Below are 72,089 nucleotides of genomic sequence, written 5' to 3'. Positions count from 1 at the left end.
TATGAGTTAGTGGTAGTACGGGGTCGAACCACGAAGAGTATGTGATTTGCGAATGGACTTGATTGATTTTAAAGGTTTGTCACAATTATGAAGCTTACTAGATTGTTTTTATGAATTTTGTTTGTTAAGAAAATGGGTCGGAATGAACCGACAATTTGGTTTTAATTACTAGCTAACAAGAACTTAAACAAATGCACGGAATTGTAATTGATGGTTTAAAACAAGATACGTAAACACAAATCACACCCGGGTTTCGGATTAATAAGTATCTAGAGTTATTTAGCATGAACGGTTTGATTATTTTATGAACACCAATGATTTCTTGAGTTTGTAAATTGAAAACCTAATTGTAGACATCAACAATCATCTAACATACGCAAATGGTGCAAGAAAACCTTCACAATATGAATTAAAGACAATTGTATGTTTTATAAATCAAGAACAATGAACAAACCCTAGCACGAATCAAAACTCATAGTAGTAATCATCTCTCAATGTCATTGATGCAAGAAAATCTTAACAATTTCGAGTTCAAAACAATACTAACAATCAATCCGCACAATTTCAATCAAAAGATTACAAAATGTTTATATCAAACCAAAGCATGAAAAAGCAAACCCTAGAAAACTCACAACCTTTCACCCGGGGATGATCTTGAAGAAATTAGCCACTCATGGTTGATGATTAATCTTCAAAACTTGATGGAATATGATAAGGGATCAAAATGGAACCTTCAAAATCCCTCAAAATCGCCTATGGAAGTCTAGAATGGAGTATGTGTAACTGTCCTCACGAAAATGGGTTCAAAATTCATCAAAAGAAAAGTTTCCCCAATTTCACGCTGGGACCAGCGTCTGGGACGCTGGTCTGGGCGTCTAGGACGCCGGTCTCTGAAGTCTTTGTCCGGTTTGCGCCGTTTAGCTCTGTTTTTCGCTCCCGTTCTTCCTAACTTCATTCCCAAGATCCGTTAAGCTTTCAAAATACACCTTAAACATGTCAAGGCCTGCAAAATACAAACCATCTCAAAGTAGTGTATTCTAAAACTCAATTTTGCATAAATCGGTAAGATTAAACACGTTAAGCTTTGGAAATTTACCAACCCATCAGCCGCATACATACGCTCGTTATCCTTCGCGCAAATGGCCCTCCAGTCGGCACGTTCCTTTGAAAGGAGTTCTTTAGCGGCGCGGAGTTTGCCTTTAAGGCCTTCACGGCCCCACTCCTCAGCCTTTTTGTCTGTTTCAAACTTCGCCTTCTCCTCATCAAAGGCGGCCTTCGATTTCTCGAAATTCTTCACATTCTTCAGCAACCGCTCACGGTATTTCTCCCACTCTCCCCTTTCCCTAACCATGGTCCGCCACTCACGGACGATCTGATGGTTAGCAGCACGAGTGTTGGCTTCACCAACAACATAAGCATGATAGAGCGCGTTGTGGGTTCGCTCCCTTTGACGATTAACCTCACCAGGAGGTATAGAATTAAGAAGCCAATCACGGCAGGGCACGAACTCCAGGAAAGTATCCTTCTGTTTCAAACTCCATGGCGGTTGGTGCAGCGCGTCTCCCCGACTCTCCTCAGTATAAGACTTGTAATAAACATCCCCTAAAGTATCCATAGGACCTATAGGAGAGTAAGGCATCGCACCTTGCCTTCCCGCGCTAGCTTAGCCAGCAGCAAAACCAGCGCTTGCACCACCAACAGCAGCAGCCTGCTCCTTAGTCGCTGGACCAGTTTCCCCAGCAAAAATTACCTACGCAGTTTGAACAGGGGCGTCGGTCGACGAGGGCTCAACAGGTTTTTCCACCTCCACGCCTTTTCCCTTCTCAAGGATGGGCTGGTCAAGCCCAGTAATAGGAGTTGGCCCCGGACCCTGCGCCTTCTCAGCTGGGAGGGTGGCGGCAATCTCGGGCTCCTTGGGCCCAGTAGGAGGTTTCTCAACAGCCATTTTTCTCTCAACCTCTCTTTCCTTAACAGGCTTCTCGGCAGCCTTCTGTTTCTCCTTCTCAGATTGAGGAGGCGTGAAAGGTTTGATGGTAACCTTGGTAACCCTGGGCCTTTTCAGCGTCGGCTCTGAGGGCTCTGTGATAGTGACACCCTTCTTCTCAAGGGTTTTCTTTTCAGCCTCTGCAGAGGTAAAATGTTAGAAAGGAGAATAAAAAGTGCAAGAAAACAAAATACTAACCAGGAGAGAATTTGTAAAGCGAGCGCAAGTTGCTCTTCTTTCCAATCAAAGGAGCACCACCAGGCTTCGACAACACGGAGGCCCCAAGCGCAGCCTCCCTGCTCCTTTTCCTTATCAGCTTCACTGCAGGCTCTTCCTCCACTTCTTCTTCATCCCCTTCTTGTAGGTCCGGCTAGGAGGATCTAGTCGCCTAATCCTTGTATACTAACGAACCCGGTTGTGCGGAATCCAACCGAAAAGGCAAACCGAGATAGAACAAACAAATACAAGACACACGATATTCACCGATTAACACCTCTGTATTAATACGTATGAAAGGTTCGGTTACAAGCTCGATGTTTACAAATGTGTTTTGCAAACTCTCTCTAACTTTTGTGTGTGTGTGCTCTCACAAATATGCTCTCTGTGTTCTCTCTATGTGTTCTCTACCTTTCTTATCCACAGACAGTCTATTTATAGTCACAGACACAACGAATCAGATCTTGGCTTGGCGAATCACAAGGTTTGGCGAATCAGGAAGGCAAGTGACGAAACAGCGACGAAACAGGGGCTTGGTCGACGAAACTGATGTGTTTCGTCGACTGCCCTCATGATTCGTCGACTTTGGGCTTTGGCCCAGTCTTGTTGAAGTCCATCATGCGTTCTGATTGGCCCATGTGAAATTCCATGCATTCTTTACGTTAAATTCATGGCATCCATTTCTAAATGCATTTGGTCAAAGTGTATGACATCATCATGACATCATCATGATGATGTCATGATGATGTGGCGTCGGGAACCGGCTCGCGGCGCTCTGGTCTTCGCGTGTCGAACTCTGGGACGCACGGTGGAGGAATGTCGTGACGTCGGGCTTGAGCCGGACCTAACCGTGTCGGAACCAAGTTGAACCGAACCGAGTCGCGACCACATAATATGTATCAACAAACTCCCCCTTGGACGCTACTCGTGAGGTTCATCTTCCATGTCTTCTATGTCGGAGGATCTTCCAAGTCTTCACGTCTTGAAAGCAGAAAGAGTATCAACAAACTACCCGTTTCATGTAGGAAGTGTGTTGACAAACTCCCCCTTAACATAAGCTCCCCCTTGAGTTATGCTCGTGAATGACTTGTTCTTCAGTGCTTGAGATCCTTGTGGTGTTGATGATGGTCAGCGGCAACTCGATCATCTTCATCACTTGAGTCCCTTCACGTCGTGTCTTCATTCCGAAGCTTGTCATCGACCATGTTCTCCTTGCCTTTAGAATCTGCACATGCAAGAAATCTAAATGCGTAATGAGAACAACTGCTTGGAATATAGTTAGCATAAACAAATGACACACGTATGACCATGTTCCAATCAAACATCGTCCGACAGTTTGAAAGTTTAACAAATTTATCAATTTTAGTTTCTAACTTTCAAAAACTTGCAAATTTCGACCGTTTATGAAGATTTAGTCAATTCGGTTTTCGTTCAGATTTCAGGCAACGAAGACTCGAGATACAACATCGTACGATCGAAAATAAAATAGAAATAAAATCTTTTTGGCTTTTATAAAGTTTATATTAAAACACACCTAAAATCTTTTTGGTAATTTTTTTTTTTGAATATTTCAAATGTAAAGACTGAAAGCAGTAAATAAATATATACAGACATTCTTTTTGCGAGTTTCGAGGGTAAGAGAATCATATCAGTGTACGGTCATGCCAAAACGCTCTTGTTGTTCAGTTAGTTAACATTAAGATAAGCATCCTATAACAATTATCGGTATTGTTATCCACTTAAGCTCAACTTATCAGATGTAATCATGGCGAGGGGATACGTTAAGGTATGATTTATACTTATCGACCGGTGTTCATCCACATCACGACACATTCCCGTATCAAGGTATGCACGAGGGTTCATCTTACCGGTAAGTATACCGATTATCATCTGTTTGACCGTATATGATGTGAGATTCTCACTTATTTTGATTTGAAAACAAGCCCTATGTGATAGAATCACTTATTGATGGGGAACTTGATTTTCATATGCATGAGGGCACAGGAGCAAGTCAGTGAACAGGTCAGTACTTTCGTACAGCAGAGAGACGAACTTGACTCCCGGATAAATGTGATATATTATCACTTATTTGTATGGACATGTGATTGTTTATCACTTATTGAGGTCGTATGCAGTATGTACACGTATGTATGGTATCATGGAAGATCTAGACTTGCGTCCCCGTTATTTTTCGGTAAAAGATACAACCATGATACCCAGATGATAAGCAGCATAAAGACCGAATATCTCAGAACCTCGGCAATCTATCAAACGAAATTTCAGTACTAAGACCATATGCCAATGAATGGTTCCCACCTGATCTTCAGTCGGTTTAAGATTTATATCACCCTGCACACTTTAAAATGATTGTGAGCCTACCGATACATCTTATATAGAGCTGCTTATCGTTTTTCATTTAAGGTTTAAAGAGGTTTGGATAGACCACCGATGTACTATCATTTTCTCTTTTTCTCGCCAGGAAACTCATTTTTGCTTTTCTATTGTTTTTGTGTTTTTGAAATTTTTCGATGTTTTTGGATTTTCAGATTTTTGGATTTACTCCCCCTAAAATCAATAAACTAAGATAAATTTAAAACACAAAGATATTTACAAAAATGATTTTCCGATGTTGGTTTTACTCTTGCCTGACCTTAATGCCGTTTACCAATAATAAAAAAACAAATCTTGATTTGTCAAATGCTTTGGTAAAAAGGTCGGCACGTTGGTCATCGGTGTGGACCTTAACAACATCGATTAGCCTTTTATCAAAGCAGTCACGTATGAAGTGATATTTGATATCGATGTGTTTGGTCTTTGAGTGCTGCACAGGATTTCTAGTGATCTGTAATGCAGCAGAATTATCAACGTAAATAGGAGTAGTTAGGAATTCAAAACCGTAGTCGCGTAATTGTTGTTGGATCCAAAGAACTTGGGAGCAACAACTTGAGGCAGCAATGTATTCAGCTTCGCATGTTGATGTAGCGACGCATGTCTGCTTCTTGCACTGCCATGTGACTAGGCGATTTCCCAAAAACTGACATCCAGCCGTTGTGGATTTGCCGTCGATTTTGCATCCGCCAAAATCAGAATCACTGAAAGCGATCAAGTCAAAGTTATTATCCCTAGGGTACCATAGACCGGTGTCAGGGCAACCCTTCAAATAACGAAAAATCCTTTTTACAGCTGCAAGATGTGAGGCCTTCGGGTTTACTTGATATTTGGTAAGCAGGCACGTTGGGTACATTATGTCTGGTCTTGATGCTGTGAGGTACATAAGAGATCCGATCATTGCGCGGTAATATGAGGGGTTAACAGCTTCACCCTTCAAGTCTGGAGTAATTCCGTGATTTTGTGGCAATGGGGTACCGATGGGCGTTGCATCAGACATCTGGAACCGGCTCAAGATGTCACCAACATATTTAGTCTGATGGATGAATATCCCAGACTCCGTTTGTTGCACTTGTAGGCCCAAAAAGAAGGTCATTTCCCCCATAGCACTCATCTCGAATTTATCCTGCATAATGCGCTCGAAATTCCTACACAAGACATCATTAGTAGAACCAAAAATAATATCATCAACATATACCTGTACCAGAAGAAGATCTCCATCTTGTTCTTTGATGAAAAGAGTACAGTCGATAAGACCCCTTCGAAAACCATTCTCCAGTAGATAATTTGATAAGGTTGCGTACCAAGCTCGCGGTGCTTGATGAAGACCATAGAGAGCTTTGTTGAGCAACCAAACCCGATCGGGATGGATAGGATCTTCAAAACCTGGAGGCTGTTCGACGTACACCTCTTCTTCAACCACACCATGTAAGAATGCACTTTTCACGTCCATCTGGTAAACCTTGAATCCTTTGAATGATGCATAGGCTAGAAAAATCCGAATTGCTTCAAGACGTGCAACTGGTGCATACACTTCGTTGTAGTCGATCCCTTCTATCTGACGAAAACCTTGAACGACTAAACGTGCTTTGTTCCGGATAACAACTCCGCGGTCGTCCTTTTTGCATTTAAACACCCAACGGGTACCAATCTTCTTGTAGCCAGCAGGTTTCTCTACGAGTTTCCAGACACCAAGCTTCTGGAATTGTTTCAATTCTTCCTGCATTGCTTCCACCCAAGAGTTATCTTTCATGGCTTCTTTCCAAGTTCTTGGCTCTTCCTGTGAGACATAACACGCGAAAGACCAATCGTTTTGTTGCCCGGATTCTCTGATAGCTGCATACAAGCCTGCATTGTTGTTGTTCCGCAACATGTTTCTCGTCTGAATGCCACTTTGCACATTTCCGATGATGTTTTGTTGAGGATGGGTATTATGAATCCTTGTTTCAGGATTATCTCGAACTGGAATATTTATACCCAGGTTGTTGAGATTGAGATCAACAACCAAATCAATGCCCGGAATTGACGAAGAGGATGATGCAGTAGCTTCAGCTGTTCTAGGGGCATCCACTGGAGGAGTACCCTCTAAAGTACCATGAACTGCTGTTGTAGCGACTTCTTGATCTGCATCTAGAAATTCATCATCCTCTGAAGATTCGTTCAATTCGGTAGCATCGTGGAAATCCTCATTGTCGAGAGCATTATTGTTCACCGAAGATGGTTCTTGATTGACAAGAATTGGACGAACCACCGGTGAAACTGTTGCATTGTCACTCTCGAAAAACATCCTTGCCGCAACACTTTCTTCAACGGCTTCAACATTGATCGAATTGAAAAAGTCATCATACTCAAACATCCAAGGTTGACCAGGACATTTGACAGGCAAAGTGTGTCTTTGTACTCTGACCTCGGACCATTCCTCGACCCTTTTAGTCTGTAAATTCCAGACTCTTAAGTTTGGGGTGGCATACCCAAGAAAGTATCCCTCAATTGCTTTTGCCCCAAACATTCCATTAGGATCAATTATTGTGCACGGAGCTCCAAACGGTTCAAGATAGGATAAATCTGGTTTCCGTTTGTGAAGAAGCTCATAACAGGTCTTGTTGTGCCTTTTGACTGTAAGGACTCGGTTCAATGTATAACATGCAGAGGCCACAGCTTCACTCCAGAATGGAATGGGCAACTGCGACTCTACCAACATAGTCTTAGCAGTCTCGATCAATGTGCGGTTCTTACGTTCAGCGACGCCATTCTGTTGAGGAGTATAAGCTGCACTGAATTCGTGAAGAATACCTTTTGAAGTGCAAAACTCCTCCATGGCATGATTTTTAAATTCAGTACCATTGTCGCTACGTATCCGCCTAACCTTCAACTTATACAAATTCTCAATCTGAATGATCAAGTTTTTGATAATACCAAAGGTTTCACTCTTGTGTGCCATGAACGCCACCCAAGAAAATCTTGAATAATCATCAGTTATCACGAGGCAGTATTGATCATTCCGAATACTTTTGTGCTTGACAGGTTCGAACAAATCCATGTGCAAACGTTCAAGAGGAACTGCCACCGTGTTGATCTTCTTTGTAGGGTGTTTCTTCTTCGTTTGTTTTCCTTTCTGGCACGAAACACAGACGTCTTGAAGATGGAAATTTTTGAGAGGAACACCATTCACCAATTCATTTGATACCAAATGATTCATTTTGCGTAAGTGAATGTGACCCATTCGTCTGTGCCAAGAGATTGAGTCTTTTTCTGTGGCTTTTGAAACGAAACACGTTGCTTGTGCAGACGTAGTAATAGCTTGGCTCATATCAAGGACGTACAAATCATTTATCCTTGGAGCAGACAAGAGAATCCATTCTTTTGGAATTTTGAAGCCGGGCTTCAGCACATAACATCCATTAGCATCAAAGTGTACTGAGAACTGCTTGTCACAGATTTGAGAAACACTAAGAAGATTGTGATCAAGTTGTTGCACGAAGTTGATCTTATCAAAGCTGACAATCCCGTTGGATATCATTCCTTCACCCGTAATATATCTGCCCTTATCTCCAGCAAAAGCAACATAACCTCCTCTAATAGATTTGACGTCGTAGAGAAGCTTCATGTCGCCTGTCATGTGCCTGGATGCCCCACTATCAACAATCCAATGACTACTGATAGTTCCTCCTGGAACACCCTGCACATGAACTCAATCGATTAGTTGGAGATGGGGACCCAAGCCATTGTGGTCTTGGGTCTTCCATTTTCATCAACAACAATAACTTCTTTTCTTTGATGATTCGTAAATTGTGATGGTCCCCCTGATTCAGTAACCGTTTTTGGTTTCCAGGTCTGTTTTGTTTTACCAGTGTTATTCTTTAAAATTTTAACTTCATGGTTGTCTGAAGTTTTTGAATTTTCTGGTTTGACAGAAACAGATGTTTTGTTAACCACATCGGTTTTAATGGCTTTTTTTCTATTTTCTTGACCTGTTGGCGTTTCTGTTTCCTTTCCCTTTCTTTCACAAGGCGGGGATCTTGTTTTACAGAAACAGATCGCTTACGGTCAGTTTGGTCACGGGGAACATCAACTTTGCCTTTTTGTTTATGAAGATATGGACAGTTTCGAATTACATGTCCAATTGTACCACATTCAAAACATGAACTTCGTTCAACAAACCCCGAAGTATCATGTGATCGTCTTGCCGATGATGATGAACTTTGTGATCCAGAGGTACTAGGTTTTGAACTGCTTGGTTCATTTCTTTTCTGAACAATTGCTTTCTTAACAAAATCTAAGTTAGATTTGTTTTCAAACGTTTCGATTTTGTCCGTTCCCGTCGATTTCACAAAGTTTACATTTTTATTCTTCTTTTGATTCGGCTTCTTTTGTGCTTGAGCCGGTGATTTTCCTTTTGGCTTGGTGTGATTTTGTTGTTTTTGCACCGTTGGTAATTTCTTATTGCCAAACTGTTTTCGAACTTCGGCCTTTGGAATAGGAGGACATTGTGTTACTGTAACACGTGATCCTGTCTTTCCCAAAAACTTACTTGTTGAATTTTCAAAGACTTTACTGATTAATGATTGATTAACATTCTTAATCGGAAAATCTTTGTCTGAATAAATTTTATCATCACCAACCAGAGTGTACAGCAAATTCACACTCTCCGACTCTTTTTCAGAAGAAGACTCGATCGCAACAGTCTTAGCGGTTTTTGCAGGAGGATCACATAGAATGTAATTCTCAAGAGGTACGTCCTCATCTTTGATTACCGCATCAGACTTTGCTGGGATAGCATCATCAGATTCATCATCAGAAGAATCAGCATCCTCAATGATGACTGGAGGATCTTGATTCAGTTCAGCAGAAGACACACATGTATCTGCTGACACATCTGAATCTGAGGATACTTCTTTCTTGTATCCAAGTCCTGTTGCAAATTCCTTAACATCTAGAGGGACAGATGGTTCAAAGAAAGTTCTATCCTCCTCGTCAGGCATTGCATCATAATTGTGTCTCACTGGTGGTGGACATTTCTTGTAACCTATGCATGTGACATCCCGTTTTTCTTTCTGAACGTCAATGATGTGATCCAACACATAGCTAGAGCTCAAATAACTGTCTAGCTTAAGTTGGATTGCCTCACTTTCTGTTTTGACACAAGCCATCTCCTTTTGCATTATCTCAAGGCGAGATATATACAAATTAATGTCAGTTTGTTTTCTAGAAACCATTTTTGTCAGTTCGGTTTTATCTTTCTTTAATTTTTCGATTACCGACTTAAATTCCTTTTCATGGTTTTCGTAAAACATGTTGGCTTCAGTGCATTTGGAAAGATCCACAGTCAACTTCTGGTTGTGGATGAATGTCACATCATACTTTTCTTGCAAAGCCTCGTGTTTGCTTTGCAAGTCACACCACTTATCCTTCAAAGAAACATGTTTATCTTGCAAGTCAAACAAACTAGCTTGTAAAGCATCATGTTTGCCTTGCAACTCAGACATGTTTGCTTCCAACTCAGCACATTTAACACTTAAACTATCACAATTATCACAGATAATAGCAGTGGGTTCATCGACACATACCTGACTTGATGAACTGTCGACATTAGCCATAAAGGCTGAATGGAGAGAAGACGAAGAATAAGCAGCTTGATCCACCAATATAGATCTTCTTTGAGTTCCTGCTGCAGCTTCCTCCAAAAGCTCATCAATATCAGCATCAACTAACGCCCTTGATGTCTCACCCACATGATCATCGCCTGAACTTGAGGATTCTTCATCTGAACTTCTGCTATAACCAGAAGAGTCTTCATCCTCAGAAGATTCACCACCATTGGCGGAAGATTCTCCACCACTGGTGTGAACTAAATCCTTAACCACTTCAGCAAAACATGTTGTTCCATCTGGAGTATCACCACTCAGCTGAATTGACCAGTCACAACCTTCATCCACTTGAACCACTAGTGCCCGGTTGGCATTTGATGTTCCAGCTTGGCTCTGGTTGTTGACAGGTATCAATGTACGCTCATTGTTCCTGTTCTGGTTCTGCTGGTTGCCTTGGTTTCTGAAGGGATTCTGGTTCCCATGCTGTGCTGGCTTTGTACATTCCCTTTTAAAGTGACCCCGTTCACCACAATTGAAGCACTTTACTGCCTGCTTATCGAACCCATACTTGGTGTCTTTCTTGCTCTCCAAGCTGGTTCTGCCAGTTCTTTCCATGAAATCCTTTGCCCTTCTTACAGCACTAGCAAAAGCCCACTTGATGTCCATCAAGTCCATCTCTTCCTTGTCAATCTGCTGATAGTCTTCTTGTGTCAGATTAATGTTGCCAATCTGACCTTCCACTAACCCACAGTACGCGCTCACTAAAGTGTTAAGCAGCTCCATGTGTTCCCTTGCTACTTCCACACTGACCTTTGAAAAGCTTGAAGTGTCGAGTCGTACTGTATTTGGCTTTGATTGCTGCCCAGCAGATGATGTATTTCCATAACACGCTTGTTGTTGAGCAGGAGGAGGTGGTGGTAGTGGATTTCCATACATGTCTGTGGTGGGAGCCGACTTAACAGGAACTTGTATTGGATTGCCATACATATCCGTGCTTGTGACAAACGCCGTTTGAAGTGTAGCATGTGAACCAGGTCTTGCAGACGAAGAACTGGAAGTTCCATAATACATCTCAGGATTGCATGGCACAATGGATTTTGCAGAAGAAGTACTCGGAGTTCCATAATACATTTCAGGATTTTGTGGCACTGGAACTCTTTTTGCCTTTAAGGTTTCCTCCTGATCCTTGTTCTCTAAAAGCTGCACGAAGTCGTTGATGTTTGTAGTGGTCAAAACCCCGTTATACTTCAAAATCTCCAAGAAACTATTCCACTGGGGAGGCAACGCATCAGCAAACTTCTTCACCACCTCTGCTGTAGTTGTTACTACTCCAAAGTTGCCCAACTCTGTAAGCAAGTGATAAAACTGGCTTGTCATATCTCCCAACGACTCCTTATCCATAAACGTGAAGCCATCGAATTCTTTCTTGAGAAGATCATGACGCAATTGACGTGTTGCTTCATTACCTACCCCTCTGGTCTTCAACGCGTCCCACAGTTTCTTCGTTGTCTTGAAACTGACAAACTGGTGGTAGATATCCTTGCTTAACGCTTGAGTGAGAATGGCGTATGCTTTCTTTTCCAGATCATACGTTTTCTTTTGATCTTCAGGGAGATCGGCAAACGTAGCAGTAGATGAAGCAGCAACCTCTATAGCTTGATCAAAATCTGTAGTGAAACGTATCCACAGTTCGGTATTTTGACCAAGAACGTATGTACGAAATCTATCAACCCAACCCGGATACTCGTTTAAGTGCATCAACTTTGGAGGTCGATTCAAACTTCCGGTTTCGCTTTCGCTTAATAGAATACTTTGAATGCTCGGAGTTTGATTCGATACGAATGCCCATTGACCGGTTGATATGGCATTTGCTTGCGAAGATGTCGACACCGGAGATTCGGCCCATGAGGGAGATAAACTTGTATTTGTGTACTTTCCACTATCTGGAGCCGGAGTTCCCCACCAACTCGGGTTCATTTTGATGTGATAAAATGAACACCTGAAAAATACACTCAAATCAAACAGTTAAATCACACTTACAAATCTTCTGTCTAGAACCACAAAGTGTTTCGACGGAACAATATTAGAATTTTAAAACTTGATGAAACAGTAATCAACAAGCCCTTTGGCGAAACAAAATATTTGGCGAAATTGATTGACGAAACAATATTAGAATATTAAACTGTTTGGCGAAATTGGTCTAAAAGCTTCTTGGGCTTAAATTGACGAAACGATTTCTGGGCCCACCACACTTTCGGTTTTGCAAGGCCCACCACCTTTTTGACGAAAGCAAAGTCCAACCCAGGTTGACGAAACAGAATATTAATATTTGGGCTGGACCTTGATGAAACAGGGGAAGGCTTTTTGGGCTTGACGAATTAGGAAATGAGCCCAACAATTCAAGGCCCAAAGAATATGCTTTTGTTTCGTAAAAAACAATCCCACTAATCAGTTTCGCCAAACATCACAGAAAGTTTTGTTTTGTTCTTTATAGTTGACAAAATGGATTTAATTAATATTCTTATTCTTGTTATATGCCTGACGAATCAAAACAAGTTGGGCTTTGACGAAAAGAAGCCCAAAAACACTTTTAACGAAATGAAATGTATTATCAAGTTTACGAAACAAAATCCAAACAAAGGAATTATGTTTCGTCGATAATGTTTGACGAGAGAGAACTTCTGTTTCGTTGAAAGCCTGTTTCGTCAAAAAGATGTCAGTGGGTTGGTAGAGCTATCACACTTTGACCTTATCCTTCTGACACAACAGACCACTTTCGGCTAAGACATGATGTTTTCACCAACTGAGTATGGATCTAATATTTTAATCAGTTTACAACTTCCAACACACAAACAAATTCCAAACAATTTTTGAAGGATCAAAAAGTGTTACTTTTGAAGAACACTATGAAGATTTCAAGAACACCACCCAGAAAAATAAGTTTTTCGGTGAACAGAAACTCTCCGAACACAATATTTTGCTAGAATGTTTAACAAAAACCCATAACTAACATGTAAACATGAAAAATACAAGGTTTTTTAGCCAAACACAAAGCAAAATAACAAGATTTAACCAGATTTTAAGTTGTTTTCCAGAAAAATATGAACTTTAACACCCGAAAACAAACCAAGAACACACTCGGTTTTAACAAGGAGAAGAGCCAAGGCTCTGATACCACTTGTAGGTCCGGCTAGGAGGATCTAGTCGCCTAATCCTTGTATACTAACCAACCCGGTTGTGCGGAATCCAACCGGAAAGGCAAACCGAGATAGAACAAGCAAATACAAGACACACGATATTCACCGATTAACACCTCTGTATTAATACGTATGAAAGGTTCGGTTACAAGCTCGATGTTTACAAATGTGTTTTGCAAACTCTCTCTAACTTTTGTGTGTGTGTGCTATCACAAATATGCTCTCTGTGTTCTCTCTATGTGTTCTCTCCCTTTATTATCCACAGACAGTCTATTTATAGTCACAGACACAACGAATCAGATCTTGGCTTGGCGAATCACAAGGTTTGGCGAATCAGGAAGGCAAGTGACGAAACAGCGACGAAACAGGGGCTTGGTCGACGAAACTGATGTGTTTCGTCGACTGCCCTCATGATTCGTCGACTTTGGGCTTTGGCCCAGTCTTGTTGAAGTCCATCATGCGTTCTGATTGGCCCATGTGAAATTCCATGCATTCTTTACGTTAAATTCATGGCATCCATTTCTAAATGCATTTGGTCAAAGTGTATGACATCATCATGACATCATCATGATGATGTCATGATGATGTGGCGTCGGGAACCGGCTCGCGGCGCTCTGGTCTTCGCCTGTCGAACTCTGGGACGCACGGTGGAGGAATGTCGTGACGTCGGGCTTGAGCCGGACCTAACCGTGTCGGAACCAAGTTGAACCGAACCGAGTCGCGACCACATAATATGTATCAACACTTCTTCATACGCAGCAAAGGACGGGGTGGTCCCAGCATCCGGGTTGCGAGAACCCGCGCTCCCCGAGCTCTTTGAACCACCTGCTCTAGATTTCCTCTCGCCTATACGTGATAAACCTTCAAATGAATCACTGATAATAACGTAATCCTCCAGGTTACTTTGACGAAGGCGGAGAGTACCTTTGTCAGCAGCAGTAGCGGTCGTGCAACTACTCCTAGCTCCCTTGCTGGTCACCTTAGGATCCAAGGTGATAACCTTCTTCTTTTTCACAGGCTTTTTCTTCTTATCTTCAGGGTCTATCCCCAAGTCGCGCAACACACATGTAAAGATTTGAGACCACGAGCTTAGCTCTCCATTTGACGATCCCACAGACTCCTCGCTGGAAAGATAGACAATCTCTTTCCCAGCAGAAGTCACGGAGCGCAAGGGTCGAGGGTTAGGTATATGCGCACCTTCAGTTGCGGTAGGCGGATCGACGAATGCATCAGCAACTGGGTACATGAAATTACCCTTAATCTGGTCATACCAGTATTCTTCTCCAGCCTGGAGCGGGCGCACGCCCATGGAACCACTAAAAGTGGAGAAGGCAGCTTGATACAAATGCGCCTCTACACGTCGAATTGTATAAACAAACACAAAGCTACGAAGTAGGAAATCAAGGAAACTAAGGAAATTACTAACCTCTATCGTCAATCATCAAAATGGGAACTTCCTCGCTGTCAGGCAACCATTGATCACTCATGCGCGCGACAACGAGGACATTCTCTCCAAATACTCGGTTAGGGGTTGGAGTAAGATATTGATACCACTTTTCATGCTTGGGAATTGGCAGATCTTCTTTCAGTATCGGCTCAGACCAAGCGCGGAAGGTCATAGCAATCGGGATCACCTTTTCGCGAATATAGAAAAATTTCGGTTTCCAATCATGGAAACTCTTGGGAGGATTCAGCAGTATCTTCTTCGCAGCTCCCCGACCTGCAAAGGAGAAGAGGCCCATATTCCTGATAAGCTGGTAAAAAGCACGAAACCTCTCCACAGTAGGTTCAACACCATGGGATCGACACAAGAACTCGAAGTGTCGAACCCTAACCATCCCAGGTGGGCTCATCTGGGAAATATGAAATCCATAAAACTGCAAAATATGAGCCATAAAGTTTGTCGCCGGCAACCGGAAATTCCCCTGGTGGAAGAAATCTTCAAACAAAGTAATGTAACCCGGCAGCGCATCGGCGGCCATCTGGTTTTGCCCAGGGTATCTAGTATCCCATTCCGGTGGAAACCGGAAACTCCGTACGATCTGTTCAAACAACCCTAGGTTCCACCGGAGAACGGGGACAGGGGCTTCTTCTCCGGGATTTTCTTCTTGGCGTTCTTCAGCCATGGATAGTCGTTGATATTTTGAATATCCAAGAAAAAACTTGAAGACCTGCTACGAACTGCTTGAAGATTTGAAGACTAAATGAAGACGAATAGAGAGAAAAAGGATAAGAACAATATCAGACGAGAGAGTTAGTCCAATCTCATCGGATATATATACCCAATGCGATGGGTAAACGTACCGAATTCACCGCACATGTGGCCAATGAGAAGATGCCACATAAGGCGTGAAACCCGGAGTGACGATTACCACGCGCGCGTGGGCCTCACTCTCCTGACGGAAAGTGGAATTGTCAGAACCAACATGACGACAGCCGTGCCAGGGGTCAACTCAAACGTCACCATCAGAGACGATCTCACCAAACCGTCAGAATTCAAATTTCGAGGATTTTCCCGCCCAAAGTTACTACAAACTTCATGCAGAAGCTATCTAAGGCCGCGCCGATGCACCAATTACCTAATAACCCTGCGCGCCCGCGCCCAAAGGAATTTAACCACCTTGAGCCATATCTGGTAGTTGCGCCGCAGTAACCAACAAGTAATAACACGCGCGCTGCCTACCAAAATCAAACAAGCATTTCTTCACTAAGCACTTCTTTTTAAGTCCAGAGCTCCAACCATTCACTACGCGCATGGTGCAGCACTGGACTGGGGGACTTGAAGGGGTTTGGTCCCAAAAAGCTGCGCAGATCTTCTTCCAAGTCGCGCGTAGACCATACTCCTAAGTCAGCAAGATCTTTAATCTTAACCTCGCGCGGGTTACTTCTCCAAAGATGGACCTCGCGCGAGGTCTAAACAAGAAACAACAGTAAGATCAGCACTTAACATTTTGATAAGAGCCTCCAGTACCTCTAACCCTACGCAAGCTAGTTTCGTGCTCAGCTAGGGTCGCATAAAGGTTGGAGCGCAAGACCAAGTTTAGAAGGTACAAAAGGTACAAGTGGCAGATAAAAGGAGCCAATCCACATCCTCCAGGCTCTGCTCAATCGTGCTCCACGATCGTCTGACGTACAGGAGACAAAAAGTACCTAAGGACGCCTACGTGGCACCAATCAAAGAGCAGACCTCACTTCACAGGTTAAACATTCCATTCCCTCTACTCTCTCTTAATACTTAATTATCTTCCCCAAAGCAGTCGCTTATTCTCACGCCAGAGCCCGGTTAAGAGGGAAACCCCCATATTCCCCTCTTAACGAGTAACGGTTTTCTGTTTTGCAGGATTAGTCGCTCAAGACGAAGCTCAGAGAGTCATTAGAAGATTAACCTCTTATGGCAGAAACATAAACCCAACTGATTAGTCCTATAATTAGTTTCGTGTTTCTTCAGAGTCCATCTTGACTAGAACTTTGGGTGTTCTACCATCCATGTACTTGCGTATATACATGTATAAGTCTTTGAAAGATGAAATGGTTTTATTGTTCTGAAAGATATATGTTGCATTATTATTTTCTTGGTTACACTAGTTTGTACTTTGTAGTAATCCAGAGTAAAATTTTCGTATCGGGTCAAGTCGCGTATCACATAATAAAAGCCAATATCATAATAAAAGTACAATGTCAATAAAAAAACATATTATAAAAAGATAAATTTATTTAAAATATAGATATATAAAAACACATTTTATAGTTGCTCCTACGTTCAAGAACCTCTAAGCAGTAAACAAGCCAAAAACAACTAAAATTAATACTCGTGTAGGCTATAACTCTATAAGGTATTATACTTTCACCAATATCAATAACCAAGTCTAGTTAGTCTACAATCCAAGAAAATAACAATCACGTAAACAAATTACACATTTAATTAACTAATTTCAACTTTAATCAAGTATTCAAGATTCAAGTATAAAAACACATAACATTGTTGGATCAGAAACGAAACAACTATTCACGTATAATTTCAACTTTAAACATTAAAGAATAAATAACTAAACTTGACTCGTGTTTGGTTTAATTGATTTGTCTGATGTTGATTTGTTGTCTGTTGAACAATGAGTTTTGGAATGTTGATGATAAATTAATAATGATGGTTGAACTCGTCCCTATTCCCTCAACCCTCGTGGCCTCTTCGTGACTGTCCAGTTCCTCCTATTCTTCCTTCCTCGAATTCTTGTAGTATGCATTTAGCGACATTTTTTTCCAGTTTTTTGTTTAATTTAGGTTAAAGAATTCAAATTCTAGACATGGGCTACAATGGTTATTGGGTTAAAAGGTCTATAAATTAAACACGGTCCTTTATTTCTATAATGATTTAAAGTCCATTATTAAAAATTAATTAAGTGGGCTTATTTTTAAACTAAAAATTTGTTTGGTATGTAAAAGGTTTATAAAAAAACAATGGTGTCGCTCGTAAAAAGCAATGTTGTCGCTCGAACTTTTACTGTCACACATGATACGTAAAAGTCAGTGGTATTAGGCGACACTGTTTTTTGTATGATGGCTCCGTCAATTATTGCAAATTGACATATTGAGTTGGTTGGCTAGCATTGGTAAATACTCAGTGTGGATACACCGAGAGGGAAACACCCACTTCATTTATCATATTATTCATATATCTACCAAAGCAACTTGATTGTTGGACCGTTCTATGACCCGAAAAGTCAGTCAAGGTAGTTCATCTTCACGTACGAAGGCGGAATCAACGTAAATGAAGTTATAACAGCTTATCCTTTCAATTCCTTATCTTTCTATTGCTTTCTGATAAAAATAAAGCAGAAATAAAATCTTTTTGGATTTTAAAATGATCTAAACTAAGAAATGAAATAACAGAAAACTTAAATTGCAGAAAATAAACTATTTACAGGTTTGTTTTTGGTGAGCGTGTCAGGGAATCATATCAGCTTTTCAGACAGATTACAAGTACCGTTAAGCTACATTACATACTCAGACTTAAACAATTCACCTCGATTGTCGATATACTGATCCATCTTAAATTTTCACACAAACTTCAATCTATTCAAGATATCATTTAAGTGTTTTAAGAACTTAGATCAATTCATGTGTCCCACCTCTTGAATATACTCCCGTATCCAGAATCCCAATATTCAGCCTTATAGGCAATAATACTACAATGATGTCTGTACATAAATTAGGGGTTAAATGCAAGAACTAAGGGATCTCAGGTCAGAACTTCCGTTCAGCAGAGAGATATCAGCTTCGACTTAGCAGTGTGTCCCCTTTAGAGGATCTTTTCAGCTACAACAACTGATTATCAATTTTATTGTCTAACCAGCTGAGGGCTTTATGCTATATTTCAAGCATCTTTGGATAAAGTATTAGCCAAGGACTAGGTCAGAACCACCGTTCAGCAGAAGTCCCGGAATAATACCCCATACATCATAGAGTATAACCACCTAGTATATCAGAATACGAGACCTTTCAAACGAGATTTCAGGGGTTACCTATATATCCAAGTAGTGTTCCCCACGAATTTCACCAGTTTGAAATTTTAGGTTTATATCCCGAATAAATCTACTAAATGTACGAAAACCTATCGACACATCGTTAGTGAGACTGTTTAACTCATTTTGTCTTTCCAAATCTTTAGCATACTGTAATTGTCTAGCTGATGTACTATCATTTTCCCTATGTACACAAGCTTTTTTTCAATTTTATCATGTTTTTGTATTTTTGCATTTTTTACTGTTTTTGTATTTTTCTCAAAATAAACTATGTACAACTATCTATCTCCCCCTAAATACCAAAACATGTAAAAAACCGACAAACCATCGCAGATTGTTTCTCATCTTCATCCGCAACAGTACTCTCATCAACGCTCACAACCCCTTCCGACACCGAAAGCAATTTCATACCATTAAGTTTTAACAAATATTGAAACCGATTTTTATCAAAAGCTTTGGTATGCAAATCAGCTTTTTGTTCGTCAGTGTGGATTTTCTCAATTCGTATCAACTTTTTCTCGAAGCAATCGCGAATAAAGTGATGACGAATCTCTATATGTTTAGTTTTAGCGTGATGTACTGGATTTTTAGTTATATTAATTGCAGCCTCATTATCAACAAACAGAGGTGTGTTAAGAAACTGCAAACCGTAGTCGCGCATCTGTTGCTGTATCCACAGGATCTGAGAGCAGCAACTGCTAGCAGAAACATACTCTGCTTCACATGTAGATAGCGCCACAGATGTTTGTTTCTTACACTGCCAAGTAACCAATCTCGGACCAAAGAACTGGCATCCTGCAGTTGTTGATTTCGCGTTGATTTTGCAGCATCCGAAATCCGAATCGGAAAACCCTTCGAGTGTAAAATCGCCTTTTCTAGGATACCATAACCCCAATGTGGGTGTGCCTTTCAAGTAACGTAATATCCTCTTCACAATAATCATGTGCGATTCTCTCGGGTTAGACTGAAATCTTGCTGTGAGGCACGTTGGGTACATGATGTCAGGACGTGAAGCAGTTAAGTACATCAAAGAACCTATCATGGATCGATAAAGTGTCTCATCAACCCTGTCTCCGGTGAGATCTGGGTGAATCCCATGATTAGTCGCAAGTGGGGTAGCAGCTGGAGTAGAACTTGACATTCCAAATTTCTCTAGAATATCATGCACATACTTCGTTTGATGAATGAAAATTCCTTCAGGAAGTTGTTCAACTTGTAATCCCAGAAAGAATTTCATCTCCCCCATTGAAGACATTTCAAATTTCTGCTTCATCACCTGTTCGAAATCTTTGCACAATTTCTCATTCGTCGACCCAAATATTATATCGTCTACATAAATTTGTACTATCAGAAGATGACCATCAACGACTTTAGTGAAGAGAGTGGCATCCACTTTTCCACGTATGAACTGGTTAGCGAGTAGGTGTTGAGACAGAGTCTCGTACCAGGCTCTCGGCGCCTGATGTAGACCATACAACGCTTTGTCCAGCAGATAAACTTTGTTCTTGTGGATTGGGTCAGTAAAGCCCGGCGGCTGACCAACATAAACCTCCTCTTTGACCTTCCCATAAAGAAACGCTGACTTAACATCTAGCTGAAATACTTTGAAATTCTTCCAAGACGCAAATGCTAGGAAAATTCTGATAGCCTCTAGTCGTGCGACAGGAGCATAGACTTCAGTAAAATCAATCCCCTCCTGTTGACTAAAGCCCTGAACAACGAGTCGAGCTTTGTTCCTTACAACCACTCCTCTATCGTCCCTCTTACATTTGAAAACCCATTTTGTATTGATTTTCCTTTGACCATCCGGCAAATCAACTAACTTCCACACTCCCAATTTCTCAAACTGTCCTAACTCTTCTTGCATCGCGATGACCCAAGAGTCTTCAGTAAGCGCCTCTTTGTAAGTCCTCGGTTCGACCTGCGAAATAAAGCAACTTAATGAAAATTCAGTTTGTAAAGGTGCTACTATAGAATAAAAACATGTTAAGCCCTGGTTAATTTGACGTCTCGTTCGAACGCCTGATTGCAATTCTCCTATTATCAACTCCTCTGGATGATAAGAAAGAGTTCGCGGCATCACTTCGCTTGGAACTTCTACATTTCCTTCCAGATTAGTAACATTCTACTCTGCATCTTGTTCACCAACTTGGTTTGTTTGACTTGACAACTGGATCTGCTCCCCCTCAAGATCTGAATCACCATGGTCAAAAACTGGCCTATTTTCAGCTTCTTGATCATCATTCACCTCCGACTGATTACCAGGAGCAACTTCATCATCATGTTCACCAGCGTTACTAGGACCTGCTTCATCATCATTTGAAGTCTCCCGAGGTCTTCTAGAATACTCTGCTGGAAACCTGAGCGACGATTCATACTCTCGTAAAATATCCAGCTCATCAAAGAAATCTTCCTCTTCCTCTGATTCTTCTCTCATGTCAAACGATTCCCAAAGTTTGTCATAATGATAACGCCATGAATCACCAGGATTCTGTGGCGGCATAGTATAACCCTGACATTCAACATTCACTGCTTCAATAATACGCTTTTCACTTGGAACAAAGACACGCCATGTAGGACCTGAATATCCAACAAATATTCCTTCAAAGCTCTTCGAACCAAATTTGCCATTAGGCTCTATCACCGTACAGGGTGACCCAAACGGTTCTAGATACTTCAAATTCGGCTTGCGTTTATTGATTAGCTCAAAACACGTCTTGTTGAACTTCTTCACAGTAAGAACTCTGTTGAGAGTATAGCATGCAGCAGAAACAGCTTCAGCCCAGAAATTAATTGGTAATTTAGAATCTGCAAGCATCGTTCTGGCTGTCTCGATTAGCGTCCGGTTTTTGCGTTCTGCAACTCCATTTTGCTGAGGAGTGTACGGAGCACTAAACTCATGCAGTATACCTCTTTCATCACAGTATTCCTCCATCTTACTGTTTTTGAACTCAGTACCATTGTCACTTCGAATTCTACAAATCGGTCTCTGGTACAGATTCTCAATTTTCTTAAACAATACCATCAAACTAACAAAGGTTTCGTCTTTTGTTTTCAAAAACATGACCCACGAAAATCTGGAGTAGTCATCAGTCACGACCAGACAATAGGAATCTCCTGTTATACTTTTGACATTCACTGGACCAAATAAATCCATATGAAGTCGTTCCAATGGTCTTGAAACTGAATTGACTTGCTTTGTAGGGTGTGACTTTTTCTTCTGTTTGCCTTTGACACAACTTATGCACTCCCCTTCCAGATGAAAACCTTTAATATTCACTCCAGTGACCAAGTCGTTATGCACTAAGTGATTCATTTTCCTTAGGTGAATATGCCCCATCTTTCGGTGCCATAACCTTGACTCTTTTTATGTTGCTCTGGACACAAAACAATGAGCCTGACCCGTGGTTGTAGTAGCAACGCTCATGTCCAACACGTACAGATCGTTAACTCTTGGTGCCCTCATGATGATCCACTCTTCAGGTATCACAAATCCCGGTTTCAAGATCAAACATTCTTTGTCGGTGAAATGAGTAGTATACATCCTGTCACAGATCTGGGAGATACTCAGCAGGTTGTTCTCCAGCTCAGCGATGTAGTTAACTCTCTCAAACGTGATAATGCCATTTGACAATGTTCCTTCACCTATGATCCTGCCTCCTTGATTACCCGCAAAACCCACATATCCACCATTAATGTTATTCACATCATACAACAATGCGGTCTTTCCTGTCATATGCCTTGACGCTCCACTATCCATTATCCACCTGGATACAAGTTTTGGAAGATCCTGCACATAACAAATCATCATTTAAACAACTTCAAGAAAGATGCCGATTCATGCTTCGCGATCCAGGAAGCTCCGGCAATTCAAACTGTTTAGTCAAACATGGTGTCCACCCAGGCCTCATCAGCCTTAGGTGTAACCGTGACTTTAGCAATTTGAATTTTGAAATTCTTAGACTTAAGAGGTGGAAATTGTGCATCATAATCAACCGTAATTGATTCTTCAGCCTTTTTCACCTCAGAAGTTGAAACTTTCTTCTCAACTTTAGGTTCAATTTTAGGTTTCCACACCTGTTGAGCTACTGCAACCCTCTTACAAAATTTATCATTTTGATTTACCAACTTCTTTACAGGTTCAGTTTTTATTGTCAAGTTGTCAATTTGAACATTTTTCTTCCCAACAACTTTCTTCTCAACATACATCGGTGTTTTACCCTTCACATCAACTTTCTTTTGTTGAACCTTCACAGCTTCAGTCTTAGGCTTCACATATGTACACTTTCGTGCAATATGACCAACCTGTTCACATCTAAAACAAGTACGAGTATCAGCTACCCGACTCGTGCCTTCAGACTGAGCCTGTGAAGCTCTCTTCTCGAAAAATTCTTTGTTTGATTTTATAAAATTTCCTTTTCTTCATCAGCAAGTGAACTTGAACTGTTCACAAACTTTTTCTTTTCGACAAACCTCTTGTTTGAAATATTTCTTTTCTGATATGGTTTACCCCCTGATAACCACCCGACCAGTTGTTTCTGTTGTTATAGTAAAAACGTGGTGGATAAACAGTTTTCTTGTTGTAAACCCTCTCTTTCTTTCGACTCAGATCGCTCACTGCTGACAACTCAACTTCGACCAGTTTGAAAACATTTGTCAATTTGTTCAAATTAACATTCTCTAATGGAAACTCAGAATCCGAAAACAACTTATCCGATCCCAACATCTTGTACATGACAAAATCAGATTCATCATGTAAGTTGTTTTTGGACTTTTGCTTCGGAATGTATTTATCTAGAAAACACCCATCCTCCTCAGAAGTGTCACAATCCGGTTTAAGCACTTTGTCTACCACACTTTTCACCACATCACTTTGGACACCCTCGTCATTGGAAGACGTGAACATGACATCAATGTTCTCAGGAAGTGTAACATCACTTTCTTCCTCAATTTCCACCAAACTAGACTGCTTTTTCGTGTAGTTGTCTAAAATTGGCGGTGGAACTTTGTGAAACCCTACACCCATTCCATCAGAAAACACATCCTCACCAGCTTTGTTTTTCCCTATAGGTTTGGGAACAATATGCTGCAAAACAAAGCTAGCTGAGCTATAACTGTTTAATTTTAACTGAATTCTTTCATTTTCAATTTCAATTTCTTGAACTTTAAGTTTTAGTTTAGCAATTTCATCCAGTTGTTTGTTAATTGATTCTTCTTTTAATCTCAAAACAGCTCTTAGATGTTCATTTTCTTTAGATGTTTTTCCATTTCGATCATCACTATCTTTGACAACGCTTTTTAATTTTTCAAATTTTTCAGAAATTTGTCGGTGCTCAAGAAATACTTTGTCATTTTCAGCTTTAATTTTCTTACATTCAGTCGTTAATTCATTTACTTGTTCAGTTGAAGCTTTTAATTTTGTGTCACGTTCAAGAATCTGATCCTCAAGCTTTCCAACTTTAGTTGTTAGATTCTTGATTTTCTCACTATTTAGGTACGTGACAGTGCCACAAAAATTGCATTGTTTGGTGCAACTTTTGCAATCAGCATTACCCTCAACTTTGTTACCTGACACATTCGTTGACTTGTTTTGACTGACCTGATTCTTTGACTCAGTAACAGAAACAGGATCTACCTCAAGTGCTTTTGCAGCTAGCACTTTGTCAGCCATATTTCCCAGGTTCTCAGCTGTCAACTCCTGTGTAGTATCAATCAGACCGGTATCAACTTGCTTTACTTTCTCAAATTCTTCTTTTTCTTTCATCTCTTTCTCTTTTCTCTCTTTCTCTTCTTTCTCCTTTCTCTCTTTCTCTTCTTCAATCATCTTTGATGTTGGTGTTCCCCACCACTTGTGCTGCCAATATTCATCATCTTCTTTGTACTCCTGGATGATGGCTTCGATATCTATCTTTTTGTCATCAACCGCGATGTTACCATATCTATCAAGATAGCATTCTCTGTCTGGATCCCATCTGTTTGCTCTTCTAGCTTCCAGAAAGACACTAGAAAGTCTGATGATTTTGGCTTCAGCAACCATCTTCCGATACTTATACTTCTGTTCCTCCGTACGATCATCCTTCCATGGAATAGGTTCATCATGACTTGCCATGAATGCGTAACCCACCGCATCATCTTCTGGTAGAACTTCTTTACTCCAATCGTACCCCTCATCGTCATAAATCACAGCTAATGCCCTCGATTTGTCTCTATTCTCTTCCTGCTGCTTCAATCTGGGCGGCTCGGATTTATTTTGATGGTAGATTGCCTTTTTGTAATAATCGTCACGAAACGGATTCTCTGACTCATCAACGTACGATTTCTACATTCACGCTTGAAGTGACCCTTCTGCTTACATTTGAAGCACGTCACTTTGGATTTATTGAACCCCAACTTTGTAGACGGACCACCGATCGTTTTTCTCCCAGTAATCTCCATAAAGCGTTGTGCACGTCGAACTGCACTTGCCATTGCCCAACGGATGTCGATCAGCTCCATTTCTTCAGGGTCTATCTGATCGTAATCTTCTTTCGTCAGATTTGTGTTCCCTATCTTTCCGGCTACCAAACCTTCATAGGACTCCAACACAGATGCCAGAAAAACCATTTGTTGCTTGGCCGACTCTTCATCAAAATTCTGTGCGTTCTTCAGATCTATAGCGATGTTGCACGAAAACTTTGCATCAGAACGTTTGTCAGAAGATGAAGATCCACCGTGATAACCACTGTGGCTTCCAATGTTTGAACTGCTTTGACTTTCTTTGTTTGCTGAAGAAACATTCTCAGCAGAAAATGCAGTTTTCGGAGAAGTAGCTTTCGGCATCAAGCTTTTCGGATAATAAAGATCCAAGTTTTGCTGATAGGATGAGTGATTGACTTTGTAAGTTTTCTTCAATTCAAGCTCATGACTTTCAAGTTTCTCAATCACCAAATCTAGAGTCAACTTTTCAGGAGAAATAGTGTTCTTCAACATTAATACGTAATATCTCCAATCCACTTCATCTGGTAAGGAATCAAACAGTTTATCAACAAGTTCTTCCGGAGAATACTTAATATCATGTCGTGCCAGTTCCAACTTCAGATGGCCGAACCTTTCAATCATTTTACTAACCGATTCATTTTTAAGACAACCAAACATGTCAAATTCTTTCCTAAGCAACTTTGTTTTGTTCTTTACAATCTCTTTGCTTCCAAGACACTTCCTTTCGAGTTTTTCCCATAAGTCTTTAGCATTGGTATAATCTATCAATGAGATAATATCCTCCCGAACTGATTGAAACAACAAAGCTACACACTTTTGTTCAGCTACAAAGAGATCAATTTCTTCAGAATTTCTTAAAGCTTCACCATTTTTCTTTCCCTCAGCATAACCGTTTTTCATACTCTTCCAACTGGGGAAAGCGAATGCCATTAGCCAATCTTCGAACTTTGTTGCCCACCTGCTGTAGTCTTCTATAGCCATCAACTTAGGAGGTTTGTTAAACGTTCCAAATGCACTTTCGGACTCCCAAGCTTCTTTCTTTTTCTCTTTTTGTTGATTCTCGTTCGTATTGTTCGATGTCGAATCGTTGTTTCCTGAACTTCCCGTGAATGCGTACATATCGCTAAATGGATTCAAGAACATATCATCCATCGTGAACGTACCTGCAAAATCAGACAACACTTAGAAAAGTTTTGATTTTAAAAAATAACAGAACCACAAAAGCGATCCTGTTTGTACAGCTTGACAGAAAAGCGGATCAATAAATGTCCAAATACGCAGTCCAGACAACAATGTCCTTTCGAGCGGACCACAAAGTGTAAGTTCGAGCGAACTACAATTTGTTTGAATTAGCGATCCGAGTATGATCGTTCGAGCGGTTCACAATTTGATCGTTCGAGCGGTCCAAATAGTATCCGTTCGAGCGGTTCAGACCAATTCTTTCGAGCGGTCCAGAAAATTTGATTGTTCGAGCGGTCCGGATATGATCGTTCGAGCGGTTCAAGTAGTGTCCGTTCGAGCGATCCTAACAGAAATATTGTCCGAAAAAGCGATCCACACAGGTATTTCAGGCGATCCTAAAGTTTAATTTCGAGCGATCCTAAATGTTCGAATACGCGACCCACTGTTTTTAGCCGGTTTTTACCATTTTTAGTCCGTATTTTCACCTGATTCTTTCTAGGGTTTGTTAATAGTGTGTTTTACACGTTATACTCGAATTTCAGACAATTTTGACCGTTGGAACCACTAGAAACTGAAAAAGTATGAGAGAAAGTGAGTAGAAAAGAGAGATTTCTGCAGATCTATGCTGTCGTAGTATGAACTCCTCGTCCTGAGCTCTGATATCACTTGTTGGACCGTTCTATGACCCGAAAAGTCAGTCAAGTTAGTTCATCTTCACGTACGAAGGCGGAATCAACGTAAATGAAGTTACAACAGCTTATCCTTTCAATTCCTTATCTTTCTATTGTTTTCTGATAAAAATTTGGCAGAGTTTCAGCACCGTAGCACACACATACACCGTTACAAATGATGAACCGCTCACCCCTATATATAGAGTTCCTGGGTCGCTTATGTGACATGCCATATAAGCGATCCAGATCCCTTGACACATAAGCGATCCATATAAGTGACAAATAAGCGGTCCACATCAATACAATGACATATAAGCGATCCTAACTCTATTTTACACAATATTTACACTTTGACCCCCTATAGACCAATCTTGACTTTGGACTTTTTGTAGACGCAGTCAACAGACATTCCGTGTATCAACATTGATCTACCTATGTACTACAAAGGTTATAAATTACTAAACACGCTATGGTTTTTGGTTTGTGGAATTTTTCAAATGGATCATTGGAGGAGGTTTATAATGTTTTGAAATTGATGTATACGTATTTCATTTCCATCATCAAAACTTCTTAAACATAGTCAATAAAAAGATGGGTTGCTTTATATAAAGGGAAGTGTTTTATAACACAGTAAAAAGTATCCATATTATAATGTAGATCAAGATTATCCAAGTAAGCATGGATCATCCTCTTTCTTAGGATTAGGACACTCGTTTTTTAAATGCCCATTTTCACCACAATTCCAGCACCTCATATTTTTCCCAGCTTTAGACGGGCTTTTTCCCACGACTCCCATAGTCCCACTACTTCTGTTATTACCTCTTCCCCTGCTAACACTGAACATACCAGAAGTAGATCCTCCACTAGAGTTCCCCTCGGCGATTGTCTTCATCCAAAACACTATCCCGGATCCGATCAAACTTCAAATTACCAGTTTCAACAGTTTCAGTGACCGTTGTCACAAACTCTGACCAACTATCATGTAAGGAATATAACAAAATCACAGCATGAGTGTCATCATCGAACTTCATGCCCACAGTTGCTAACCTAGACAAAATCGAATTGACTTTGTTAATGTGATCAGCAACTGGACTGCCTCGTTCATTCCATATTAAACAGTTCCCTCATCAAGAACACCCCATTACCGGTAGACGGCTTCTCATACATATTTGACAGAGCTGTTAACATACTACAAGCTGTTGTTTCTTTCATAATATTAAAAGCAACGGTCGTCGTCAAAGTCAATGTAATTTTACCTCGTGCTTTTTTGTCCTTTGAGTTCCAAATTGCTTCAGCAACTTTCTCCATTCCAATAGGTTTTTCTTCCAATACCAAATCCAAATGGCATTCACCAAGCAACGCCTCTATTTGCATTCTCTACCATGCAAAATTAGTACCGTTGAACTTCTCGATCCGGAACTTCCCGTCTTCAGCTATAGCAAACGAGAAAACAAGAAAAAACCACAAGAAACCAATCAATCGAAACCCGAGCAACCTTCAATAAACCAGAAACCCGAAGTATCCGAACCAGCGACTTTTCCTGCAAACCCAAGCGTAAAACCAACGAATAACCAGGGTTCAAGAACCGAAACCCTAATCGTCAAACACCCCAAATCCACCAGATCTGCAACAGCAAACCCTACGGTGCAAACCCTAGACCTTACGAGCCGTAACCAGAGAATAGGTACGGGCCGTAAACAACTCAGCAGCGACGGTAGCAACAACATATCAAGATCTCTCATCCAGCTCTCTCTCTCTCTCTCTCTCTCTCTCTCTCTCTCTCCTGCTATAACCGTGTGTTTAACTGAACCTATGGCTCTGATACCACTTGTTAGGGTATCAGATCAGAGTAGGCTCGATCGGAAGCGGAACAAACACACACACATATATACTAGCAGAAAATAAGGAACACGAGAATTTACGTGGTTCGGTTAAGGTGACCTATGTCCACGGGTTGCAACTAGGGTTTCACTTTTATTAGATGCTCATAACTGTTTTCAGAGTGACACAGACTACAATTACATCATAGGTATTTATAGAAAAGGATTAGGGTTTCCTACTTGGTCAACAAGTTAACTATATGGGCCTAATAACTAGGGCCGACTAACCCTGATTAGGGCTAAATACCCTAAAGCCTACAAACCTAACACTACATACCAAAAACGCACCAAACCACCGTGTTTTTTCGGCCGCCACCAAATCCCCACACCCCATTCGTTCATTTCGCCGGAAGAAACCCAACCGCTTCCCGCATCTGCTCTGTGAAAATCACACTCTGCTATGTGAAAATCGACCGTTTGAAACCTAAAAAAGGAGATGATGGTCATCAGATGACTAATGTGTTTGAGCTCGCCGGCGTTTTGTGATTAATCATGGTTATAAATCGGTTTTGTGATAAATTGTGGTAGTGATTTGACTGAAATCGACCAATAAAACGCCACAACGGAACTCCAGCGAGACGTTCGACTGAAAATCGACATTCGTCCACAATGACAGTTAGTTAAGTAATAAGATAGCTCTCTATTGTTATTGTTTAAATTGAACACCTAATCTTCGTTTGGAGGGCAACTATTTTAACTGTTTTGTGGATTTCTTGCTGTTGCTACAACAAATATGAGACCAAGTATAGTGAGGAGGCTGGTCAGGCAAAAGGCTTCAAGAGTCTCGTTTTGCCTGACGCAGGTTACGAGTCCCCCTACGTATGTAATACGTAGGGTGGGATCACTTCTGTTATCAATTGCTTTGAATTCAAGGTCGAGAATGTCTCTACCCAGATTCTATGCATGCATTGTGATAGTTGTATTGAATGTGAAGAATATAACATACAAAGTGTATATTCTAGAGAGAGAGTTAGAGATTTCGGAATGTTTTGTCAAGTGACCAGAAGTGGTCATTTATTGAGATGATAATCCTCAAATGGGAAACCTTTGACTAAGTGATCCAAGTATGTAGATAGGGGGTTGCCCGTTTTGGAGGGTTAAAGGCTTTAACCTGCGGATAAAAGAGTGCCTCGTCCCACATGCTTCTCTTTTGCAGCTGAGCGAGGATGTCACACGTAAAGTGTGATGGGACGTGACCCTGTCCCATACTTTTTGTTGTTCACCACAGCTGGGTCGTCAATTGAACCCTTTTAACCTTTTAACCTTTCAAGCTACATTACACTTAAGTTAGTTTCTTAAGCTCCGAGCTACCACGTCATCACTTGCACAACAAAGTAATTGAAGGAATAGGTGATTTATTCCACACCTATTTTTAATTCTTTGAGGTTTATCTTTGTTGTTGTGGTGGTAGGCAATGGTGGTTTAAATAAAAGAGGTGGATGAAAAAAATGAAATGGTGGTGGTGATGATTCCGTGTTATGCGAAGAAGAAGAGAAAGAAAGAGGATGGTAGATGGTGGGTCATGTGTATTGAATGGAAAAACATGTGGGTGGTGGCGGTGAAGTCAATCGGGTCGAAGCTTAATCAGGTCGGATGGACGAGTTGCGTACATGACACAACTTCCTTTTCCAAATTTATATTTAAATTTAAATAAAATATCAATCCAACCAAATTCTATTCGTTTATTTAAGGGTCTACATATTCACACACCCTTATATACGCCTCGTATAAGTCTATACGTCGCGTATAACCTTTTTCAATTTCCAAGGGAATTTCTGTATATGTCATATTTTGTCTTAGAGTTAAATGCCATTTTAGTCCCTGTGGTTTGGGCTATTTTGACAGTTTAGTCCAAATGTTTCATTTTTCGTATGTGGGTCCAAAAAGGTTTCACCGTTGCCATTTTAGTCCACTGTGTTAACTTCATCCATTTTTTCTGTTAACGAGAAGAACAATTCGGTCATTTTAAATGTAATTTTGTTAACTAGAAGGACAATTCGGCCATATAAAATGACCGAATTGTCTTTCTCGTTTAAAGAAAAAATGGATGAAGTTAACCTAGTGGATTAAAATGGCAATGGTGAAACCTTTTTTTGGACCCACAGACGAAAAATGAAACATTTGGACTAAACTGGCAAAATGAGCCAAACCACAGTGACTAAAATGACACTCAACTCTTTGTCTTATATGCCCCGTATAGGCCTATACGGGGCGTATAGATGAAAAAGACCATTTTACCCCTGATTTGGGGCTATACGCATGGGTAAATTGGTCTTTTTTGCCTCTCTTATATACCTAATATAGGGCTGTGTGAGGTGTATGATGTTTGGATGAAAATAGCAAAAAATCACGAAAGTGAAGGATTATATTGTACAAAAAAGATGTTTTGAATGAAAATGACTAACATGTCCAAACGTTAGAGACGATTTTGGCAATTTACTCCCTCTTATTATTATTTATTGTTTTATTCAAAGTTTCAAGTATTAAATAGTGTTAATACTTAATACAAGAAAAAAAAATTCAACTCATCAAATTAGTCTCGGGTTCAAACCTGATCGGGGTGAAGGTTTACGGATTTAATCCGGTTCTGATGCATCAGGGGCACGGTCTCATGGTGATGAAGAAGTATAGCCTCAAACAAAGTGGGTTTACACCTGATTTTTTGCTGTTCAAAAAGAAAATTAGTGCCTTTCAAAAAAAAAAATTTATATAATAACTTAACGCGCCACTCAAACTGGCGGGAAACACTGATATATTTTCAAAAGAACCTCGAAACCCTAATTCAAAATTTCAAATCCCCTCACGCTTCCCAACGCTATATAACAACCAATGGCGGTAATCTTCTTGTGATCATCATCTTCTTCACATCTCAACTACTCTCCGCAACAAACAAACAATCACAATCATGTATGTGATAAAAAGAGACGGACGGCAAGAGGCGGTGCATTTCGACAAAATAACCGCTCGATTGAAGAAACTCAGTTACGGACTCAGCATCGAACACTGTGATCCGGTGCTTGTGTCGCAGAAGGTGTGTGCTGGCGTATACAAAGGTGTTACTACTAGCCAGCTTGATGAACTCGCCGCGGAAACCGCCGCTGCGATGACTGCTAATCATCCTGATTATGCTTCTGTAAGCTGTTTAAACCGAGGTTATCTGATAATTTGTTTTGTGATGATGAAAATGATAGATCGATCGGTTTTATTCACAATCTGTGACTTCTGTGCTTCAGCTTGTGTTTCAGTTTCAATTTATAGTAATATATGTTAGATTTGCACCAATTGGCGATAGTTTTTTTGGTTCTGTAGATGAATTTAACTGCTGCGATGAGGAAAATGATAGATCGATCAGTTTTATCGATGATCTGTCACTTTTGTGCTTCAGTTTGTGTTTTGGTTTTTATTGATAGCAATTTGTTAGAATTGCACCAATAGACGGTAGTTTTTATGTTTTATTGATGAATTAAACTTCTGTGATGACTGCTAATCATCATGATTATGCTTCTGTAAGTTTTTAAACCTAGTTATTTGATAATTTGTTTTGTGATGATGAAATTGATAGATCGATTGGTTTTATTTACAATCTATGACTTCTGTGCTTCAGCTTGTGTTTCAGTTTCAATTTATAGTAATATATGTTAGATTTGCACGAATTGACGGTAGACTTTTTGGTTCTGTCGATGAATTTAACTGCTGCGATGAGGAAAATGATAGATCGATCGGTGTTATCGATGATCTGTCACTTTTGTGCTTCAGTGTGTGTTTTGGTTTTCATTGATAGTAATTTGTTAGAATTGCAACTTTGCACCAATATATGGTAGTTTTTAAGTTTAATTGGTGAATAAAACTTCTGCGATGACTGCTAATCATCATGATTATGCTTTTGTAAGTTTTTAAACCTAGTTATTTGATAATTTGTTTTGTGATGATGAAATTGATAGATCGATTGTTTTTTGTTATTTATAATTGAAGTTGTTTTGTACTGGTTATTTGTGATCTGTTACTTTTGTGCTTTAGTCTGTATTTCAGTTTGATTGATAGTGATTAGTTAAATTTGCATTAATTGATGGAAGTTTTTAGGTTTTGTTGAAGAAATTAACTAATATAATTGATTAATTGTTTGATGGATTTGTTAGTTTTTCAGTTGAATTACTTGGAAGTTTTTAGTGTTTGTTTATGAAAGTAAACTACTATTAATTATTTATTGTTTTCTGGATTTGTTGATCAAAATTCAAATTAACTATTATATTCGATTGTGTTGTTTTCTGAATTTGTTGTTTTTCCAACCTAATATCTTGGAAATTTTTAGGTTTTGTTGATCAAATTAGCTGCTATATATGATTTAATGTTTCTGGATTTGTGATTTTTCTCTGTTGAATTTCTTGGAAGTTTATAGGTTTTGTTCATGAAATTAACTACTATAAACAATTTATTGGATTTGTTAATTTGTCAACTGAATTGTTTATTGATGTAATTTGCATTTCGTACAGCTGGCTGCAAGGATTGCGGTATCGAATCTGCATAAGAACACGAAGAAATCATTCTCTGAGACGTATATGAATTGCATTATTATACACATAAATAAACTGTTTTTTTTTTTTTTACTTTATTGGTGTGTAAATAAAGAGCTTGATCTTCATATGTCCTTTGTAGTGACCTTTTTAGTCATGTAATGTTATTGGTATCTGCAGAATTAAAGACATGTACTTTCACGTCTGTGAGAGATCTGGGAAGAAGGCTCCCCTTATTGCAGATGACGTTTATGAAATCATCATGAAGGTGCACATATGTTAATAGTTTATTATGTTGCTTCAAATCATAATATCTTTCTAAACTTATTAATTGTTTTATAACTTTTATGGATCAGCATGCTGCTAAGTTGGACAGTGAGATTATATACGATCGGGACTTTGATTATGATTATTTTGGTTTTAAAACCCTTGAGAGGTCATATCTATTGAAGATTGGAGGGAAGGTTGTTGAAAGACCTCAACATATGTTGATGAGGGTTTCGGTTGGGATTCACAAAGATGACATTGATTCGGTAATCAAGACTTATCATTTGATGTCACAGAGGTGGTTCACTCATGCTTCTCCCACCCTATTCAATGCAGGGACACCAACACCTCAAGTATGATTACTGTTACATTCTATACATTTCATTTTTCTTTATTTTTATAGTTTTATAGTTTTATGTGAATATAACATAATGTGGTATTGTATTGTAGTTGAGTAGCTGTTTCCTGTTATGCATGAAAGACGATAGCATTGAGGGCATATACGATACTTTGAAGGAATGTGCTGTTATCAGCAAATCAGCAGGTGGAATTGGTGTCTCTATTCATAATATCCGTTCAACTGGAAGTTACATACGTGGAACAAATGGTACATCCAATGGCATTATCCCAATGCTGCGTGTCTTTAACGATACTGCTCGATATGTTGACCAAGGAGGTGGCAAGAGAAAGGGTATACTACATATGCTTTGTTGGTGTTCTCTTTCAGTTTATATGATTGTGTTACTGTGTGGTAATTTATTTGATGATTCTAGGTGCATTTGCTATTTATTTGGAGCCATGGCATGCTGATGTATACGAGTTTCTTGATTTGAGGAAAAACCATGGAAAGGTAGAAAATGCACCTGCTGTTTATTAGGCTTGTAAATGAACCGAACGAACACGAACAAAGGCCTGTTTGTGGTTGTTTATTTAACTTTAACCGAACACGAACACAAACATTAATCGAACAATTTTTTGTGTTCGTGTTCGTAAATTAAGAAAATGGGCATGTTCGTGTTCGTTTATATTTGTTTGTTTAAAGCCTAAACGAACAGTTCATGAACATAAATGAACATAAAAAAACAAACTTAAATGACCAAACATAAACGAGCATAACGTAGTTTTTTATATACAATATTGATATTAATACGCTAAGTTCTATTGGAAAACACTTTTTTTATAACTGTAAAGCCCAATTATCAATTAGATTTATGTACATAAGTAGTTAGAAAACCTCTTTTATGGCTATATTTATAAAAAAATACAACTCCATTTGTATTTGTTAAAATATAAACGAAGATAAACAAACGTTCATGAATATAAATAAAAGAACAACATGTTTGTTCATGTTCGTTCGTTTATTAAATAAACGAGCATAAAGGAACACCCAGCCGAACAAGTTCATGAATGTTCAGCCTGTTTATAAACCCTGTTTATTATTTTATGCTCATAAAAGTGGTTATATGATTATGAATCATGCAGGAAGAGCAACGGGCTCGGGATTTGTTTTACGCTCTTTGGGTACCTGATCTGTTTATGGAGAGAGTTCGGAGTAATGGCACGTGGTCTCTGTTTTGTCCAAATGAGGCTCCTGGTTTGGCTGATTGTTGGGGTCAAGAGTTTGAGAACCTCTATACCCAATATGAAAAACAAGTAGTTTCTTACTTTCTTTCTTATGCTTCATTATTAAGTTTGATTTTTAAGTTAGTTTAATCAGCTAATAATGATTCTTTTTTAAAAACTCAGGGAAAAGCTAAGAAAGTTGTTCAGGCACAGGATCTTTGGTTCACTATTATGACATCTCAGATAGAAACAGGGACCCCTTACATGCTCTTCAAGGTAATTTGTTAATTGAATAACTGTTACTCGAGTTCATACATTCTAGTTATGCTATTTTTATTTATTTTCTATAAATAAATAAATAAATTATGTTGCTCCTTTGTTAGGACACTTGTAATAGAAAAAGCAATCAACAGAATCTGGGTACCATAAAGTCTTCAAATCTTTGTACTGAGATTATTGAGTACACAAGTCCAACAGAAACTGCTGTATGTAATCTGGCATCCATTGCATTACCGCGATATGTTCGAGAAAAGGTAACTTTTATTAATATATGATGGGCCTAAATGCCTAATATCCTTTTGGTTGTGCTTATTTCGAAGTTATATTTCAGGGAGTTCCAGCAGAATCTCAACCGTCAAAGCTTGTTGGTAGCCAAGGTTCTAGCAATCGATACTTCGATTTTGATAAACTAGCTGAGGTTTGTTTCTTATCCCTTCATTCTTGGAAACTTACTTTCGGTTATGCTTTTAGCAATCTGATCATAAGTATTTTGTTTGGGCAGATCACATCAGTAGTTACTACAAATCTCAACAAAATCATTGATGTTAACTATTATCCAGTTGAAACTGCAAAAAAGTCAAACTTACGGCACAGACCCATCGGTATTGGGGTTCAGGGTCTTGCAGATGCTTTCATACTGCTTGGTATGCCCTTTGATTCACCAGAGGTAATAGTCTTCTTCTCTGACGTTGAATAAAGTATTTATGAGTGTCAGCTATTGTTACAAGAATCATATCATTTGAATAAATTTATTCTAGAGGCGTTACACGTTAGAAATACACTTTGGGCTGGTTCCTTTTCAGTCAACTTTTCGGAGCTCAGCTGTTAGAGATAAGTAAAATGGTTGATTCACATTATTTGCTCTGCAGGCTCAACAGTTGAACAAGGACATATTCGAGACGATATACTACCATGCTCTGAAGGCGTCAACCGAGTTAGCTGAAAAGGAAGGTACTTACGAAACATACAATGGAAGTCCCGTTAGCAAGGTGTGTTGCGTCCCTTTAAATACGTGTGTGCTTTCAATGGTGATGTTAGTACTACACCTTTGAGATTTTAAAAGATAGTGACTAACAATAATAATGACTATTTTAGGGAGTTCTGCAACCGGACATGTGGGGAGTAACACCTTCAGATAGGTGGGACTGGAACGCGCTTCGTTCAACGATAGCCAAAAACGGTGTAAGAAACTCACTGCTTGTAGCCCCTATGCCAACCGCTTCAACAAGTCAAATCCTTGGAAATAACGAGTGCTTTGAGCCATACACCTCCAATATCTACAGTCGTAGAGTTTTAAGGCAAGTGATCCGATAGTTCTTATTTAATAATATTCAGAGGAAAATGCCATTTTTGTCCCTGAGGTTTGGCCAGTTTTGTGACTTTCGTTCAAAGGTTTGTTTTCCCGCATCTGGATTCAAAAGGTTTATGATTCATCCACGGGTCGTTAACTCCATCCATTTTTCTCCATTAAGTCAGGGGTATTTCCGTCTTTTTTGTTAACATAAAGGGCAATTCGGTTTTTTTCACTTTATGTAAAAAGACCGAACTGCTCTTTAAGTTAACAAAAAGACAAAATTACCCCTGACCTAACAGAAAAAAAGAATAGAGTTAACGGCCCAAATGAAAATGACAAGATTTATCCAGATGCAGAAAAACAAACCGTTGGACGAAAATCGCAAAACTGGCCAAACCTCAGGAACGAAAATGACTCTAATATTCACTTATAAAGAGTATTTGCTGTGTATGACCAGTCATCTTCTTTTGCAGTGGTGAATTTGTTGTAGTGAACAAGCATTTGTTGTATGATTTGACCGAGATGGGTCTTTGGTCCCCCACTCTTAAAAATCAGATCATATACGAGGACGGTTCTGTTCAGAAAATTTCTGAAATTCCTCAACATCTGAAAGAGATTTACAAGTATGATTTGTAGTCCCATCCTCTTTATGATCTTTATCTTATAGTTGTACTTTATCTTATATTTACGAGTATGGAATCAGAACTGTGTGGGAGATCAAACAAAAGACGTTGGTTGACATGGCCGTTGACCGTGGATGCTACATAGACCAGAGTCAAAGTCTAAATATACATATGGACCAACCAAACTATAACAAGCTTACGTCTTTACACTTTCACGCTTGGTCAAAGGTATAGTCAAATTTACCGTGTGCATTAATAAGTTTGTTGTTTGTTATTCTGTTAATGTTACTTACATAGTTGGTAAACGATCGCTGTTGTGGGCAACAGGGGCTTAAAACAGGTATGTACTATCTGCGATCGCGTGCTGCAGCGGATGCAATTAAGTTCACTGTTGATACTTCCCTTCTCGACGTATGTATACCATATACCATTCAAATTGTCTTTATGTTTCTTTGTTATATTGAAACAGCTGACGTGATAATTGAAATGCAGAAAAAGCGAAAGATAGCGGAGGATGGAAACGAAGATGACATCACAAAAATGTCGAAGATGGTGTGTTCGTTGTTGAACCGCGAGGAATGTATGGCATGTGGAAGTTAAAGTTATTTTAACTATTTGGCTAGCTAATGTGTTTAATTTGCATACGATAGTAAGTATGTTGGCATATGATATTGTAGAGTTGTAGTGTGTGTTTCGGTTTCCAGATATAGCTGTTTGGGAAGTATTATGTATAGTGGCATGGTGTGACTTGGTTTATAAATATGTTTTAGTCTATCTATAAGTTTTTATCTTATTTATTAGTTGTGCATCATTTTCTTCTAATTAGTAGTTATAATTTGTTATGGTTGGATTTTTTGTTATTATTAAGTATGAATGATTGAACACTAAAAGTGACTTATTTTTGAATTTTAGTAACCAATTGAGTTCAAACTAATCTAAGATTATTACTGTTTAAACATCTTAAAAAATATATTTACAATAGTAGTGACTCATATTTCAAATCAGAAATGCGATTAATTTATGAATCAAAACTTCAGTTTTGAAAACTTTAGCAGACATACAATTTTGATGTTTTGAAACATTACTTTTACTAAAAGCTCGTTTTCAAAACTGAAGTTTTGATTCATAAATTTTTGAAAACTTTAGCAGACAAATCTATTGATTGCTTGTTTCTTGGAAAAGATTGATTTTGTAAATGGATTAGCAACTCACGAGGCAAATCAAAACTTTATGGATTTTTTAAAAATGTAGCTCAAATGTTTTCTATGTTTGTTAGACCACCCGTAGTGGGGTGGTATTTTAAAAAAAAATTGAAAAAAAAAACGTCGCAAAACGCCGGACCCCCATTACATGGGGCGTTATGTGGCGTGTTTTTTGAAAAAAAAATGGGTTTGGCGTTTTAAATATAACGCTTTGTACATGTTTGACCCACCAATCACTTTTCAACTAACCCCCACATGGTCTGACAATCAATTAATGGAGGCCACTATTTAAGTTTTTAATTAAAAAAATAATAATTGGAAGGGGCGTTATTGGGCATTATTCCCACTACGCCACTTTTGCAATAACCCTCAATAATGCCCCATGCTGACTAGACTGCCACGTGTCGCAAAACGCCCCATGGTTGGGGCATTATTGGGGTAAACCACTACACATGGTCTTAAAATATATTTTCAGTATATTCTTGATTTCTTGAAAGTATATGTTGGTGAATTTCATTGAAAATTGTAATTCAATATTTTCTTGATCTGTTTATGATTCTGAAATTTGATGTAAATAACTGTTTTACATGTGTAGGACACAACATATAGCGTCAATTACCAAGAACCGGAAATGCTCCATTTTTTTTGAACGGTAACTAAATCACCGGATAAGCATCATGGGATGCCCTCAATCGAGCAAATGCATCCCCTCCTCCATAACAATTAGAGTTGGATGCATACCCGAGCCACCAAGCCACCACTTCCAGGGAAAACCCATCCGCCCGAAGACCCACTACGGTAAAACCCGGTTCGTATTTTGACCTCGGCAGTCCATACCAGTCCAGATATTTTTGAACAAACATAGAAAACATTTGACCCAACTCGACCCGACCATCAGTTTTGCCAGTCATACAAAATACTATCAAATTTAAACACCTCATGGTATACCTCAATGGGCTTGAGCTCAAAATGTACTAAACTTTACAACTATACATAGTATCCAAAGCACTATCTTTACAGAGATGTTTAGCTCAATATTATTTTTTCATAGAGTAGTTGAGGATTCTACAAAGATCATGCAATGATCTTCACCTTTCATCTCCATGAAAAATTATGTCACTGTGACCTGCATTTTCATTACAAAAATAGTCGAATATTGTATTTGTTAAAGCACTGAACTGAAACTATAAGTTGTTAGCCGCAACAGACCTTGATGATCAATGGCGTTTATTTGCGGTCCTGCCATTTCTACTCCATCATCGTTAAGTAATATTATCCCCATTGAAGTAACTTGAAACGGGAATGCAAGTGTCGGTGACATTGGAGATTTTGCCACCTTTATAAATCGCTGACCTGCATCGACAGCGTCACAATTGCTAAATCATGGTTTTAAAAAATGTTTGAGGCGTGCGCCTCAAGGCGCGCCTCGAGGCGCAACGGCCAAAAAACGAGTCTGAGGCGCGCCTCATGGTGTTTTAAATGTATATGCGCCTCAGAGGGGCTGAGGCGCTAAGAAAGCTGCGCCTCAGGTGCGCCTCAGGGGATTTTGATAGTTGTTTTTGATGTTTTTGACTTTTTGTGTCAATTTCAAGCATTTCATGTCTTTTTTAAGTGAGTTTTTGATGATTTTGATGAATCTGATGATGAAATTAGTTAGTATTATTATTTTTATAATATATATAATTTTTATATTTATTTATTAATACCGCCTCGGCCTTACGCCTCGTGAGGCGAAGGGAAAACGCCTCGAAACTCGTTTCCGTTCTTTTAAACCTTGTGCTAAATAATATATTTTCATTTTTATTTTTATTTTTATTTTAGGGTTTAAGTATCGAACCAACCTGATCTAGATTCAAGAACAAGACGAATGTTAACAGCATGAGCCCAGTGAATCCCCAAAGCAGCAACAAGACGGGAATCAAATTTTTCGGTATCATCCTCTACAGTGCTCTCTGTGGCATGGATTGTATTTATCAACTTAACTTCAGAAGAAATTAAATGTTACTACTATAAAAAACCAATATACTTTCTTATATTTAACAAAAAAGTCCCTCAACCTAATTGTGGTATTTAAAAGTTTCGACTTTCGACGTGTAAAAAACGAAAAAGTCACTAAACTAATTACTGTATATCAAACTCTCCAAGCTTGTCTAAAATACATACTTTTACATATTTTTGACGTCTTGTTAACCCTTAAATTGGTCAAACGTATATAAGAGCATTCACATCCTAACCATCAAATTATGTGAGGAGGGGTTTTTATATTATAAAGGGTATAAAAAGTGGTTGTGAGTAGAGGAGAGAGAAAATATTACTGTTCATCTGTATATTTGGGGGGACACTGTTCACCCGTTATAATTTTTTAATATATTTTGAAAGTGGTTGTGAGTGGAAGTGGGAGAAAAATGTAATGATAATATTATTTAATTGAAAGGAGAGAGAAAAAGTATTTGTTTTTAGTGGAAATATATTGATATAGGAGTTATTTTTTAGTGGAATGTATGTATAATTTGATGGATGTGAATGCTCTAAGTACGTATAACTTTTTTTTTCTACGAAAAGGTTGAGTGTCACTTTATTAAGTTTACCGATTTATAAGTTGATAAGTCATTAAAAAAAAAATATGTGCATTTTAGACAAGTTTAGAGACTTTAAAATACAAACATTAGTTTAGTGATTTTTTCGCTTATTTTTTATAGACGTTAATATACCAAATTTAGATCGACGGAATTTTCATAAATGCCATTTTAGTTCCTGTGGTTTTGGCCATTTTGCCAGTTTAGTCCAAAGGTTTCATTTTTAACCTGTGGGTCCAAAAAGGTTTCACAGTTGCCATTTTAGTCCACTGTGTTAACTTCATCCATTTTTTCTGTTAACGAGAAGGCCAGTTCGGTCATTTTATATGGCTGAATTGCCCTTTTAGTTAACAGAATTACATACAAAATGACCGAATTGGCCTTCTCGTTAACAGAAAAAATGAATGAAGTTAACCAAGTGGACTAAAATGGCAACTGTGAAACCTTTTTGGACCCACATGTTAAAAATGAAACCTTTGGACTAAACTGGCAAAATGACCCAAACCACAGGGACTAAAATGGCATTTAACTCTATAGAAAAGTATATTGGCCTTTTATGGTATTAACCCATAAAGAAATTACAAACACACGATCTCAACAATAACTTCATACCTTGGAAAATATACTGTGAGATTTGATTAGCGCCTCGAGATCTTACTTGATTTGTCATCACCACGGGTATTCGTGAAAATTCGGCAAGTGACCTGAAAATGTGAATATAAAATGTAAGTTAATAAAGCACATACGAGCTTGGTTTAAAAAAGCGCGAGGTGCTCCGAAGCATTTTGGTTCCAAAAGCTTTAAGCGAAGCTTCAAGCGCGAAGCGAGAGCTTCACGTATACGAAGTTCTCAAAATAAAAAAAAATATTGTACACATCAATACGACCTATTCTACTTGTTAATCAATAATAAACACAAAAACATGATTAAACTACACACTTAACACAAAAAAAAAAAACACAGTTAAAACATAAATTAAAGTCGAAACAGACTTAAAACATAAACATAAAAATAGTCTTTAATCAATAATCATCATAATCAAGTAAAGATAGCGGCTGATTATTAGGGTAAAGAAGTAGGGCCTCATTTAAGCCCTATTTAAAGACTATTGGGCCTAAAAAAATGGCCCAAATGTGACCTGATTGGGCTGAAGCGTCGCCTCAAACCATGGTCGCTTCGCGCTTAAAGCTCGCCTCAAAACGCTTCACGTGTTGTGACGCTTCAGACCAAAAAAAGCGTTATTCCAAACGCTTCATCGCTTCACGCTTAAAGCTCGCTTTTTTAAACCCCAGCATACGAGTAGTTTAAAAAAAATAAAAAAATAAATAAATAAATAAAACCAGTCTCACTTGAGGAATGAAATATGCCAGCCCAATGGATGTTGCCTCTGAGGCCCTTGTTCGTATTCCCTGAATATGAGCATTCTATGTAATAAGCAGGGGTGCAAACGAGCCGAGCCAAGCCCGAGCTCGAGCTTGTCTCGAGCCCGGCCCGTTCATTATCTATTAGTTAATATATTAAAGAAAAATAATAGACTCGTTTAGGTTCACAAGCTCGATAAGTGAAGCTCGGGCTCGTTTACTAAACAGACTTATTTTTAGTTTCTGACTCATCTCGTAAACAAGTTTAAAAAAGCTCGGGTCAGCTCGTTTACTAGACAACTTTAAATAAGAGGTAAATATTATTAAATATTAATAAAAACTAATATTACCCTAAGGCTCGACGAGCCTGACAAGCTTCACATGCCAGGCTCGGGCTCGATAAATAAACGAGCTTTATTTTAGGCTCAATCTCGGCTCGGCTCGTTTTGAGCTTTTTATCGAGCCGCTCGGCTCATTTGCATCCCTAGTAATAAGATACGTTGAATTGTTAATAAGTTGAATGTGAAACAAAGATCTTATTATACCCGGAAACAAGAGCGGCCATGCTATCAACGATTAGCAACTTTACTTTGTATTGGAGGACCGAAACTTTGATTTCTTGCAAGCTGGTAAAGCGCGATAATTAGAAAACTGAAATGGCGCTAAGATTGATATTATTATTATTATTATTATTATTATTATTATTATTATTATTATTATTATTATTATTATAATTGTATATTTGTATGTATTTGTAGAAATAACCTCTCAGTAAACTCAGTCAAGGAACCAGGTCTTAGAACTGTGATCCGACCTGCCATCTACACAAAACATGAAAAAAGATAACCTTTAGATATTAAATATTTAATACTTAATTAAAATGCTAGTTCAAATTATGACATCATCCATTAGTCAAATACCTCTTTTGCTATGCCATCCAAGCAAAATACTTCTGGGAAACTATTAATACCAATTTCGATTAACCTGTAAAAATAATATGAAAATATCAATGTTTATACGCAACAGATCAAAACTCTTGAATTATCTATTATATTTAGAAAAGAGTTAATTACTGTTTTCGTCCCTGTAGTTTGTCAAAAATCACTATTTTAGTCCATTAGTTTAAAAATTGTGATTTCAGTCCCTGTGGTTTCACTTTCGTAACCATTTCAATCCATTTATTCTGTTAAGTACAGGGACTGAAATGGTTACGAGGTGGACTGAAATGGTTACGAAAGTGAAACCACAGGGACTGAAATTGCAATTTTTAAATTAATGGACTGAAATAGTGATTTTTGACAAACCACAAGGACGAAAACAGTAATTAACTCTTTAGAAAAAAAAACGGATCAATATAATTGGTACCTTCTTGAACTAAATTTGGATTCTACATCAATGTAAATTACTTGACCATCCAAGCCTCCATAACAAGATGGCAGTGCAGCCAAAAGAGAAAGCTTCAAGCAGAACTACAAATTCCAAAAAAAAAAAAATTAAGTGTTTACGCCTAAAATGTGTCTAATTGATGATATTTCATTAGTGTCCACCAAAATATGATGATTCTAGATCAATGCACCGGATATTAGCATGCATAGAAACAAGGCAAATTGGAAATAAATAATCCCACCTAACTCAATTTGGTCGATAATAATCCCAAGTCAGTTATTGGCCGATAATAATCCGAACTGGTCAATTTTTTTTGTAAAATAGTCCGCCGTTAAAATAGCTTAACGGGGTTAAGTTTTTTTCCGAATTACAAACGGATGTTTTAGGGCTTTTGATCAGAACGAGGATACAAGTCGATTGATGTAAAACTTACCTCGAAATTGTGCTCGAAATGGCTTGATTTTTGTTAATTGGAAGTTTAAACACCCGAATTGAAGCACAGTTTTCGTGGGTTGGGGCAGTATTTCGAGGTAAGTTTTATATCAATCGACTCGTATCCTCGTTCTGATCAAAAGCCCTAAAACATCGGTTTGTAATTCGGAAAAAAACTTAACTCCATTTGGCTATTTTAACGGCGGACTATTTTACAAAAAAAAAAAATTGACCAATTCGGATTATTATCGGCCAATAACTGACTTGGGATTATTATCGGCCAAATTGAGTTAGGTGGGATTATTTATTTCCAATTTGCCTAGAAACAATATAACTAATCATAGAGCTTTTAACATCCTTATGGCTAATAATAATATAATTGCAATTTGCAAATGAAGATAACCCTATCAATGAACATGAGAGATTGTAGTTACAAACAACTTAATTCAAGATTTCAGGAAGTGACCGATTCTTCATAACAATAATAACTCTCTTTTCATTGCTAACTCATTGTTGTTCTTGTGATAATACCATAAAAAACTATTATGTAATTTTTTTTTTTTAATCAAAAAAGCAATTTCATTCCAATCATCAGGGCAAATTACATAAGGATAGCAGGTAGACGAGCAACAAACTGCGCCGCCATCCCTTTTTGAATAGAATTATGTAATTGAATCTTTTCGTCTTAGATCACTCATTGTTCTATAGTAGAGTGTTCTATTTACTATATGTGTTTCTTTTCGTCTAAAATCACTCATTTCTTCCTAGCCCAACGACTAGTTTGGAGTACATGAAAAAGTAATGAAGTGAAAGATTGACATACTTGTGTTTTTCCAATTCCCGAGGGCCCTACCAACTCCGTCAAAGCACCAAACGGTAGTCCACCACATAAAGCTGCATCAAGCCCCTTCAGTTGTGTGGGAAGATGACCCGTCAGATACTCATTTTGCTTGCGTTGATCCAGCAGGGTTTGAACCTAAAACAACAGCTGAATCAGTTACTTTTGGTATCCGTCACCATAAGCAAAATGGGGTCAGATTTCTTCACAACTGACCTTCGTTTAAAAAAGCATGAAGCGCACAAAAGCGAAGAGGTCTAAAACCGAAGCGCAAAAGCGGTGAGCTTTTCATGAGCAAAGCGCAAAGTGATTATATAATTTATATTATATATCCCATAGGTTTTTAACATCCCCTACCTACGATTTAGCTATAATTAAGCTTTATATAAGTTTTAAAATGAAAAAATAAATAAATGTACAACATAAAAAGCCTGTTGTACCATAGTTGTTAAAAGCCATCGCCTCTAGCGCCTAGGCCCATTTTTCAGGCGAGGTGAGCCAGTTGCGCTTTAAGTCGAAGAAATTGCGCTTTAATTCTCCAGGTGATGGTTTAGGCGCACATTCCGGCGAGATTCCTAGATTCCGGAGAGTCTCCGGCCAAATTCTCTAAATTCCGACAAGATTCTAGTCAGATTTCTTCTTTTATCTAAGGAAAACTACTTTTCTACACTATTACACTAATATTTTAAAACTGTTTGTACTAACTAGATGATAGAAAGTGTTATATAATAGATTTTGGTTATTTTATTAAAAGAATAATATTCTTTTTCTAATACGTAAAATATTTTTAAATTTTTTTTATTATGCACTTTATTTTTCTCAGGCCCTCGCTTTTTTTGCACTTTGCGCCTAGGCCGCAGGCAAGACCTATGCGCCTTGAGTGCGCCTAGCGCCTTTAATAACTATATGTTGTACAACACTCAGCTGCACAAAAACAAGCCAAGTACAAAAGGCGCGCGCCTCACCTGCGCCTCAGGTCAATTTTTAGCCTAAAAAGCGTGCCTCGCCTGCGCCTTTTGTACGCTGCGCGCCTTAGGTCGCCACGCGCCTAGGCGTGCTTTTTTTAAACCAAGCAACTGACAGGATCGGGTAGTGCATAACGTAACGTTGAGAAATATAAACAAGTACCGTTTGATAACGTGGAGATGTCATCTCACTAATGAGAGCTAGCGCGGACTTTACTTGTGCCAAACCCACATCTAATAATTCCATCAACTCGAATTCAGTCAATGATAATGCATCCTAACACAAAAGATTTAGTCAAAACATAAATTCCAGGATAAAGTTATATGTACAACATAAACAGGTTATCTTTAACAATTAACATACATGAGATGCTTCTTGATGAGGTATCCTCATAGTGGATCCAACTTAACAAGATATGCCCAACCAAGTTGGCCCAATTTCAGTAAGCCTCAAGTCAAAGCTGGCCCGTTAGGGTTAAAGCTCACCCACAACAACCACGAGGCTTTCTTGCTTTCTCTAACTCTCTCTATTCTATACTCATGCTTACATATAATTGACGTTGGGGCCCGAGTTGTAAAACAAGGTTTCCCCGAGTAGTCGCTACAAGGTAGGCTGCCGAGGCGACTTTCTCTAACTCCGCCTAATTACTCGGAATCGATCAAACGCGGTCAACCTCGGCCAAAATCAGATCTAGTAGGTCAATTTGGGCCGAGTTTGACTTAAAAAATAATAAAACATAATTTATACGGCTATCATATTAAATAATGAGTATCATTTTTACGTATTTTGTTATAAATATTAGTAAATTTATGCTATTAGACTTATATTTAATTTCTGAAAACTAATTTCTTTATAATTTAACATGTCCGAGTACTCCCCGAGTACTCTCAACTCCCCGGTCGACCGACTAGGGAGCGCCTAGCGACTTTTGCAACCATCCGCCCGACTGACTTGAGCGTCAGAGTGTCCACAGGGCTTCAAGCCCGTAGACCTCTTAAGGGGTTTCTTATAGTTGCAGCCTGCATTGTGACCCGCTTGGTTTTAAAATGCGCGCATAATACGTGATGCGCCCGATGCGTTGCGTTTACGTGATGCGAGAATATTGCGTGCATTTCGCATAATGCGCTCTGATGCACGCAACATTGTTTCTTATGTTTTTTTTTTCCAGATGTTATGAACCGTGTTCGGTTTTTTCAACAATTAATATCTTAGTAAGCTTGATTTGAACCAAAAACCACAACTCTTATCTTCTTATTACGGCATTTGTTTTACTTTAAGTATGTTTTTATAAGTTTTTATATATAAATATTTTTTTTTTTATAAAGAGCGCATCATATACGTGATGCACTCATGCATCGCGCATCAGATTTTGGACAAAACGCATCGGAGCGCATCACGCAATTTAACAAACCTAATTAGCATGAATTTCAACATAACAGAATAGTATCCAAATCAAACAGTGTTTCGATTGAACTATAAGAACCCTAAATCCCTAAAAATCATGAACAGTGATATATATATATATTTTTTTACATATAGTTAGAATCAGAAGCGTATATAGTACATATACCTTAGCCGTAATGATATTTCGAGCTGCAAATATGTGACCAATGGATTTTGGCAGACCCATTTCAGTGATTCGCTTGTTCGCCATATCTCTCCCGCCAAATATTATAATTAAGGATTTTATAATAGAAATTTGTTTGAAGTGTAGATTTTTAATGTAAAGCATGTTGGGCCGGGCCAGTCAATCTATTTTATACTTTTCTATCGACCCGCTCGTTGCGTTTTAAAACCACAAACCTAAGGATTAACTACTACATCTTTGTATCAAGTTAGATATCCAAACGATCACATTGTGTTTCCGAATGTCTTGTGGAGGGAAATACAAATACTTGACGTTGATTAGGGATGAGCACGGTACCCGTTCGGTATCAAACCGGTACCGGTACCCAAAGTACCAGTACCGAAAAACGGGAAAAGTGGGTACCGGTACCGATATACGAGTTCGGTATCAGTACCGGTATTTACCGGTGTTTTACCTGTAAATACCGGTACCGTTAATAGTACCGTTCCGATACCGGTACCGAAAGAAAAACGGGGAAAGTGGGTACCGGTACAATTAAAGAGAGTTGGCCCAAAACAATAACCCACACAAGCTAGTTGTTTTGTAAAAAAAAAAAAAGACCATTGTCCAAGAATATATGCTTAGAGTACCACTTCTAATGCACCATAATGTTAAAAATAAATAGTATGTTTTGTAAAAAAAACCATTGTCCAAGAATATATGCTTAGAGTACCACTTCTAATGCACCATAATGTTAAAAATTAATAGTATATAAATAATGGTTATATGATATACACCAAGAACTCTTGATTACCGATCCCATCAATCTTATTGGTAGTTTAATCAACTTTGTATATCCTTTGATACTTGAAAGTTTCAATGATTCAAACTACTTTCAAGAAAGAGCTATACTTGCGCCTAAGAAAGACATTGTTCACGAAATAAACGATACTTTATTAGCAATGTTTCCTGGTGATCAAAATGAGTATCTAAGTTCAGATTCAATATGCCAATTTGAGAACGTAACTGACCATATTCGACATCATGTATATCCCCCCGACGTTCTAAATGGTCTTAAACTTTCAGGTATGCCGAATCATAAGTTGGATAAGTTGGTCTTAAAAGTTGGTGTTTCTGTAATGCTTTTACGTAACCTTGATTAAAAAAAAATGGTTTGTGCAATGGTACAAGATTACAAGTCGTTACACTTGGTGATCGGGGTATTGAAGTAAAGGTTATTTGTTGTAGTAATATTGGAACTAGAACTTTTATTCCAAGAATCAATCTGTCATCATCTGACAAACGAATACCTTTCAAGCTACAAAGAAGACAATTTTCAATATCAGTTTGTTTCACATTGACAATAAACAAAAGCCCGTGTCAGTCTTTATCCAAGGTTGGTTTGTTTCTAAGACAACCTTTTTTCACTCACGGACAACTCTACGTAGGGTTGTTCAGAATTCGTTTCAAAATCGAAAAATTCGAAATTCGTTTAAATTTGATTCGATTATCAAGAATTCGTTTCGATTATAAGAATTCGAATTCGATTCAATTCGAGTCAAGTAAATCGAATACGAATTTACAATTTCAAATTCGATTCGATTCGAAATTCGAATAAAAATTATACATTTTTATTTATTATTTTTATATATAATACATATATAACTTTTATTGGACTATACTACAAACTATTTTCAAAATTTATTCCAAGTATTAAAATTACCCATTACCAAACCAACTACATGACTCATAACTAAAACCTAAGTAACAAATCTATCAATAAATTTCTAACCCTAAAAATATTAACTTGTAATATGGAGTGGTTATTCCCAACTTCTCGTTTTGAATTTTAGATTAATGATACTTTATTTGGAACTGTTTTAATATGATATCGTGCTTTATGGTTAAGTTTCATTTTGATAGTTTTTTGCATGTTTTTAAAGAATCTAAAGCAAATCAAATTTATTTGAATTCGATTCGAATTCGAATTTTTAATCGAATACGAATTGGGTTTTTTATTCGAAAACGAATTCCAATCGAATTTGGTAGATTTTAATCGAAATCGAATACGAATTCAAGGGAAAATAAAAATTATTCGAATAATTCGATTCGAACAATTCAAAAATTCGATATTCGGTTCGATGAACACCCCTAACTCTACATGGCACCATTAAGAGTAAAAAGTATAGATGGCTTAAAATTGTTAATATTCGACGGTGATGGGAAGATTAGGAATAAAACTACAAAGAGATATTCTCAAATTTATACCTTTTTTATTTTACTTTTATTTATTTCATAGTTGTTGTTTCAAGTTATGTTTTTTGTTATTCATGTGTATTGTTTACCTCTATGCTTTGGGTTGCATTAAAAGTTAAACAATTTTAAATTAAAAGTGTCACACCTCAACCGATGACATAAACATCGGAGTGAGACGAAAACGAGATGGCAAGAGACTTCATAACGACTAAATGTGACAAGTATTTAAAAAGTGAAATTTCATTTCATTTCTAACGGTTCAAGTACATGAATTGGAAACAAATACAACAAGTAACGTATGACTAATCTACAAACATGAATTGAAGTTTGGTACGTTTCTAGTCCTTCCTGCTAGATTCTTTTCAATGCGTCACGGTCACAATCCTACAATATATAGTAAAGTAACATGTCAACACATAAAGTATTAGGAGTGGTGAGGGTCAAAGTGATAGTTGAGAGTGGCAGCGGCCAATACCCAATAGTTAGGAGCGATAAAATCCAATAACCTTTTTTTATTCTTTTAACAGTTTTGTAAATTATTATTCAAGCTATTTCTCAAAATCTAACAAGAAATTTTAATATTACATCTTCCCAATAACTTTTTTAAAGATGGGATTATTACTATTTTATATTTTTTGTATGCAGTATCTATTATTATTTAATGTTTAAAATGTACATTTAAATCCATGTTTTTATGGGTTCCACCAAGTTGAACCCAGCATATATGCATAACTATTGAAGTCACTATTTTTGTAAGCAAGACGTGTAAGTGCACCAAGTAACCACAATACCACACAATTCCACCATTAATATACGGATAAAAAAAGGATGAAGAAACCTTTAAAGATTAGGAAGAGTTGTTGGCAGGGTATACTTTATAGATAAGAGTTAAGATGTCATGTTATTGCCACTAAAAATAGATACTAACAATTATTACTTTACAAGTATAAGTATGGATATTTGTTGGCAGTTCACTTTATATTTATTTTGTTTTATTTTTTCATGAGTTACGGAAACCCAGTATTATAGGTTGAGTGTAATAAATTATAGCGGAATTTTTTTACTGGTAAACAGGTTAAGCCTTTGGGTATACTTTAACCCATCTTAACTCCACCTAAATGTCACATTATTAACCCTTTTCCTCATTTTATTTTATCTCACTCTAAGGAAATAGTTTAATCTCTTTTAACTTCATCTAACCCTATTTTTTAGTGGTTTTTGGTTTAAAAAATAAAAGAGTAATTAATTTTGTCTCTTAACATCCGGTTAGCATGTTAACATACAACCTATTTAATGCCCCTTAATACAAGGAGAGAGTGATTTGCAATCTCGGTTAACATGTCATGTCACCGTTAACATCCAAAATGTTAGAGTACACCCGATGGCCTTAAGTTTAAATTATATATGATACATGGTATATGGTACAACATACTTGTGTAGTTATGAAGTTAATATTTGTATAATTAATATTAATAATAATTACAAAGATCGTATATTTAAAAAAAGATTATTTAAGTATAGTTTTAACATGTTAGTAGAAATGTTTAATTTCGTTTGCATCCAAGTTCATGCAGGTAAGTGCTTTCGATAGTTTTTTTTTTCTTTTTAATTTCGGTTATGACATGGAATAAGCTATAGAAAAAAAGCTCTTATGTTAAAACTAAAGTAGTGGGATTCCTCAAGCGATGCGGTGTTCAGACGATATCGACTCGATTCATTACGTGAAGAGAATTTGGTCGGTAGCAATTTTGTTTGTTACAGTATCAATACAATAGTAACACTTGGTATAACAACATGAAAGAGAAAGTTCAAAACATAAAGTCGGATATGCACAAAATGATATCGACACGTGTTTATATCAATAGAAAACTTTAAAAATGAATGCCAGTACCTGTTCTGATAATACCGATTTCGGTATCAGTTCTATACATCATGGTACCGATATGCTACAGGTAGGGGTGCAAATGAGCCGAGCCGAGCCCGAGCTCGACCAAGCTCGAGCTCGAGCTCGTTTAACATATGAAAGCTCGAGCTCGAGCTCGTTTAACATATGAAAGCTCGAGCTCGAGCTCGGCTCGATTCGAGCTTTATTCTAAAGCTCGAGCTCGGCTCGAATGTAATTTTTCAAGCTCGAGCTCGGCTCGGGCTCGACTCGTTCAGTATTTATTAATTAATTTTTATTAATTATAATTATTTTTATACATATAATTTAGTTATTTTTTATATTTATATAAATGGTAAATATTATTATTTAAATATATATTAATAAAAAATATATAAAAAGAAAGCTCGTTAAAGCTCGCGAGCCGGCTCGAGCTCGTTTACTAAACGAGCTTGTTTTTAGGCTCGCGCTCGAGCTCGTTTAAGCTCAACTCGTTCGAGATTTTTTTCGAGCCGAGCTCGAGTAGCTCGGCTCGTTTGCACCTCTAGCTACAGGCCCTCATTATAGCTTACAATATCAATATAATATAAAGTGATATTATTATCTATATCTACATAAATCATGAGGGGGAATCGTGTCAGGCAGCTGCTTGGCACCCCTTATTGGTCGATTCCTTTTGTATTTAACTTTCAAACCTTCATGTTTGTTAATATACGTGGTTAGCCCCTTCGTTTAAAAAAAACGTTTTCTTTTATTGGTTAACTTTGTTTATATGTGTGTTTAGTCCCTCTGCTTTAACTTTGGTTGTGTACGTGTTTAGTCCCTCTACTTTTATTCTTTTAAGTAATTGATTGTCGCTTTTTGTATTTTACTTTTAAACCTTCGACTTCGCTAATATACGTGTTTAGCCTCTCTGTTTGTTAAAAAAAGCTTTCTTTTTATTGGTTAACTTCGTTTATATGCGTTTTTAATCATTCTGCTTTAACTTTGGTAGTGTACATGTTTAGTCCCTCTACTTTTCTTCCTTTTAGTATTTCATCTTTTAACCTTTTTCCCTTGCTGCCGTACTAAATCAACACGGGGAAAGAGCGACCGTTAGCTATTGGTGGGCACCGCTACTACTCTTGGACTTTAATAAAGTTACTTTATAATTCCTAAACTTTATTAAGACAAAAATTATTTGACACGCGTATTTTTATCTATGTATCGATGTAATTTTTATTGACATCGGTTATGAGTAGTATGTAGTATGTACAAGTAACCGAAACACAGACCTGCATGTTATTAACATGAGAAATATTCCGTTTACTGCCCCGTAACACGGGCGAGGCATGAACTAGTTGTTTCACAATTAAAACAATACAATAAAATTTATTTCACATGTGAAATAATCATCACTTTAAAGTAGGAGTGCAAAATGGGTCGTGTTCGCGGGTTCAATCCGACCCGAACCCGAAAATCGTATCATACATATGAACCCAAACACGACCTGAAGTTTTGTGAGTTGACCCGAACACGACCCATTCAACCCAATTTTTTTTTTCTGAAATTAATATATTAAAATTAAAATTCACTTAAAAACACAAATGTATATAGGGGTGAGCAACGGGTAAGAACCTTTCGGAACCGACCCGTACCTGGAACCATTTATTAAGTATTATGAGAACCATAACCGAACCGATTGGTAATGTAATGGTTCGGGTCCTAGGAGGGTCTCACGGGTCCTAAACCCATATGGTCCGCCAGAACCATTTACTTAATTTTGAGCATGAGATATCGTTCTACATAGTTACTGGTACATACATTAAAGCGTATTTATCAAAAGATAGTTTATGAACAGAACATTATACAAATGAATATTATACAGAGGATTGAAGTTCAATAAAGACTATACAGAAATCAAACCTGAACCTATGAAGAAAGTAGATAACATATTGAATATAGAAGACCAGTGGTTAATCTTGGAGGAGGCAGATGTGAATTACGTATTAGAAGTTGGATGATTTAAATAGATTTTTCTTAAAGATATATATCATATACGTATTGTTATGGAAGAAATCATAATTGATATGGAAGAATCCTATTTTATTATCTAAATCCAATATATAAATTAAATAATAGCATAAATGATACAAAATCCAATACATAAATTAAATAAATAGAATATAAATGATCGTAATATGAAATCCTAGTTGATACGAAAGAATTGTATTTTAATATGGAAAAAATCCAATACATAAATGATATAGCATATGAATATGAATATGAATGATTGTATGAAAATCAGTTCCTTGTGGTTCTTATCCAATACCTATGGGTTGGAACCAGAACCGACCCGGAACCATTTTGTTGACTATTATGAAACCCACCAACCGACCCTTCCAGAGCAAAAGGTTCAGGTCCATTGTGATTCTGGTTCACATTCAAAGTTCCGTGGTTTCAGAACCAATTTTTGCTCACCCCTAAATGTATATAACACAATTATATTAAATTATAAAATCTTATGCTAATTTCTCTTTTGAAGTTATAATTATGGCATAAAATACACAACCCATTTAATTTAATTTATGACATAAAATAAGTTGTAAAAAAATAAAATATAATATAAATGTGTTAAACGGGTCAACCCCCCAACCTGATCGGGTTAACCCGAACCCGACCCTTAACCTAAATGGGTTTTCGAGTTCAACCTGAAACTGATCCGAACCCATCTAGACTAAACCTAAACCCGCGAATTTCATGTTAGGTTCGTGTCATGTTTTCGGGTTGTATCCGAAATTCACACCCCTACTTTAACGCCTCTTATCAAACACACAGAGGGCAATAATCTTTTTACAACCAACATTCTTTTGAGTTATTTCGTCAAACACCTTCATAGTGAATTAGTGATGACTATTTTTTTGAACGGCAAGAAACGATGTGTCAACTACTGTGACACCGGACGTTGTTGCCAAGGTCGACTACTCGACCGTCGCCAGCCCCTTGGCTCTCCCCAGATGCGTGGAAACCCGACCTCCACCCGTCTGAAGACACGACAGTGGAATAATCGGTAAGACCTCGTCTCCCATTCAAGTCGAACCGGTGCCACCCGTATTCGCTCTTCACCTGGATGCCACATAAAATAATGAGAGTGGGAATCGAACCTGTGTTATAAGAAACATCAATTCTTTCTCCAACCAATCCACCAACCTGATGACTTTAGTGAAAAAAAAAAACATTCGCTAGATGTTTTCATGACAAAACAATTCAAAATTTGATGGGCCAAAAAGATGGCCGGCAAGCCTACAAAACCATCAACAATATCTATAAAAATAATTTTCATGGGGCAGAAATTTAATTTATACATCACTACTACCCCTCCTCGGTTCATTTATACCTGCCACCAATTAAATTAAATTTGAGACGAAAATAAAATGCGCAGGCCATATTATTTGGGCTGTATGAACCGAGTGAAAGTGAGAGAAATGCGTGTTTTTTTCAATTTTCTCAACTGCCCTTTTTATATTGAAAATGAGTTAAATGCTTGGTTGGTCCTTTTGGTTTGCAAAAAAATTGCAGAAATGTTGTGGTTTGGGGAAGAAGAAGAAGGGGGTGGGGTGAGAAGAAGAAGAAGGAGCTGAAATGATCAAATTACCTCATGGGCCAAGCACATGGGGTGTTTTAACAGAGATATTTAACTGATGTTAGGGCTAGGGACCAAGTGAGTTCATTTTTGACAAGTTTTGGTACCACGCGTGTAATTATTAAACCACTAGTACCAAGTCTGCAATTTTTGCAAACCACAGGGACCAACCAAGCATTTAACTCATTAAAAATCTTCCTTCTCTGTGCTTAGTATGTTAAGCTCATCTATACAATAACGTTACTTATATGTCTATACGTATATAATTTGATTTATATATTTATAACAACAATATTCTAAATATATAACAATTCAAATACTCAAAATCAGCATGCATGTCAAAAACAGTATGCATGAGTTGTATATTCATTTCGATAAAATTTCAAGTGACTCGACACTACATCGTCAAACAACCAACCAATGTCTTAAATATTAACTTTCATCATTATAAATCCTACGTATGAAACCTAGCCTCTTCACATTCATTCTACCCAACACAACTATGAAGTTGCCTTTTGGCTACTTTGAGCTCATTCTCGCACTTATATGCTACTTCTCTTTCTTTTTCTACCGGCAACGGCACGCCGCACTGTACGACTGGCCGTTGCTCGGAATGCTTCCGGCCTTCACTCGTGGGGCCGGAAAAGTCCACGAACGCTGCACGGAGATTTTCCGTCAGACTGGTGGCACTTTCTTGTTCAAGGGCCCGTGGTTCGTCCACATGGACATGTTGGCCACCGTTAATCCGTACGATGTCCACCACATCATGAGCTCGAACTTCTTAAATTTCCCGAAAGGCAACGAGTTTCGGGAAATTTTCGAAGTTCTTGGAGACGGGATTTTCAACTCGGATAACGAGTTGTGGCGTAGTCATCGAAAGGTGACTAATGCTTTGATTAACAATCAAAAGTTTTTCCGGTTTTTGGCTCGGATGAACACCGAAAAACTTACTAACGGTTTGGTTCCGGTTCTTAACAATGTCGCCTCGAGAGGGGTGGTAGTGGATATGCAAGATGTGTTTCAAAGGCTTACGTTCGACACGACGTGTATGTTCGTTACCGGATATGACCCAGGGTGTTTATCGGTCGATTTCAAAGATGTCCCATTTTCTCGAGCCATGGATGAAGCCGAAGAAGCGATTTTCGTGCGACATGTCTTGCCGAAAGGCGTGTGGAAGCTGCAAAGGTGGCTAGGTGTTGGGAAAGAGAAGAAACTGAAAAAGGCATGGGAGACTTTAGATGATGTTATATACGGTCTCATTGCGCGAAAACGCAGAGATTTGAGTGACGGGGTCATGTCGAAAAACGAAGCAATGGGTGTCGACATCCTGACTTCTTTATTGACGGAGAAACAAACATATAGTGATGGGTTCAAACAAGACGATAAGTTCTTGAGAGATGCGATCTTGAATATAATGATCGCTGGGCGGGACACAACGAGCTCTTCACTAACATGGTTTCTCTGGCTCGTTATGTCCCACCCTGACGTCGAGAGAAAGATTAGAGACGAAATAAACACGATTATTCCAGAGTATGAACTTGGAAAACCTCGAATTTTCGAAGCCGAAGAAACCAACAAACTTATTTACATGCATGCCGCATTTTGTGAAGCGTTAAGGCTCTACCCGCCGGTTCCGTTCCAGCATAAGGGTCCGGTAAAACCGGATGTACTTCCAAGCGGCTATCGTGTTGATCCTAATACGAAGGTAACATTAAACCAGATTTAGAGTTTCGGGTTTAGGGTTATATCAGATAATGATTTTAGTTTGTAACAAACTAATACACAGGGCCGGCTCTTGGGCCGGCCAACCCGTGCCGTTGCTCGAGGTCCAAATTTTTAAAGTGCCCGAAAGGTTTTTAAAAGTTTTTATAAATATATTATATTATATATTTAGTATATGCATTCATTTATTATAAATAAAAATATTGGTGGTGGAGTGGGAAAAACTATCTTAACATTATGTAGAGGTCTCAAGTTCTAAGTTTGGCTCCACCGCCAAGGTCTTATTTTTTATTTAATTCATTACCCCCCTTATCACAATTTTGAGCCCAGTTTTTTATTTCGCCCGGGGCCTAAATTATTTTGAGAATTCTCAGAGACGGCTCTGCTAATATATAATGATCTTCTTGCCATTAATATCCAGATTATGTTTTCGTTATACGCGATGGGACGAATGGAGACGATATGGGGTGATGATAGCGTGGAATTCAAGCCAGAGCGATGGATTACCGAGAACCACACCATAAGGCACGAACCATCGTATAAGTTCTTGTCGTTCAATGCGGGCCCTCGGACATGCATAGGGAAACAAGTAGCCTTCAATCAAATGAAGGCTGTAGGTGCAACCATTTTACACAATTACAATTTTAAAATGGTTAAAGGTCATGTTGTGGCTCCTAATGTTTCGATCATTCTCTACATGAAACATGGCTTGAAGGTTAAAGTTGCACCAAGATGGACTTGACTTGGCTTGGAAGTTGGAAATCATCAAGTTTTATTGTTTTAAATAAAAATAAGCATAGCATCGCTTTTTGTTTGTAAAAATAACATAAAGGAAAAATCAGGGTTTGTTTTCATTTTGAACAAAAAATGAAGATAAAAATAACACAAAGGAAAAAATGAAGATAAATGTTTTCATTTTTGTTTGTAAAAATAACATATTTTTAGTTTTTTTTTCTTTTTTTCTTTTTGTTTTATATCTCCCGTTGTATTAATATTAACCATGAACAAAAATGAAGACAAAAATAACACAAAGGAAAAAATGAAGATAAATGTTTTCATTTTTGTTTGTAAAAATAACATATTTTTAGTTTTTTTTTTCTTTTTTTATTTTTGTTTTATATCTCCCGATGTATTAATATTAACCATGAATAACGACACAGTCGCGAAGCGTGATGTATAATACTAGTTTACTAGGTTAGAACCCCGTGTATTACACGGGCTGAATAAATATAATTTTATATACTAAGTAATAAAAAAGTTACATCTTTAAAAATCCGTACATTGCAAGATTGAATAACCACGTGTATTACATGACTTAAATACGAATAATGTAATCAACTAACACACACAATTATCAATATATGTTTTTAGAAAAAAAAAATGAACTTTGATGTAACATTTTACTTTGTTTTTTATTTATTATTAAGTTAAATTAGATGCTTGTGTATTACATAAGTTATAACATTTTACTTTATTTATTTTTTTATTAATAGGTTAGAAACTTGTGTGTTATACGTGGTTGAATCAATGTAATATTAAATAGTTATTAATAAGCAAAAAAATAAAAGACAGATTTAAGAAAAAAAATATTAAATATATAAGAGACAACCAAAAAAAAAAAGAAATAAAATAATTATAGAGCAATAATCATTGAAATTATTATTAATAAATAACCCGTTATATTAATCAATATATTGATTGACAAAACGATCCATTTGTATTAATTATATAGATAGATTATTCAGATGTTTCTTAGTTAAAAGAACATACAAAAGTATGTAGGAATAATATATGTCATGTAAATAAGTGAGGTTGAGAGGGTTAAAAAAAATTACATAGTTAGTCCAAATGTTACAAAATGAAAAGTTAATACCCTAGAAGGTGATTTTAAACTATTAGTACCTATATAATGAATATTTTTAATTATAAAAATAAGTATTTATAATTAAGTAGGAGATAATTAAGGAGGAGATAATGAATATATTTAATTATATTAAAATATGTATTTATAATTAAGTAGAAGATAATTAAGGAGGGAAAAGAGGCGGGAAAACAAAAAAATAGATAGTTCAATGAATGACACGTGTCCACTATTGGTTTACTATTAGTACCTATATAATGAATATTTTTAATTATAAAAATAAGTATTTATAATTAAGTAGGAGATAATTAAGGAGGAGATAATGAATATATTTAATTATATTAAAATATGTATTTATAATTAAGTAGAAGATAATTAAGGAGGGAAAAGAGGCGGGAAAACAAAAAAATAGATAGTTCAATGAATGACACGTGTCCACTATTGGTTTACTTTATTATATGTATAGATTAACATTACTATTACTAGTGTTGAACCGGGTGAATTTATTTTCAAACATAAAATATGTATGATTCTTGTATAGCTTGTTTTGTCTAAGAGTCATTCAATTAAATGACTAATAAGCCTAACATTTCTTACTCTTGTGTTATCTTATCCCGTCCGGGTCATGACCCTCCATACAGGCGTCATGTCACACTAAATATAATAGCCGTGCTTTGTGTGTAGTGCAAATATGCCCCGCTCCACATAGCCTGATTGCATCGACGAAAAGCATAGGGTCCACCCACATATCCATCCACCCTTTTAGACTCAAGCTCATTACCAATCTCATGCCTCATTTTAACGCCTCTATGGCGTCCCTTCAGACGTTGTTTAAACTTTAAACACCCCTACATGATGTTGTTAGTTGGGCGTCAGCCCACCACACTTAGCCTTATACACACGAAACGTCCAAATATAATACCATTCTTACTGTGTTATAAATTGTGTTATAAGTTCAGATAAAAACGCAGTTGCCAGAATCCAAATTAACATTGTGTTATAAGTTTGGATTTTAACACAATGTATAGAAACCCTAGTAAAAACGTAATGACCAAACTCAGTTAAAAGACACAATGGCATGAACCTTTAACTCAATGCAAAGAAAACCCAGTAAAATTGATATTTATTTTATTTTTTATATAGCAGTATTATACTCATATTAAAGATAAAAAAACGTTTGTTATTATGATGAATATTTTTTTAAAATGTAGTATGAAAAAATTATGGACGTTTTAAATTGATGGGAGAATTGACATGTGAAGAAATAAAATCAGTAAATGTATGATTTCTTTTATACCCTTCCACTATTTTCTTTTCCCTACAACTAATCTCAACCATGCAAATATAAGATTAATTGACTAAAACAGCTCTTACCCTTTTTATTTCTTTTGTCCTTTGTATTTAATCCTAATCCTACATATACTTTATTTCAATTAGTCAATTTCCATACTATAAATTAACAACATATATTGGCTTCATGATGTTGTACCCTATGTTTAGGGGGGGGGGGGGTATTTCAAAAAAAAAAAAAGAGTTTTCACTTTTCACTTCTAACCCAAAGCATTCGATCATTGCAATTTAACCCCTTTGGTTTTTGGATTATTGGATTTTAATAATTCTAAGTTTCACCTGTTGGCCGAAAATAATCCCAGCTTTAAAAATTCTCTCCAACGACCCAACGTGTAAAAGTTTGGCCCCCATTGATCCTTTTCAAACATATAAGAATTTGACATCCTAAATAGATTCAAATGCACATGCAGACTCCCTTAATTGATTTAGGTGCACCTATGTTAGAAAATGATCAATGAGGGCCAAATTCTTACAAGTTTGGATCGTTGGAGGAAATTTTTAAAGTTGAGATCGGCCAATAGGTGAAAGTTAGGATTATTAAAATCCAATAATCATTGTTTTTTTAACTTTTAACACAAACTTTTAATCTTTTGCAATTTAAGCCCAACACTTTTTTACTTTCAACTTTGGCCCCATATCTTTCACAAGTTTTTTGTTTTGCGTTCGTTCAAAATTTTGCGTGTTAATACGCCGCAACGTGCGTGTGGGGTTCAAAGTTTTTTCGTTCATCTTTTCCCGTTTGACAAGTTCGTCGCAACGTGCGCGTCTTAGATTGACTTAGTTATTTTTCTATTTTTAACGTTTTAGCCTAAATTTTTTGTATTGACATGCCGCAATGGGTGTGCGTGGTTCAACGATTTTACATCTGCTTTTCATTCTGTTTTATTTTTTATTTTTCTATTTATTTTGTTTTTATGATTTTTTTTCGGTGTTAGTCGCTGACAGTGATATGACATTGGTGCTACTTTGCATGGTTTTACGCCCCGCCCTAATGCAGAGTCCTTAATACTAGTTAATCTTAAAATACTTAGCTCCATTTTCACACAAACAAATGAAACACTTCGTATTAACTTGCTTGAAGAGAAAATAAAGAGAGACGATACATAAAAGACAAAAACATGAAAGCAATTAATTTGGTTACATTATACAATGACAATAATATATTTATTTAATTATTTAATTTTCGAAGACGAAGAAAAACAAGGATAGATTATTTAAGGGTTATTGGATTTTAATAATTTTAAGTTTCATATGTTGGTCGATAATAATCCTAGCTTTAAAAATTCCCTCTAACGCTTTCAACTTGTAAGAATTTAGCCCCATGGATCGTTTTCTAACTACAGTGCACTTGAATCTATTAGGGAGGCTACAGATGCACTTGAATCTATTGAGGAGATCAAATTCTTACATGTTAGAAAATGATCGATGGGGGACAAATTCTTACAAGTTGGGATCGTTAGAGAGAATTTTTAAAGTTGAAATTATTATCGGTCAACAGGTGAAACTTAGCATTATTAAAATCCAATAACCTATTATTTAAAAACTCCATTATCACCAACCGGACACTATAGTCCAAATTTTTCGTTGCCAGCAAGAAGATATATTCGATATACGATCGCTTTGTAATCCGTTGCGGACACTAAAAATAAATTTTGGATATGATTCTCACCCATATTTTTTGGGTGTTTGTCAAAGTCTCAGTGGGAACACTTTTCCGATAGGTTTTCTCTTGGTAATACTAATCCGTCTTTCTCACTTTACGTAGACCTCATGTATGATGACTTTCTTGTATCTATGCCTACATGTTATTTGCTGATAATATATCTGACTACTGCTACGCTATATACTTATCTCTCTTTTGTCTATTTAGCTGTTGGTTGTTTTGAAGTCGGGGGTCTCTCAGGAAGCAACCTCTCTATTCTGAGGATAGAGGCAAGGTTTGCCTACATCCCACCTCCCCTAGACCCTACTAATAGTTCAGCTATTTGTGGAATTTACTAGGTATGGTTGTTGTTGTTGTTTTTGTGTCGTGCAAAAGTTTTATGGGTGTGGGTATTTATGTCCATTTATGTGTGCAAATTTATGCCACTCGTATCTGCAATTTGTAAATGGTGGGGTAAACGCACATAATCGCAACTAATTACAAACATGACACAAATACGCACCCGTTCAATATAATTCAAGTCATAGATACATGATCATAACACCATAAAGATATCGTGTCGTGACATTCTCTTAATTCGATACCAAGGTCCTCGTAAGGTGAAGACCAACTAGGCAAAAACTCATCCGGTTGAAGCTCATCAGTTTGAAGCTTTTAACAAGCTTCACCTTTAACCAAAACAAAAAGAAAAAAAAAAAAGCCCTCATGCTGAAGTTTATGATGGAGATGATGATGCATGTCCTAAATGGCCCGATAAGTAAAGTTTTGGGCCTCAACTGGCCCACACGAGGAAAGCCCATTTGCGGGTGTGCATGGGCCTCCGCTACATTTATTTGATGCCATGGTAGCTTTTGTATATGTATATCCTCAACATGTTTATCATGTGTTAGATTACTGACTTTATGTCGGAAGGTGTGCCAAGTCCTCCGCCTCCATGTCACCTTCTAACGGTTTATTTGTAGGTTGTAGCTTGGATCTAGGGTCAGGAACAGCTCGGGAACCCTAGTCATCCCGACACGAAAACCTGACCCATATTCAAATGTAGCATGAAACCTGAGTGCGGACCCAGGATTTTTTTCCTAGGAGTGCGGAAATTTTTTAAAGATTTTAAAACCCCTAGCTATATAAAAAAATTGGTTCATAGCGGGTCGGATCGGGTCATGTCAAACAAGTAAACACAAAGAAACAAAGTTTCATAGCGGGTCGAATCAGATCGGGTCGGGTTCATTTCAATTTTCAAACAATGAAACCCTAGTTCCTAACTTCCTATCACATTAACAAACAAAAAGGCATCAACATTCAAATCATCCCTACTTCATTTCTCTTAACCATTAAATAAAAGAACAAAAAAAACTTATCTAAAACTAGTAATTGGAATGGGGCTTGAATGGGTATTAAGTTATTGGGCTTGATGAATTGAATTTAAGTTTTATTAAAGGGGTTAGTGGGCTAACTTACTTACATAATTTGATCGGGTTTCAATCTGTGTTCACAATTTTTTTATATAAATTCCTAACATTTTTTTCTAAGGGGTGCGGACGAAAATTTTCAAGGGGTGCGGTCGGGATTTTTCACGAAAAATACCACTAAATTTTTTTTTTCAAGGGGTGCGGCCACCCACCCACCCACCCTATAAAGTAGGTCCGCCCATGAATTTACCTGACCCCCAATCTTTTCTTTTCACAAATGATGTGTGTGTTTCTTTACACAAGTGATGACAATTATTACAACTATGAATAGCAGGAAGATGAATATAAGATAATTGAGTTGTTTGAAAATAGTAAATTAGACAGGCCACCACAGGTTTAAGCACCAAAAAAACACCATGACCAGCCATCCATAATCTAATTCCTATATCTGAAATATGTACAAATCAATATCTCTTCTTCAGTTCCACCTTTTTGAATTTTTCAGTCCCTTCGATTTCTGTTTCGCCTGCTGAAATGCCTGCATCTTTTGCTTCTTCCGAGCTTCTCTTTCCGCCTTTATACATACATGTCAACAAACATTTTTAGTGTCAACTAAAAACCAAAAAGGAAACATACAAAATGTGGCGATTTCAACCTCTTTATACTGTGTCTGATGCAGTCGTGTTAAATTTTATTTATAACAGATCAAACGAGACAAATGTAAAAACTAGTTTAAATAAAATGGACAAAAGGTGGTCTAAAGTGTATTCAAATGTCTTAATTTTTTGACTTTTTTTCTAAATTATATCGAGGATAAAGAAATACCTTCGACATCTTGGATTTGGCTTTTGCTTTAGGGGACTTGTCCTCTAGCTCCGCTTCTCTCTCAAGCGCCTTTTCTCTTGCGTCAAGGTTCTTCTCGAGATAGTACTATTAAAATGACGAATCAATGTACCATGATTAGATATCCAGAATCCACTTACATAACAATGAAAGGAAACCTTTTGCAGGGATGGCATCGATGTAATAATCTTAGCTTAAAAGGGTCATGTACTTCTAGGTCAAAATTGGTCAAAATTAGGGTTTGTAGGAGATTGATAAGCAAAAACAACCAAAGGGATGAAGAAATTATCAAAGGTTTGCTTGATAAAAAGGTTGATATGTAAAACCGATGAGAGACGCAACTTCTGATTGTAAATATGCTTAGACACGACATAATTATTATTATTTATTTAAATACTAGGTTAGAACCCCGTGTATTACACAGGTTAAATAAATGTACTTTTACATATTAAATAATAAAAAGTTATATTTTTATGAGGCCTGTGGGTTCAATAAATGTAATTTTATATATCAAATAATAAAAAAAGTTCTATCTTTAAAAACCATGTGTATTACACAGATTAATTAAATATAATTTTGTATACTAAATACTAAAAACGTCGTACCGTGTATAACCGGGTTGAATAAATCTACCAAAAAAAAATTACATCCTTAAAAACCCCGTATGTTACACGTGTTGAATAGATCTAAAAAAGAGTTATATCTTTAAAAACCATGTGTATTACACATTTTAAATAAATGTAATTTTGTATATTGAATACTAAAAACGTCGTATCTTTAAAAGACTCGTGTATAGTCGGGTTGAAAATCTACCAAATAATAAAAAAATTATATCCTTTAAAACTCCGTGTATTACACGTGTTGAATAAATCTAATTTTACATAGCAAATGATAAAAAGTTATATATCTCATAAACCTTCGTGTATTACACGGGTTATATAAATGTAACTTTGTATAGTAAATAATAAAAAAAAAGTTATATTTTTTCAAAACCCCGCATTTTACACGAGTTAAATAAATATAATTTTGTATACCAAATACTAAAAAAAAGTTACATTTTTAATAAATTAGGATAACATTTAATATTAATTCATTATTTATATATTTAATATAAGATAAGTAGGAAAGAGAGGTATTTGTTTTAAAAATATATTAAATTAACAATTTAGATTTGAGGATAATATTTTATTAAATTATGATAAGATTTAATATTAACTTATAATTTATTTATTTAGTGGGTTATTGGATTTTATCACCTCCAACTATTGGTTACTGGCCGCTGCCACCCTCAACTATCACTTTGACGCCTGTCACCCCCAACTTAACACTTAGTGTGTTTTGTCACCACGTCGTTAACTGATAACTAACTTCTGATCATGTTATTATACTTTTGGGGGTGTCATAGGGATCTTAGAAAGGTTTTGGGGATCTTTGGACACCCCAAAAAGTATTGTAACAGGATCAAAAGTTAATGATCAGTTAACGACATGATGACAGAACACACTAAGTGTTAAGTTGGGGGTGGCGGACGTCAAAGTGATAGTTGGGAGTGGCAGCGGCCAATAACCAATAGTTAGGGGTGATAAAATCCAATACCCCTTATTTAGTTAATATAAGATAAGTATAAATTTGAGGATACCTTCAATGAATGACATGTGTCCAAAAGTTGGTTTCTTTTATTATAGTAGTTAGATTAGATTTTATTACACGATTAATAATAATTATTTGTTAGATAAAAATCTCTTGCAGGCTAAAATTGATTATATGGTTAAAGGAGAAACGTTTAAAAAACGAGAAGTGGTGTCTAGCCAGAAAATCCTATTTGTACCAATAATTTAGTATTATCTAATTTCTTATTACATATAGAAGATTAAATTAGTAAACATTTTTCTGGAATAAGATTTTCAAATAAATTGTTTTGTTTTGTTTGGTACCAACACCTAAAACCACATGCAAAACCCTTTGGAACCAGGAGCAACAACACATACAAATCTGATCTGACTAAACGATTCACCAAAGATGATTACTAATTACTATTATACCCCACAAAGACGTTTGCAGCAATCATGAACGCGAAATAATGTTCATCAAAATAAACTGGTAAAGTGGATGAACTTACGTCGTAGTCGCCATTATAGTCTTCCAAATTTCCATCTTTTACTTCTAAAACTCTGTTCACTATTTGTTTTATGAAGTATCGGTCATGAGATACCGTAATGACAGTTCCCTCGTACTCAGAAATCGCTTCCTAATAAAGAAACAGAATCATTCCACAAAGATATGTAGTTTGTCAACAACGCATTTAGACATCCACAATTTTGTAAAAAACTGCATAGTTGTTAAAAGCCATCGCCTCTTGCGCCTAGGCCCATTTTTCAGGCGAGGCGAGTCAGTTGCGCTTTAAGTCAAAGAAATTGCGCTTTAATTCTCCAGGTGATGGTTTAGGCGCACATTCCGGCGAGATTCCTAGATTCCGGAGAGTTTCCGGCCAAATTCTCTAAATTCCGACAAGATTCTAGCCAGATTTCTTCTTTTATCTAAAGAAGACTACTTTTCTATACTAATACGCTAATATTTTAAAACTTTTTGTACTAAATAGATGATATAAAGTGTTATATAATAGATTTTGGTTATTTTATTTAAAGAATAGTATTCTTTTTCTAATACATAATATATTTTAATTTTTTTTCATTATGTGCTTTATTTTTCTCAGACCCTCGCTTTTTTTGCGCTTTGCGCCTAGGCCGTAGGCAAGACCTATGCGCCTTGAGTGCGCCTAGCGCCTTTAATAACTATGAAAAACTGCTCATTATTGCTTTGAGTTTGTTTGACTCAATTACTCATAAAAAAGCTTATACAAAAGAATATGTTAATGAAACGAAAAACGAACCTCGAGCATTTCTTTTGAAGGTATATCCAAGTGATTAGTCGGCTCATCCAACACCAGTAAGGTGGAAGGCGTAACCATGAACTTACAAAACGCAAGCCGGGCCTGTAATACAAGCAAGTTTAGTTTATATTTTACGCCAAAATATGAAGTATTATAAAAAAAAATCTGTTCAACAATATGTCAATGCAGAAAAAGACAACAGTGCCCAATTGGAAACACGATGTAGAAATATAATTTTAAAAGGAGTTGCGAGTATTTTAAAAAATCACCTTTTCACCACCACTCAATAGAGAGACTTTCCTGTCTAGCATATCAGCCTTAAAATTGCAACGTCCAAGGAGTCCCTTTATATCATCGATTCGCCAATCTTCTGCAACTTCGGCTACAGTATCAAGCACTGTTTTTTCTAGATCAAGAGCCTCCGCCTGAAATTAGGATCAACTAATTATCATTACTAGGATATCAGAATAAACGCATAACAAGAAAACGAGAAACGAGAAAATGAAAAATACACCATTTCTCCTGTCATTATAGAATTATTTTTCTCTTTTACCCATTCGAGATGACACCAATAATTTGCATTACCTGATTTTGCTCAAAGTAATTTGGTAGCACGTTATGTTCGCCAAGAATTACTTCTCCGTTATCTGGGCTTTGTAAGCCCATTATCAACTTGAGCAGAGTACTCTTTCCGCAACCGTTTGGCCCAATTATCGCAATTTTCTCACCCCTTCCAATTGATATGTTAGCTTTTTCAAAGAGAACCTGGATGGCCATGCCATATTATATTAACATAATAATAATAATAATAATAATAATAATAATAATAATAATAATAATAATAATACCGCATATATATATATAAAAGAAGCCGTCCTATGTTGCTAGCATGTTTTATTATTAGTTACCTTGTCCTCATAGCTAAATCCCAGATTTTTTATCGTCACGACTTCTTTCCCACTTCTTCCACGTTCCGGGAATCTAATCTTCATTTGTTTCCGAATAAATGGTTTCTCAACTTGTTCCTCCTCCTGAAGCTTTTCTAGCTTCTGTTCTCATATAATTACACAGGTGTAAAATAATTTGAAAAGAGGTTAGTAGCTTTACAATTTTATCAATCCCAACATTAACTAGTCACTTAAAAAAATAACTATAACAAAACAATATAAAATACTATTTTAGTGAGTTTGTCCTCATATCCTTACGTAAGAGAAAGATAATTATGTTTATATACTTAAATCAACTACTCACGTCTCCACTTAATCCCGCCCAAGTTGATGCATCAACTTCAACATAGAGGTGCAAACGAGCCAAGCGGCTCACGAGCTGCTCGAGAAAAAGCTCGAAACGAGCCGAGCCTTATCGAGCTCGAGCCTCACGTAGTCAGGCATGTCGAGCCTTATCGAGCTTTAGTGTAATATTAGTTTTTATTAATATTTAATAACATTTACCCAAGGTTTTTATTAATATGGGGTAAATGATTTACCCCATATTTGAGGTTGTTTAGTCTAGTAAACGAGCCAAGCCGCGCTTATTAAAACTTGTTTACGAGCAGAGTCCGAACCTAAAAATAAGCTTGTTTAGTAAACGGGCCCGAGCCCGAGCTTCACTTATCAAGCTCGCAAGCCAAAAAAAGTATGCCATTTATATTATTTTTATTTAATATATTAATTAATAGATAATAAATGAGCCGAGCCTGAACCGAGCTCGAGTTTGAGAAACTACTAACGAGCCGAGCTCAAGCTTTGAAAACAAAGCTCAAACCGAGCCAAGCTCGAGCTCTCATTAGTTAATCGAGCTCGAGCTCTCATTAGTTAATCGAGCTCGAGCTCTCATTAGTTAATCGAGCTCGAGCTCGAGCGTGGTCGAGGCTGTCGAACTCGGGTCGGCTATGCTCGGCTCATTTGCACCCCTATTTCAACATAATTAATCTTTTTAGAAGACTAATGTTAGTTAATCCTGCCAAGTTAATTAGCCAACTTCAACAATTATTTATAACATTGTTTAATAGTCCAGAATTAAAAAAGAAAACAGAAAAACCTTTTCAGCCGTAGAGGCGCGCCCAGAATTTGCTCCAGCACTTAACCTACTAATTAAGCCTCGTGTATGCTCGATTTCCTTCTGTTGCTTCTCCCATGCAGTAAACTGAGCTTCGATCCACGATGCCTTACCGATTATGTAGTCGGAATAGTTTCCAATGAATGTTCTAGAAACACCCATGTCAGTTTCCACTATCTTTGTGCATAATTGATCAAGAAAAGCTCTGTCATGAGATATGATCACCATTGGAACATCTTGCTTGTTAAGGTAACCTTCAAGCCACTCAATCGTGTCTAGATCAAGATGATTTGTAGGTTCATCCAGTAGTAACAAATCTGGATCCTGCAAGAGTTAACATACTCAATCACCCCCCATCCATACAAGATCATGCAGTAAATATAACAATAAAATGATTCTAATATGTTCTTCAAGTTAGTGAATTAATAGCATGAATTAACAACATCAACCAAATCTTTCTCTTAACTTCATCTAAAATCTCGAACTCATTTATACCCTATGTAGTGAATAGCTCGATATATCACCGATATATTAGTGATATATCGGTTATCGATACCCTGCCGAGATATGGGTGCAAAATATCGGTCAGAATATCGATACCAGGCCCATGGCTTTCTAGCCTAGTGGCATCTTGGTGGTGGGATAAGGCTTTGGGACCAATGGGTCCTGCGTTCGATTCCCACAAGGGGGTTTTTCCCATATTTATTGGGTTTCCTCCTGAATTGGTGTATAGGCATTATGCCTAGTGGAGATGAATATGATCGGGTGGTTCTGCTGGTGGCACGATGATACTCCAGTGATCCAAATTTGCCGTTCAAAAAAAAAAGAATATCGGTACTGATAATATCGGCAATATTGACCGATATTTCACCGATATATCACCAATTTTCCCGATATCAGTACCTTTCTTCTTAGTTCTACCATTCATTTTTCTTCTTATTGTTGCCATTAGTGTTTTAAGTCTTAATTGTTAGTTATTAGTGTTAAATGTTAGTGTTTTAAGTCTTAGTCGGTTCCTACTTGCTACAATTGTTAGTGTTTTGCAAGTTGCAAAAGGTTAATTTGTTAATGGTAGCAGAGTATATATAAATTGCTATATATATAAATTTAGCATGATATTAAAATTACCGATATCCAACCGCAATAACCGATATATCAAATATCGGTCCTTGACCGATATCCGATATTTTACCGCATTAACTACTTAGTTTATACCTGAAGCAATATCTTCCCAAGTGACATCCTCATCTGCCACCCACCGCTAAACGATGCAACAAGCCTATCCGCATCTTCAACCGAAAACCCAAGTTCCGGCATCAACTTACTAATCTTAACATCCACAACATCCAAATTCACCGCCTGCGCACGCCTCTGCAGCAAATCAAACTCATCCAAAAGCCTCCCCATCAACTCCAAATCCTCCACCGAACCTTCAATCGCCTTCTGCACCTTCTCCAACCGCTTCGCAACCTCCATCTCCTCCTTAAACGCATCCAAAAACTCCTCCTTAACCGTCCTACTCTCCGACACCTCAAACTCCTGACTCAAAAACGATATCCTCATATTCGGTTTCACCTTAATCACATTCCCGGAATCCGGTTCCTCCGCACCGGATATAATCCTTAACTGTGTGGTTTTACCAGCTCCATTCACACCTACTAACCCTACTTTCTCCCCCTTTTTCACCTCCCAACTTACATCTTTCAACACTGTAACACCTTTGTAGCTTTTACTAATGTTTTCTAACCTAACACCTGAAGATATTGTTGACGCACCGGAGTGCTTGTTGTTTGCTCGCCGGAAATCGACGGTTTCCGGCGAGGTGTTTGAGAATAGTGACTCTATATCGTCTGTATCATCTGTGTCTATACTAGTAGTGGTGGTTTGAGTGTCTATAGCAATGGCGTTTGTTACGTTTAACCTAATTGGATGATGTGTGTGAAGGTGTTTGTTAGGTTTGTTGATGCAGTTTGTTAGGGTTGTTGAAATTGGGCGGGTGAAGGGGCGGAAATAGGGTTTGCGGTGGTTGGTGAGGGTTGTGGTGGTGAGGAAAGTGGAGCGGAGGTTGGTGTGGCGGAGATTGGTGGTTATTTCCATTGGTGTTGCAGGGTGGGAGAAGTGTGGGTGGGTGTGGAGGAAGAAGAAGATGAAGGGGTTTTGTGGGAATTTTTTTTGTAACGGATTATTTGTGATTGTTATTTGCTTGTGTTATTAACCACAAATGGGATATTGAAATGAAGATGATAGATGGTGTGGGCTTCTAACGGTTGGACCTATGGTGGCCATTCGTATATATTTATTTTATTTATTTTGTTAACATAATTCTTTATTTAAAAATGATTTTGCACGTATAAGACTAAGTGTAGTGGGTTAACGCCCGACTGACAACAATATGTAGGGGTGTTTAAAGTTTAAACAACGTTTGAAGGGACGCCATAGGGGCGTTAAAAGGAGGCATGAGAGTGGCAATGAGCTTGGATATGTGGGTGGACCCTATGTTTTTCGCCAATGCAATCAGGCTATGTGGAGCGGGGCATATTTGCACTACACACAAAGCACGGCTATT

At 37.4% G+C, this 72,089-nt stretch overlaps 4 protein-coding genes across 8 annotated transcripts; 2 read left to right on the top strand and 2 right to left on the bottom strand.

Moving 5' to 3' along the window:
* Positions 1-31,947: 31,947 nt before the first annotated feature.
* Positions 31,948-38,439, top strand: LOC110912757 (ribonucleoside-diphosphate reductase large subunit). 3 transcript variants are annotated; one of them, XM_022157558.2, is made up of 17 exons: positions 31,949-32,235; positions 33,593-33,654; positions 33,794-33,881; positions 33,970-34,233; positions 34,331-34,571; positions 34,654-34,730; positions 35,363-35,533; positions 35,627-35,719; positions 35,827-35,976; positions 36,054-36,140; positions 36,225-36,389; positions 36,592-36,711; positions 36,818-37,020; positions 37,490-37,639; positions 37,720-37,867; positions 37,967-38,050; positions 38,132-38,439. In XM_022157558.2, the coding sequence occupies exons 1-17, from the start codon at positions 32,008-32,010 to the stop codon at positions 38,237-38,239; spliced, it is 2,439 nt and encodes an 812-aa protein (XP_022013250.1). In that variant the 5' UTR covers positions 31,949-32,007; the 3' UTR covers positions 38,240-38,439. The 3 variants fall into 3 exon arrangements, with proteins under 3 accessions (XP_022013249.1, XP_022013250.1, XP_022013251.1); XM_022157557.2 differs by having other exon boundaries at positions 31,948-32,235; positions 36,054-36,389; XM_022157559.2 differs by lacking the exon at positions 33,593-33,654 and having other exon boundaries at positions 32,100-32,235.
* Positions 38,440-39,712: 1,273 nt separating this feature from the next.
* Positions 39,713-48,124, bottom strand: LOC110912756 (DNA repair protein RAD51 homolog 2). 3 transcript variants are annotated; one of them, XM_022157555.2, is made up of 12 exons: positions 47,971-48,124; positions 46,563-46,676; positions 45,420-45,572; positions 44,144-44,247; positions 43,699-43,762; positions 43,544-43,599; positions 43,324-43,404; positions 42,767-42,826; positions 42,030-42,121; positions 40,683-40,793; positions 40,051-40,194; positions 39,713-39,967 (listed from the first exon to the last, which is right to left on the bottom strand). In XM_022157555.2, exons 1-12 carry the CDS (start codon positions 48,052-48,054, stop codon positions 39,930-39,932), a joined length of 1,101 nt encoding a protein of 366 aa, XP_022013247.1. In that variant the 5' UTR covers positions 48,055-48,124; the 3' UTR covers positions 39,713-39,929. The 3 variants fall into 3 exon arrangements, with proteins under 3 accessions (XP_022013247.1, XP_022013248.1, XP_035839541.1); XM_022157556.2 differs by lacking the exon at positions 47,971-48,124 and adding an exon at positions 46,764-47,029; XM_035983648.1 differs by lacking the exon at positions 42,767-42,826.
* An 8,101-nt stretch (positions 48,125-56,225) lies between these two features.
* On the top strand, positions 56,226-58,287 carry LOC110910705 (alkane hydroxylase MAH1). The gene is made up of 2 exons (XM_022155315.2): positions 56,226-57,432; positions 57,871-58,287. Exons 1-2 carry the CDS (start codon positions 56,230-56,232, stop codon positions 58,189-58,191), a joined length of 1,524 nt encoding a protein of 507 aa, XP_022011007.1. The 5' UTR covers positions 56,226-56,229; the 3' UTR covers positions 58,192-58,287.
* A 5,751-nt stretch (positions 58,288-64,038) lies between these two features.
* LOC110912755 (ABC transporter F family member 5) lies at positions 64,039-71,746 on the bottom strand. Its single transcript, XM_022157554.2, has 9 exons — positions 70,739-71,746; positions 69,506-69,847; positions 68,374-68,514; positions 68,051-68,230; positions 67,735-67,890; positions 67,466-67,567; positions 66,695-66,823; positions 64,558-64,662; positions 64,039-64,306 (listed from the first exon to the last, which is right to left on the bottom strand). Exons 1-9 carry the CDS (start codon positions 71,618-71,620, stop codon positions 64,211-64,213), a joined length of 2,133 nt encoding a protein of 710 aa, XP_022013246.1. The 5' UTR covers positions 71,621-71,746; the 3' UTR covers positions 64,039-64,210.
* Positions 71,747-72,089: the final 343 nt, after the last annotated feature.

This window comes from Helianthus annuus, chromosome 15 (assembly GCF_002127325.2).
Source record: "Helianthus annuus cultivar XRQ/B chromosome 15, HanXRQr2.0-SUNRISE, whole genome shotgun sequence".
Classification (NCBI taxonomy): domain Eukaryota; kingdom Viridiplantae; phylum Streptophyta; class Magnoliopsida; order Asterales; family Asteraceae; genus Helianthus; species Helianthus annuus.
Note: the sequence above shows the minus strand (reverse complement) of the source record. Positions and strands in the feature narration are given on the sequence as shown.

What these genes read in the sequence shown, in the direction of transcription:
- LOC110912756 (XM_022157555.2), bottom strand. Translation starts at nt 48,054, where the DNA reads ATGGCGAACAAGCGAATCACTGAAATGGGTCTGCCAAAATCCATTGGT. An exon ending in TGGATGGCATAGCAAAAGAG is followed by an intron (nt 43,600 to 43,698) that starts GTATTTGACTAA and finishes TGTTTTGTGTAG; the next exon opens with ATGGCAGGTCGGATCACAGT. An exon ending in CTCACAGTATATTTTCCAAG is followed by an intron (nt 40,794 to 42,029) that starts GTATGAAGTTAT and finishes TCCATGCCACAG; the next exon opens with AGAGCACTGTAGAGGATGAT.
- LOC110912757 (XM_022157557.2), top strand. Translation starts at nt 32,008, where the DNA reads ATGTATGTGATAAAAAGAGACGGACGGCAAGAGGCGGTGCATTTCGAC. An exon ending in AGGAGGTGGCAAGAGAAAGG is followed by an intron (nt 34,572 to 34,653) that starts GTATACTACATA and finishes TGATGATTCTAG; the next exon opens with GTGCATTTGCTATTTATTTG. An exon ending in ATACCCAATATGAAAAACAA is followed by an intron (nt 35,534 to 35,626) that starts GTAGTTTCTTAC and finishes TTAAAAACTCAG; the next exon opens with GGAAAAGCTAAGAAAGTTGT.
- LOC110912755 (XM_022157554.2), bottom strand. Translation starts at nt 71,620, where the DNA reads ATGGAAATAACCACCAATCTCCGCCACACCAACCTCCGCTCCACTTTC. An exon ending in GATTTAGCTATGAGGACAAG is followed by an intron (nt 68,231 to 68,373) that starts GTAACTAATAAT and finishes ATGGCCATCCAG; the next exon opens with GTTCTCTTTGAAAAAGCTAA. An exon ending in TATTGAGTGGTGGTGAAAAG is followed by an intron (nt 67,568 to 67,734) that starts GTGATTTTTTAA and finishes CTTGTATTACAG; the next exon opens with GCCCGGCTTGCGTTTTGTAA.
- LOC110910705 (XM_022155315.2), top strand. Translation starts at nt 56,230, where the DNA reads ATGAAGTTGCCTTTTGGCTACTTTGAGCTCATTCTCGCACTTATATGC. An exon ending in GTGTTGATCCTAATACGAAG is followed by an intron (nt 57,433 to 57,870) that starts GTAACATTAAAC and finishes ATTAATATCCAG; the next exon opens with ATTATGTTTTCGTTATACGC.